General features: G+C 46.1%; 1 long non-coding RNA gene and 1 pseudogene across 1 annotated transcript; both read right to left on the bottom strand.

Annotated features, from left to right (window-relative positions):
* Window positions 1–49,823: 49,823 nt before the first annotated feature.
* Window positions 49,824–51,038, bottom strand: LOC120381319. Its single transcript, XR_005588024.1, has 3 exons — window positions 50,900–51,038; window positions 50,434–50,526; window positions 49,824–49,974 (listed from the first exon to the last, which is right to left on the bottom strand). It is a non-coding gene; the product is annotated as an uncharacterized LOC120381319 (long non-coding RNA).
* Window positions 51,039–56,603: 5,565 nt separating this feature from the next.
* Window positions 56,604–58,186, bottom strand: LOC120380166 (annotated as a pseudogene).
* Window positions 58,187–72,089: the final 13,903 nt, after the last annotated feature.

Here is a 72,089-nt window from a genome sequence, read left to right as displayed (position 1 = left end):
GGGCCGGAGCAGGAGTGGAGCTGGGGGCAGAACAGGGCTGGGTGGTGCTCCCTCCCCGCCACCTGTGGTGACTGGCCCAGGCCCTGCTGCACCCCTGAACGGTGGTCGAAGTCACCGGTGAGACAAAAAACTTGACTCATGTTGTTACCCTGACAGCAATGAACATTTTACAAATGCAAAGTCAGTGCCACTTAACCCTTTCCTGGTTCTCCATGTTATGCTGGAGAAATCACTTAACCACTGTATGCTTTGGGTTTCCTGTCTGAAAACAGATTGAAACCCCCCTGCTTGCCTATCTCAAAGGAGTGTTGTGAGTCATGAATTATTAATTCTGGTAAAGTGCTTTGAGATCTCCTGTTGCTAGGAGCAAAAGAAATGCAAAGCGTTGCAGAGCTCTTTTTGCATTTAGTAGGGGAGCACTCAGGGGTTAAACTGAAATATAACACCACCTTTGATTTGCCATTTCTTTGGGGGAGAAAACAAGCTGCCTTATTTACTCAGTGTTTTTTGCCTTAGCTATAAAAAGGCCAGTAAAGAAAATGCTTTCTGATTATTGTAAAGCAGGGTGGCTAAGATCTCAGCAGCAATGGGTAGTATATGTAGCCTATAATGGCAGTAAGAATAGCTGATGTGTACATAAACTTCCCTTAAAGTCAAGGTAAGCCTTGACAAAGGAATTCTATGTCCCTGCAAACACATTGAGAAGGCAATACAGCCTCATAAAGTCCTTCATCTTATGCAACGTCTATTGGTTTCTCATTGTATTGATTATATTGCAGAGATAAAATATAAATTCGGTATACTCAGCAAAGACAGCTTTACTGCTTTATTGTGCTGATTATTACAGAAGGTATAAATTGGGTCATAATTCTGAAGAGTCATCAGAAATCCAGACACAACTCAAAGTTATTCATTTGAAATAGTGTTTATGAGATCTTCAAGAGAAGATCAATATATTAGTGTGTACATGTCTGTATATATATATTTAAATGCACAGATAGCTAATCCCCACTTCTGTTTTTCACTGCTTCCCCAAGAGGGTGTTTCTCTTCACCTTCCCCCATGCCCCCAGACATTGCAGGAGAAGCACAGGAGATTTTTTGTTTTGTCTCTTCCCCTCCAGTCTATATACATGACAATGCAAGGCAAACCGTGATTCTTTCAGGAGAGGAAGCTGGAACTGGAGGGGAGAGATCCCTGTTCTTTACACAGAGAGTTTCAGCAGCTGGGAGTGGACTGCGGGGGACTAACTTCTCCCTCAGATACACTGGGCTGTAGGGTACCTGAAATGGAATTCATTCAATTCAATCCATTGCCCATAACACTCTGCCCTTTTCTTGCTTATTCCTGCCTTCCAGTTCTTTGCCACCTACTTCTCTCTCTCCACATCTGCCTCATTCTTTACACCTCCAAACCATTTGGTTTGCCTGTTTTTCATATACTGTTTTCTCTTTATCACTCTCAAACCGTTCTTTAAGAGGCAGCATTTCCCTCTCTTTCGTTCTCTTTCCCAATCCCCACTTGCTCTCTCCCATGTTACATTGTGTTCCCCTCGTTGCTCCCCTTCTCCCGTTTTCTCAGTCCCCCATGGCCCCTGCATTCTCAGCTCAATTCCCACTTCCTCTCATCAGCCTCCCTCATCTCTTTCTGCATAATGTTTAGCAGTTAAATAGCATTGTACATTAGGGATGCTCAGAATTTTCTGTAGAAATTTTCTTTCCATGGAAAATTCCAGGTGTTGAAATGGATTTTTAATGGCCCACTGCTGGGCAGATAATTACCGGTACCAGTGAAAATTTGGGTACAATATGCTTAATGCACAATAATTTATTTGAGAAAGAATCACACAAGCAGGAAAGATTACATAATACACATCTCCCTAATGAGCTTCAATTACCCAAGCATAAACCGTCAGTAACTATGGTGGCCTTACACAGTATCCTGATTGGCAAACAAAGCAGGTATAGCTACCAATTCTAGAGGGCACTTTTCTTCTCTTCTTTCCCCTCTCAGGTACTTGGTCTGTCAAATGTCCCCCAAAGCAGGGTCTAGGTTACCCCCGAGGCCTTCTGGTTTAAAAGTCCCACAAAGGGACTTGGTTACCCCAAGACCTTCTGTCTCACAGTGTCACAGACCTCTTCAGCTATTAATTGGGGAACTAACTAATTAATTTACTTTGCTTAGCATTTATACCTTTGTTCTCAAAGGAGTCACATGTCCCAGAAATATGCCCTGTGGGCATTTTATTGCTGGTCTTTTCTAATTAATATTTTGGAAGGGGGCTGCCGAACAGACACAGACCAAAGCTCAATCAACGTTTACCCTCTCATGGATCATTCACTTGAGCTCTTAGCGTGATGCCATCCAAAAGGGTCATTTTGACCCGGGTCAGCCTGTACCAAGCCCACGGCTCACATGTTTTTACATCTTCTTTACTTTGGTGATTTGGTGCCCCCCAGCTGATATATTCCAAAGTTCAGTGTTGAAACATGCACACAGACAGAGCCTTTATTAACCATACAAATGCAGTTTCAGCACTCCCAGTAAATGTCCACACCATCTATCTAATGCTAAGAGAACCCTGATCCAAGAATCCTCTAGCAAATTCAGACGTACCAAGCCATAACAAACTCATGCTTATCACATTCACTCATACCAGCCACAGTAATTCATAATAATTTGGCCCTGTCCCAACTGCAGGGTGGGGTTGACAAAACAAAATTTTTCTGGTTGCTGCTGAAAATTTTGGGATTTTTTGGCAAAAAATGTGAATGGCTCAAAACTTAAATAATTCAGTTGGGAAATGTTGCCACAACGCCTCATGGGAGTTGTAGTTGTCTTATGTCTTCTACTGTCCTCTAAGGTCTGAGCTTCCTGGCCACACTGCATCTGCCATGATGCATCATGGCCAGGGCCTCCCATGATGCACACCTCCGTTCTCCAAGAGGAGAGACCTTGGTGCTTCCTGAGATAGTCTGACCAGGGAGCCTGGCCTGTAAAGGAAAATTGGAGCACGAGGCACCACAGTGGTAGATCCAAGCACAAATATTCAGTTTTCTGCCTCAGTTTTTCAGTGTTTGAATTTCTGCTGAAAAATGTGACATTTTCTGCAGAAACCCAGGGCCGGTGCTACCATTAAGGAGAACTAGGCGGTTGCCTAGGGCGCCAAGATTTGGGGGCGCAAAAAAGTGGTGCCCTCAATTTTTTTTTTTACAGCAGTTCCTCCCCGAGCATGTGGTCGCTGCTCCACTTCTCCTGCCTCCCAGGCTTGCAGCGCCAATCAGCTGTTTGGCACCGCAAGCCTGGGAGGGGAGGAGAATTAGAGCGGGGACAGCGTGCTTGAGGAGGATGCAGAGCTGGGGTGGGGAGGTGCCGCTCGGCTCCCCGGGGCGGGCGGGAGCTGCCAGGGAGGGGGCGCAGCTGAAGGGGGGTGGGGAGCTGCCACAGGGCTGGGGGGGGCGCAAAGTGGAAGTTTTTTTCTTGCACTGGCCCTGCAGCAACCCCTCCATTTTGCAATCAGCTCTACTATATGTACACTAACAAATTAATCACCATGATGGAGGTCCCCATTTTACAGGTGGGGGACACAGAGGAAGAAAAGTTAAGTAAGGCCACAGAGGGAGTCATGTCAGAGGCACAGTGAGAACACAGGAACCCCTCCACACCCCGGAGTTCCCTCTGTTTCAGCAAACCTTAAATCAACATAGTTAGTAGGACTTAAGCATGTGCTTAAAATTCAGCCTGTGTTTTGGTGCTTTGCTGAATTAGGGACCTATTCCCCCAGTTCATGCTGCCTCACGCACTGCAGAGCTGCCTCCTTGTGGCCAGAGGTCACCGTGGCTAACAAGAAGATGAACCAGCTGGGAGGGAGTTGCTGTGTATCTAGTGCTATCAGTGCCTGAGCTGTGAATTGATCTGGGGTTTCCCTAAACATCAGTGACCTCATAACCGTGGGGGTCAAGCCCAGTTCCAAACACAGGGACAAACTTTCAACTCAATCAACTGACTCCCCTTTCCTCCACCTCTCTTCTCCATGGAAACCTGGGAGTAGCTTTACTATTTCTATAGCCCCCCACAGGGTGGGCTTCACAGGACCTTAAGAACTATTTGTGCCTGTTTAAAGTTAAATGACCAGAGGAGGGAAAGGAGAGGATAACAGAATTGGGGGACCGCAGCGAGGGAGCTGTTCTGCTACGCACGAAACCCTGACCCAGAATCAGGTCATCTACGAATGATTTAGCACCGGGTTCCCCACGAACATGCAGTGCGCAACGGGTGAAAGGCGACCCCCTTCCGGCCGCGCTCCGGTCCCCGACATGAACGGCTCTCCTCACCAAGCCCAAACCCCTTCCCCGACCCGGGCGGCGGGGGGGGCAGCCGGCTCTCCGGGGCCAACCGAGGCTCTGCGGCGCTGCCGTATCATTACGTTTAGGGGGGATTCTGACTTAGAGGCGTTCAGTCATAATCCCACAGATGGTAGCTTCGCCCCATTGGCTCCTCAGCCAAGCACATACACCAAATGTCTGAACCTGCGGTTCCTCAGACAGGTCTTGAAGGGTCTGGCTTCTCCCAGGGCGGAGGGAACTCTGGGAGGAAGCTCACAGAGTTGCTATGTTTACTGCTTGGGTGTAAGCAAAACTCTTGTGTACCAGCAGCAGGAGGGGAGGAGCATTTATACCCTCTTCCAGCAATAAAGGCATGTTGCTTTGTTTACTGAGCTCCTGCCAATGTCATCCTTCCAGGAAATCTGCCTGCTTATGCTGCTCTACCAGTAAGACTGGGATCATGCTGTAAACCAATGAAGGAGGAATTCCTTGTTTAAAGTTTTCATCCCCTCAGCCCTAGAGAAAAAGGGAAGTTTCTTATGGTGTAGTTCCAAATTTTGGTCCAAGTGGCCCCTTGACTAGCTGGGAAGGAGCTGGAAAAGTCTGCACAGACAGTGAATCACTTTCATTCTCCTAGTACATTTTAGAATTCCACAAAGGGTAATGTTTCCCAGAGCATCTGAGCCTTAGTCTAGGCTACAGAGTTAGGTCCATGCAAGGTCACTTACATCAACCTAACCCTGTAAGTCTCTACACTAAAATTTTACTCCAGCCGCCATAACTCGCCCGCTTCTCCGACTTAATAACTCCACCTCCACGAGAGGCGTAGAGTCAATGTTGATGTAGTTAGATCGACGCAGTGTCAGTGTAGACACTGTTGCTGGCTTTCTGAAGCCATTTCACGATGCCCCACACTGACAGTTCAATCGGTGCAAGTGCTCCTGGTGAGGACACGCACCGCCGATACAAGGAGCAGAGTGTAGACCTGCACAAATGATGTAAATACTGTGGTGTCTATATGCTGACATAAGTTAGATCGACTTGATTTTGTAGTGTAGACATGCCCTTGGTGATTGAAGAGCCTGAGGGCTTGTCTACACTGAGACTTAGTCCACAACATGCCATTGAGAGAATCAACAGTGGACTAGTCCCTGTGCAGATGCTGCTAATGTGCACTAGAAGTTCTGTAGTGCTCTCTGACTGACTGTTTCAAACAGCAGCGTATCAAGGTTCACAACAGAACTTTTAGTGCGTGGTAGCAAGGTCCACACAGCTAGCTGGTGCCTGGCAGGCTAGTGTGATGCAGATGTGTGCCTTGGCTTGCTGTGCCCTCAGGGTGGGATCCATGAAGGAACTTAAGTGTTGCAACTCTGAGCATCAAGGTGTCTAACTTTTAGGTACCTAGAAAAATCACAGGAACAGCACTGTGCTCCACAGAGCTGCATTAGGTGCCTAGGCTCCCTGTACAATGAACAGAGATGGATAGGCACCTAAGAGTGCAACCCACAAAAACCTGCTAGCCAATGGGAGATGTCAACTGGAGGGGTGTATCATAAGCCCCACCCCTCTCCTGGAGATAGACACCTCCCTGCAGCCATGACCTAGGTGTCTGTCTGTTTAGTGATACAGGAACGGGAACCCACTGCCTGGAGCTGGGCAGCTCAGGCACCTAAGGTGTTTCTTAAAGGAATGAGTTAGGTGCCTCACTCCACAGAAGGGCTGGAGGAGGAGGAGCCCATCCTATAACTTTTAGGCCAGTGGTTAGAGCGCTCACCAGGGATGCGGGAGATCACAGGCGCTAATTTTTATTTTTACCGGTGGGTGCTCAATCCCTGCTCCTCCCTGAGGCCCCATCCCCACTCTGCCCATTCCCTGCATACCTACTGCTCACTGTTTGCTACCTTCCCTCAAGCACCTCCCGCCAGCCACCAAACAGCTGATTGGCAGCCCCGCCGAACATCTGTGGCTGGTGGGTGCTGAGCACCCCCTATTTTTTTTCTGTGGGTGCTTGAGCCCCTGGAGCACCCACGGAGTCAACACTTATGTGGGAGACCCCTGGTTCCATTCTCCCCTTTCTGCCAGAGGGGGAGAAAAGAGGTGGGAGACCCCTGTTCAAATCCTAGGAGAGTGGCCTAATCCCTGAGCTATGGGATATTCAGATGCCAGGCTGCCTCACTCTCTCCTGTTGTACTGTCGATAAATAATGGAGTGACCAAAGCAGAGGGACTGGACCTGGGGTCTCCCCTTGCAGAGCCCTAACAACAGAACTACAGAATCATTCTCACTTGCAGAGTGTCAAGTATCAGGGGGTAGCCGTGTTAGTCTGCAAAAACAATAAGGAGTCCATTGCACCTTAGAAATTAACAGATTTATTTGCTTTTGCAAGTAATAAACCCACTTTTTTCAGATGCATGGAGTGAAAATTACAGATGCAGGCATTATTAAAAATTTTTTTTACCCACAAAAGCTTATGCCCAAATAAATCTGTTAGTCTTTAAGGTACCACCGGACTCCTTGTTATTCTTTCTTGCACTCTCTCTGGCCCAATGTTTGCTCCATGGTAGATAAATACTTAAGTCACTGGGCAAAAAGAGAGCATGTAATTGAGAATGCACCTGATGGGAGACCCTCAGTCCAATCGCTCTTTCACTATTTATCCACAGTGCAACAGCTTCAACTGGAGAGACTGAAGCAGCCCCACATCAGAATATCTCATCACTCGGTGGTTAGAGAACTCTAGTGAGAGGCAGCAGATTCCACTGCAAATCTGTTCTCCCTGTCTGGCAGAGAGACAGGAACTGAAGCTGGGTCTCCTACATCTCAGGTGAGTGCTTTAGCTGCTGGGCTAACAGTCATAAGGTGGGCACAGCCACCTTCAGCTGGATTTTGCATGGGACCTGATCCAGTAGGTGCCCTCTGAGCATGCCTAGTGGATGGGCCCACATGTGCCTTAGTTGACTGAATGCCTCTTTTTCCCTACTTTGTGAATTACTCTGAGGCTTAGGCAGGAGATGGGCATGCAGGCCTGACGAGGGAAGTAGTAATGCTCACACTCAGGCCTGGTCTACACTACGCATTTAAACCGGTTTAAGGAGCGTAAAACTGATTTAACGCCACACCCGTCCACACTAAGAGGCCCTTTATATCGATATAAAGGGCTCTTTAAACCGGTTTCTGAACTCCTCCCTAACGAGAGGAGAAGCGCTAGTATCGGAATTACCATATCGGATTAGGGTTAGTGTGGCCGCAGATCGACGGTATTGGCCTCCGGGTGGTATCCCACAGTGCACCACTGACTGCTCTGGACAGCAATCTGAACTCGGATGCAGTGGCCAAGTAGACAGGAAAAGCCCCGCGAGCTTTTGAATATTTCCTGTTTGCCCAGCGTGGAGCTCCGATCAGCACGGGTGGCGATGCAGTCTGAAATCAAAATAAAAAAAGAGCTCCAGCATGAACCATGCGGATGTGATCGCAGTAAAGGCAGGCAAATCTGTTCTATCAGCGCTCCGTTACAGAAGACTAAATTCAAAATCATTTTTAAAAAATCTCTACACAGACGCCATAGCAGGGACTCAGCGCACTGCTGCATGACAAGCGTAACGGAAAGCCAAAGGCTTGGCTACACTTACAAATTTGCAGTGAAAACAAACCCTCTCCAGCGCTGCAAATTGCGGCGCTGCAAAGCGCCAGTGTGGTCAAAGCCCCAGGGAGGTGGAGTACGGACAGCGCTAAGTGTAGCCACAGCCAAAGAATCAGATGGACGCTCGTGGAGGGGGGACTGGAGGACTCACGCAATCCCACAGTGCCTGCAGTTTCCGAAAAGCATTTGCATTCTAGGCTGAGCTACAAATGCTTCTAGGGTCAAACACAGTGTCCACGGTGGTTCAGGGCATAGCTCGGCAATTTACGCAACCCCCCCCCGCACCCCCAGAAGTGAAAGGGAAAACAATCCTCTCTTGACTCTTTTACATGTCACCCTATCTTTACTGAATGCTGCAGATAGACGCGATGCTGCAGCAGTCAACACCAACATTCTCACCCCACCCCACCCCCCACCATGGGTGGCTGATGGTACAATATGGCTGATATCCATTGTTATTATCAGCCTATTGGCACATGGGGCAGTGTAAAAGGACTGGTAACCATGCTGACTAGCATTCAGTGAGGTCAATCATGGGTGTCTGTATAAAAAGCTCCTGATTTTTCCTGGTAGATAGCACAGAACGGCTGGTAACCATCTTCATCATAGCAACAGGAGGCTGAGCTCCATCAGCCCCCGCCCTTCATGTGTAAAGAAAAGATTCAATTGTCCCTGGACTAGCAGTGGGATGCTGGGCTCCTGTCCTCCACACTGCTTAATGTCCTGTCTGGACTATCATAGCAGCTGGAGGCTGCCTTCCACTCATTTCTCACTAACAAGTCACTGTGTCTTATTTCTGCATTCTTTATTACTTCATCACACAAGTGGGGGGACACTGCTACGGTAGCCCAGGAAGGCTGGGGGAAGAACGGAATCAACAGGTGGGGTTGTTGCAGGAGCACCCCCTGTGAATAGCATACAGCTCATAATTTCTGCTGGATCTGACACAGATCAGCTGTGCTCTCTAGTTCTATGATACACTGGTTCTCTAGTACACTTGCCCATATTCTAGGCAGGACTGATTCTATTTTTAGATACCAAAAAGGAGAAATTGACGCAGGGAGTCATTCCCAATTTTGGCTTTTGTGCCCCTGGCTGATCTCAGCCAAGGGCACTTATGACAGCAGCAAATGGTGCAGTGCAAAAGGACTGGTAACCATGATCATCTTATTACCAAGTTATGGTATGGTAGATGGTACAGTATGGCTGGTAACCCTCTCTGCTGTCATGCAAAAGCAAAAGCATGCTGCTGTGTAGCGCTGCTGAATCGCCTCTGTGAGCAGCATCTAGTACACATACAGTGACAGTCACAAAAGGCAAAACAGGCTCCATGATTGCCATGCTATGGCATCTGCCAGGGCAATCCAGGGAAAAAAGGCGCGAAATGCTTGTCTGCCGTTGCTTTCCCAGAGGAAGGAGTGACTGACGACATTTACCCAGAACCACCCGCGACAATGATTTTTGCCCCATCAGGCACTGGGATCTCAACCCAGAAATTCCAAGTGGCAGGGGAGGCTGCGGGAACTATGGGATAGCTACGGAATAGCTACCCACAGTGCAACGCTCCAGAAGTCGACGCTAGCCTCAGACCGTGGACGCACACCACCGATTTAATGTGTTTAGTGTGGCCGCGCACACTCGATTTTATACAATCTGTTTTTCTAAACCGGTTTATGTAAAATCGGAATAATCCCGTAGTGTAGACGTACCCTCAGAGGCAGGAACTTTTGCCTTGAAAACACCGACACGAGTGAGTTTAGGCCCCTACAGGGTTCAGGAGGAGTTTTGTGGATCACAGTGGAGCCAAAACTGGCAGTTAGGTACCTAAATCTGGGGGTTAGGCACCTAAGTACATTCATGGATCTCACCCTAAATTTCTGTGAGGACAAGCCCGAGTCCCATTTTTAAAAGCAACAGAAGCACTTAAGAGCCTTTGAAAATGGGAGTGAGGGTCCTAAGTCACTGGGATAAAATTTTATTCTACTTTCATCCACCTCTAACTCTTTATTTAATTTGGGTGTCCCTAGTCTCTGACTGCCAGAAGCTGGGAGTGGACGACAGAGGATGGATCACTCAATGACTGCCCCGTTCTGTTCATTCCCTCTGAAGCACCTGGCATCAGCCACTGTCGGAAGCGAGGCTACTGGGCTAGATAGACCATCGGTCTGACCCAGTATGGCTGTTCTTATTTTCTAATTTTGTTGCTACCAAAAATCCATCTACATTATGCATATCCTAAAATACAGCATTTCCATCAGTCCTGCATCTTATAAACAATTACCATTCTCCATTAAAGCATTATAAAAGGTCTTTATTATTCAGGATTCAGTTGTCTCAGTCAGCCTAGTCTTACGACTGGAGGCAGGAGAGGGCCAGGATTTTATATAACACCCTTTGCAATTCATGATCCCCATGAATCAGCTGAGCTGCACTGAGCTCTTTTCCCTACAGGCTGGGAAGAAAAGAAGCAAAAGAGACTGTTCCTGTAATATCTGTTGAGTGGAGCTCAGACACTGTGCTGGAGGGGGCCAGATAGGCACTTGGATAGGAAAACAAAACATTAGCTATGGCAGGACGAATACTCAGAATGACAGCAACGATGCAGCAAGCTCTTGAAGCAGCTGGGAATGTTTACTATGCTGATTTTAGATGTACCACAACTGGATATTTAAGGGAGACACTGGAATATTTGCTTATTTGACTCTCAGGCCATGGGTCTTCTGTAGTGCAGACTCCATGTTGAAAGTGAGTGGCAGTGGAGTAAATAGCCTTAGAGAATCTCCCATGGACTGTTTTCAGTGCTCTCAGGGCTGTTTTTCTACCTTTTAAATCCCACCCACTCCAGAGAGCTTCAGCAGGTGTGAAAGGGGAAGCCTCCCTTTCCCTTATATGTGAGTGGATAAGGGGTTAAATCTGAGGCTGCTTTGCCACTTGCCATACAGTGACTAAAAGGAACAATTTTACTTTACTCTCCAGTGTGAAATACTCCCTTAAAATCCAAAGGTTACAGAAGCCTTTGGGATTGAAACAGGTTGTGCTCACCACCGTGGCGCCTCCTGCTGGTTGCTCTGGGAATTAGCTCCGTCCATCAGCGGGGCGCCCCCCTCTTGTGGTGTCTTACTCTCCATCACTGCTTCTCCACCACCTCCGCTGTCTGTGGGGACCCGCATTGCTCCTGGACCGAGACTCCGTTGTCTGCCCCCTAGCAGGGGAACCGGCAGTCCTTCTCCCGGCGTCTTGCCGCAGTTACTAACTGCAGCCTCTAGTCCAGCCCCTCGCTCAGGGGAAAACTGCAGTTCTCTGGCTGGCCACTTGCCTTGGCGGCCAGTGGGGAAAATGGAGGGTGGGAGACAGGCCCATCCACTACTCTGGGCCTCAACTCAGAGACCCTATAGCTGGCAGCAGCTCACTGCCTCTCCTTCCCCTCTGCTGCTACCTGCTTTCCCTGGGCCACTTCCCCATAGCCTCAGCACCTACTCAGCCCCTGTATCAAGGCCACAGTCTGGGAGCCAGCCAGGCTGGAGCTCCACACTTACACCCCTGACCCTGCCCAGCACTGCTCTGTCTCAAGTCCTTCTCCCTCAAGCTTCAGGGAGAGACCAAGCTCCTCTCTGACCTTCAGCCCTTCTTATAGGACCCAGCCTGGCCCTAATTGGCTGCTTCTAAGCCTTCCTCTGGTTGGCTGGGTTCTGTGCAGTCACTCCAAGGGCTGCTATTAACCTTTTGCCAGCCAGTGATCCAATTAAAATAAACCATCACAGGGATCCAATTAAAATAAACCAAAACATGCTTAGGAGACATCTTGTTGTTTAAGGTCATTGCTCCGTTGGGAGGAGCTACAGAAATGGAGCAAAGGGTTCCGTTCCCCATTGCTCTGCACCTCACACAGCTATTCACACCAGTCGATGTCAAAGGGGACTGAACTTAGACTCACTTTGCATGGTGTAAATGGTGACACAAGGTGCATGGCAATAGTGGATGGGGCCAGATGAGTTTTTGGTTTTGTTCTTATTTTGTTGTTTTCCTTTTGGTGAATTGAGGGCAATTGGTGGTATTCCCTTCCTGAAAAGAGAATTACAGGCAAATCTCCCCTGCTTTCAAATCACAATTGTGTGAATGCAGCCCTGGCCCTGGAGGCAGGAGGCAACGGCAATACAGTATCCCCACTTTGCTCTGCCACTCTGCCTCAGGAGTGATCTGAGGGGTAATTTTTAGAGGAGAGTTCAGGGCCAAATTCCCTGCTTCTGTAAGTGGGCAAAACTTCACTGAGGTTGATGGAGCTGTGCCCATTTACATCAGCAGGCCCTTTGGCCCTTTGTTTTCTTGGCCAATTCAGTCTCTGCTAAACCTGCCACCAAGGCAGACAGTTAGTGCCAAGTGTGGTGATGTGGACACACGTCCGCTGGGAATTCCACTGAGACTCACCACCCCCTCACCAGCAGGGGGTGACAACTCTGGGTGACATCAGAGGGTAACAACTCTGGCTACACAGGATTGAAGCCAGTGACCTAAAGACTGAATGCTCCTTATCCCAAGCCCCTGAGCTACTCACAGTTCTGGTTCTATATGTTCTTAGAAGAAGGCCAGGAGCCTTGGAGGGGATAGGCTGTTTCTCCAGGGTATGTCTAAGGGTATGGCTACTCTGCAGCGAGGAGTGTGCTTCCCAGCTCAGGTAGACGGACATGCTAGCTCTGGTCAGATTAGCACACTAAAAATAGCAGTGTAGCCAGGGGTAGCACAGATGGCAGGCAGCTTGGTGTGACTAACTTCCTGACTACAAAGCCATCTGGCCCCCCTAGGTGTGTACTTGGACTGTCAGTTTGAGCAGCTGCCCCTGCTATCCAGCTACACTTCTCTCTTTAGCATGCTAGCTAGAGCAGAGCTAGCCATGCCTGTCTACCACTGTTGGGAGCACCCTCCCAGCTGCAGTGCAGACATACTCTATAAAGGAGGCTCCTGCTAGTTATGCCCCACTGTGCTATGTCCCTTCCCCACCCATCCCCAGCAACTTCCATCTTCCTAGTTAAAAAGGAACAACATACATGATTGCTTCCACTCTCAGCTCCAGCAGTTCCACTGCATAGGAACGCCACCTGAGACAGTGTGGTTTGCACATCTCTAACACTGGCTCCAGCCATCTAGTCTCAACCTTCCCCCATCTCCACTTAGCAATGTGAGTGTCAGCTCAGATAAAATAAGAAAGAACCAACCTGAACTTTCGCCTGGGGCATTTACTGAGGTCACAAAAAGCTCAGGTAGAATTCTGTCCTTATTAATTGTCATTTTCATACACATAAGAGTTTTGGCTGCTAGACTGGAAAAACCCACCACATCCCATCCTGGGAATCAGAAAGTGCCTGGAAACCTCAGAGAGAACCTGTTCTTGTAACATTTCCAGCCTCACTTTGCAGACCCGAGAGATTTGTATAGCTCTAATCAGCTTCAGATCAGCACCTCGTCTTCTGGGTGCTTCTCTAAACCTCAGGAACTTGACTCATAATTGATTTGTCTCCCCTTTTCATACTGGGTGCATTTCCCATTTATTAGGTTTATTGAGCTATTCTTCATTTCTACATTACAGTCAGGGGAAGTGACACTAAAATAAAAGAGGTCAACAGCTCAGCTCTCCAGGTTTCATAGCAATCACATTCTCTGGGCTGTATATATGAAATGTTCCCATTAACTTATTTGACTGCTTAATAAAGACATTTAACAGCTTTAGGACTAAAATTCAGATCTGGTGTGAGTGGGTGCAGCTCATGCCTCTGAACTTGGCCCAGGGTTCAATCAATGCTTTATATTTGCTCTCCCCTTTGTACTGAGTGGCTAAATCAAAGAGGCAGATTAGCAGTATCCAAGCAGTCCACCATAAATTAAAGGCATTTTAAACTTTCATGGAATCCCACCAATCAAATTAAAACGAAATGGAGGGAGCAATCTTTGAAATTAAAGACTTTTAGAAACAAATAATGAAAACAAATTGAGAAACCACATCCTTCTCCTCTTCTTTATTTCAATCCCCAAAGCCTAATGTGGATATTAATTGCCTGGATAAGAGATACAAGCTTCCTTCATCAGAGCAAGAGGCTGTGCAATACCAAAACAAGCTACCTAAACAGAGCTCAGCTGGACTGCAACCCAGGAGGAACTGACAATAGGGAGGGGGGTCTGTATTGGAGTGCAGACTTCATGCATCTCTTTGTAGGGCTATTCTCAAGAGCTACTGCTATAGGCACCATTTTGTCTGCCTGGGCGGAGTGCGGCAAGCATTACCCTTTTAGTACCTCATCAGTGGGAACTTTCACAGCTGCAAATCCTGTGTATGGCTTCCCTTTCTTGTAATAACAAGACCTATCTTCAAAGCATATAGTGACTATCTTATCCTCAGCACTGCTGCTGCCTCAAAAAGTGGTAACCCAGGGCTTGTCAGGACTCAGTGGATGGATCATGGTGGCAATGTCAAGTTCATGGTGTGGCGCGCGATTCTGGGCCGGGAAACAACACAGACTGGTGGGACCGCATAGTGCTGCAGGTCTGGATGACACAGAGTGGCGAGCAGCAGAAGTGTGGTGGTGGGTGTTTTCCGCGTCTCAAGGAGAGAGATGGCGGACTACTGAGACCGCTCGGACATCAGAAAAAGAATATCCTGATTTTAAGAGAGCCTGATCATAAACCAAGTTTCCCTTCCCAAGGACGTTTTAAAACTAAGGACATGTTTTAGTAATTAATAATAAATGCTGGCCATCAGTTCCTGGAACATGTAGGTGTGATGACTTGAACAAATACATGTTTGCAACAACACACACAGTAGTCATAGTTTCAGAAGAAGAAGAACAAACAACAAAGTTCAGGGAGGAGATCTCTAGTCCGAGATTTTGAAGATCGCTCTCTAGCGGCGCGCGCGATGACTGGAGAGCGGCTGGCGAGAGAGAGAGCTGCATGCCTCTTCTTGCTTGCAGCCCTGGTAAAGCCACAGTACAGTGCTTTTTTCAGTTAGTGCGTGCTCTCCTGCTGGCTGACATGCAAAAAGAAAAAAAGATGAGTTTATGGGGCATCCCGCCAGTGAACAGGAAAAGACCCTGTATGCTTTTCCTCTGAGGCCTGCAACGAACTATCCCCAGGACTTGCTCCATCCCTATATGTATGAACTTGCTGTTTGTATAGTTTCATATTTAAAAATTTTTATATAGTATTTCTATTTTTATATATATCCCTGTTTCTGACAGGCCCCAGGGGTACTAACTGCGGTAAAGGGCACTCATGTTCATCCCCCCTAGCATAAGACCATAGGGGACTGGGGACATCACTGGAGTTTTTTCCATAACCACATTTTTATTTAGCCAGGCTAGGGCTGGACACATGACCGTGATTAATCTTGCCAGCGAGCACATATTTTACCAGGGAGTCAGTGGTTTTCAGCAAGATGGGTGGCAATCCCACCAGATAGTTACAATGCTGCAGAGCCCCCACCAGCACCAAGACCTCCTTTTCACAGAGTGTGAATCCCTTTTCTACCTCATTTAGAGTTTTGGAGGCATATGTCACAGATTGGAGCGCTGTACCATGGTTCTGACTCAGTATTCTCCCATCCCCCTCTCAGTAGGTGCCCATTGTAACACAACTGGCTGTCCCACCCTTGGATAGGCTAGGGATGGGACTTGAGTTAAAGCTTGTTTTAACTGGACCATGGCTTCCTGCTGTCTAGGGCCTCATTCCCACTCTGTTTTTGGTTCAGAGGTTCATGTAGTCATAGAATCATAGAATCATAGAATCTCAGGGTTGGAAGGGACCTCAGGAGGTCATCTAGTCCAACCCCCTGCTCAAAGCAGGACCAAACCCAACTAAATCATCCCAGCTCTAAATCATAAAATCATAAAATCTAAATCATAAAATTCTAAATCATAAAAACCTCTAAGGAAGGAGATTCCACTACCTCCCTAGGTAACCCATTCCAGTTCTTCACCACCCTACTAGTGAAAAAGTTTTTCCTAATGTCCAACCTAAACCTCCCCCTCTGCAACTTGAGACCATTACTCCTTGTTCTGTCATCTTCTACCACTGAGAATAGTCTAGATCCATCCTCTTTGGAACCCCCTTTCAGGTAGTTGAAAGCAGCTATCAAATCCCCCCTCATTCTTCTCTTCTGCAGACTAAACAATCCCAGTTCCCTCAGCCTCTCCTCATAAGTCATGTGCTCCAGCCCCCTAATCATTTTTGTTGCCCTCCGCTGGACTCTCTCCAATTTATCCACATCCTTCTTGTAGTGGGTCTGCCTTTTCCAGAAATCCATAAATAAAATCTCAGGAGAAACTGACCATCCCCAGGAATGATCTAAGAGGGGCTACATCCATGGGAGCTGGAAATTTAAATATCAGAGGACTGTCATTCCTGACCCAGAGTTACCTCAAGGTGATTTCCTTGCTAAGAGCACAAGTGGGCTTTCTTTGGGCTTACCTAAAACCCTGTTTCCTGATTTTTTTTGTAATACCTTGTCCAGTAGTTCCAAATTCTTGTCCCTGGTATAGGTACAAATCAGGATATCATCCATGTAGGATATTATACTGTCCCTTTCGGGCACCCCATCCCTCATTCTGACCACATGGATGTGACAAATAGGGGCATTAATCCAGCTCATACGTATCCTTGCAAAACACAGCTGTCTTCCCTGAAAAGTGGAAGTGAATTTATAACTGTCTTGATGTAATGGGATAGCAAAGCAATCATTGGCCAAATCTAAACCAGAAAATCACTGGGCCCCTTCTCCAACGGAGGCCATCAGCACCTGATATGTGGCCACTACGGGAACCATCAGCAGGATCCACACAATTTAGGGGATGAAAATCTACCATGTGCCTCCAAGTCTTGCCATCACCTTTAAGAACCAGCCACAGGACAGCATGAATGGGGCTAGCTTGTTTCACTAGGACCCTTTGGCTTAAGAGTCCAACAATTGTTTCTTGGAAGCTGGCTTCAACCTATTCTGGATACCTATACTGCTTCTGAGGTGAAGAATCAGGGCCTGTGACTAGGACTTTTGCATCAATTTTACCGCATTCTATTTTATTCTTAGCCCACACCACCCGTGTTTCTCTGAAATTGCAAGAACATCCGGGGGCCATTTGTATCACTCCTGTTCTTCAGATGCCTTAAGGGCTGCAAACTGGCAGCTTGCCAAAATTTTCACTGGTTCCCAGTGTATGCCAGAGCGCATCTCCTATAGAACCCTGATGGCAAAGTCAACCAGTATTTTCAATTCTCCCAAAGCATCAATTCCCAGGATCCCTACCTTTCCCAGATCCATCAAGCTGAATTACCCTTTATTTTCCCTCTGCCTGACCTTGTATGGGATCTTCCCACAGAAGGAGGCAATGCTCTCTGCCTCATTAAATCCCTGTAAAGTCTTGACTCCAACTGGAGGTCCAAACAGGTTCTTATTCTTGGTACTAATCAGGGAATAAGTGGCACCTGAATCTACCAATACATTTTGTCCAAACACCCCTCCTCCAAATTCTACATAAAACATGAAACTCCCCCATCCATCGGTATCCCAAATGTGCCACCACTGGGGGAGTGAGGGGCATTCAGCCTCCCTGGGGGGAGACATCTGGTGGTGCACTTGGAGTCTTCCCTTCATGCTCAGCCAGCTTTAATAGGAGTTCTTCGGTATGCAACCCATCTATTTTTAATCTAATTTTGCACTTCAGGAGCCATCTCCAGATTTCTGCCCACCAGAGATCAGGCATTCTGACTCAACTTTTTTAGGGTCCCCTTCTCTTTCCCCTTTCTCTTTTGGTCTTGGCCTTCTTTGGGAGTGTTATCTGAGAGGGTTATTGCAGTGACCTTCCTAACTTTCTTTTTTGGGGGATAAATATCCTTTTGGACCTCATAGGCCTTCCGAGCCCTCTTCTCAATTTCTTCTAACCTAGCTATCCCTGGTTCAATACCCACCAATGCCAGACAAATAATGGGAAGGAACCTTTGACTCAAGACTTATTTGACTGCAGCTGACTCATACAGCAGGTTATCCGCTGCAGTCAACCCAGAGTGTTTAGATGCCAGCTTCTTTCTAGCAATACAACTTTCTGGTCTTTCCCCTGCCGCTTGTTGCTTCTCTTGATGGAATATCACTACAGGGCTTTCTCCAGATAAAAGGGCCTTGATCACTTCCCCTTTCAAGTTAATATATCTTTGGGCATCATCATCTCCAGAGGGGATCCCTATTTGGTTACCATAAGAGAGCCCTGCAAAGTCCTGAGGGGTCATACATTCCCTGGCCAAGGCCACCACATCCCCCAGAGTGAGACTGGGGATGTCATCTATCCTTGACAACCAGCCAAAGGCTGTACTCTGGTTTAGTGAACTAACTAAGTTCCCTGTGGCTCTGACCCAGTCAGGGGAGAAAGGTCTAACCTCTACTCATTCTTCACATCCCTAGTTACCCTTTGGGGACCAGTCTTGCTTACCATGTTTTTTACTATTGGGCCTATGGATGGGAGCTTCTGCAGCTCTTCCAGCGTTTTGAGCAGTGGTCCATATGGGGACTGCCCAAAAGGGCCAGGGAACTTGTTGGAGTCATCCCTCTCATAGTCATAATAAGGAGGACACAAATCAGGGTCTCTCTCTCTGACCCATCTTCCCCTCCCCCAGGCTATGAACCTCTTTGATCACAGCCACTATTCTCTTCTGTTCTCCAAATTCCACTCTAAGGACACAGATCCGTCTCTTACATTCCCTATGCTCTGCCTGGGTCTAATACTGGGAGTCCTTCAATAAGGCTCTAACCTCTACCTTGCTTCCCTCTCCTTTTTCACATGCTGATCCAGATTTCCCAATGCTTACAGAACTGCCGGAACACCCCAGAACCATTGAAGGCTCAAGGTTTCCAGGGACCATTACCATAGCCCTGTACAAAATTGGTCAAGCTGCTACTCAGCACTGTTTCCAACCTTTCTTTCTTTTTCTTTCTTTCCAGACGTTCCCTTTCCTTCTGACTTATTTTCTCACTAGACCAAGCTATCAGCCTGAGCCCTGTGTCCCAGTAACAGAATGTATCCATGAATAGACTCATGGTCTATGACATGGCAATTACCGGTTGCGACCCTGTCCCAGCATCCTCTAGTCCCTATTGCAACAACCTGCCTGTACCAATTGTCCACTTCCTCTCCACCACTCCTGGCTTGCCAAATCTGCTACCCGGGGCTTTCTGAACCCAAAACCATGATAACTTTTATTTTCCCCTTTCCAGGCAGTTTCAAGAATAAATCCATAGGACACAGCTCCTCCTTCTGATAAATGATTAGCACAAACGTCAATGCTTTCACCCCCCAAAGAATCTTTTTTAATTAAGTCTACAGCATGCATCTAAAATAGGAATAGTCTAGAGAAACCCAGATATAGGTACCCAAAGTCTGAGATGGTGTTGAATGGTCAACAGCAGGTTCCTGGTGGCCAGCCTTCCACCTAGCTGCTGGAGAGTGGGATGTCAGCTTCTGAGCTCATACAAAACTTCTCTCCCCCTTACACATTCTGATTTATCTTTTTATAGGTTGCTCAAAACAAAGCATCTAACTCTAGTAACTCCTTGCAAACTAACAATTTTCCTAACATCAGCAAGCAGCTCCTAGTCATAAAATCAGCAAAAAATCATAATCAGGAACCCCAGATCCAAGATCAGCAATCCACATTTCCATCCATTTTCATCGTTCTTCCAATTTTTACTTTCTATCCTTATCAGCAAAACTGCAGCTGCAGCTGTTTTTTTGTTTATACAAAGCTCAACTTATTCCTGACTACTGTTGTGTTCTGGCCTCCAGTTAATGGTAGCTGACTGCACAAAATGGTTATGGTATTGTCAAGTCAATTTCTCTTGTAACAATGGGGACAGATTATTAGAAATACTGCCACTCCGACTTCGGAGCTGAGGGAATAAAAACATCAAGAGCTTGGTCCTGCCTTTGCGTCTCTTAGCTGTTGTACTGATGGGTTTTGCCTTCGGAAACCAATTCAAGCTCTGGTCATATTCACAGTTCAAGGCCAGAAGGGACCATTGTGATCACTGAGTCTGAACTCCTGTATAACACAGACGAGAGAACTTCCTCAAAATAATTCCTAGAGCAGATCTATTAGGAAAATATCCAAACCGGATTTTAAAATTGTCCGTGATGGAGACCACCATGACTCTTGTTCCAATGGTTAATTACTATCCCTGTTAAAAATGTACGCCTTATTTCCAGTCTGAATTAATCTAGCTTCAACTTCTAGCCATTGGATGATGTTATACTTTTCTCCGCTGGATTTAAGAGCCCATTATTAAATATTTGTTCCCCATGTAGATACCTACAGACCGTGATAAATTCACCCCTTATCTTCACTTTCTTAAGCTAAATAGATTGAGCGCCTTGAGTGTCACTATAAGGCAGGTTGTCTAATCCTTTAATCATGCTCATGGCTCTTTTCTGAACACTCTCCAATTTATTAACATCCTTCTTGAATTGTGAGCACCAGAACTGGTCACAGTATTCCAGCAGAGACAAATACAGGGGTGTTATAGCCTCTTTACCTCTACTCAAGTTTCCTTTTGGCCATAGCATTGCATTGGGAACTCATATTCAGCTGATTGTTCACCATGACTCCCACATGTTTTTCAGAGTCACTGCTTTCCAGGATAGAGTCCTCCATTGTGTAAGTATGGCCTATGTTCTTTGATGCTAGATGTATACATTTACATTTAGCTGTACTAAAATGCATATTATTTGCTTGCATGCATTTACCAAGAGATCCAGAAGAGTCTGAATCAGTGACCTGTCCTCCTCATTATTTACCACTCCCCCAATTTTTGGGTTATCTGAAAACTTTATCAGTGATGATTTGATGATTTTTTTTCAGGTTATTAATACAAATGTTAAATATTATAGGGCCAAAAACAGGCTCCTGCAGGACCTCAGTGGAAATATACCTGCTTGATGACAATTCTCAGTTTACAATTACCTTGAGACCTATCAATTAGCCACCATTTTATCTATTTAACATGTGCCATGTTAACTGTATATCTTTCTAGTTTTTTAATCAAAATGTTGTGCAGTACTAAGTCAAATACCTTACAGAAGTCTATCATCAATACTATTACCTTTATCAACCAAATTTGTAATATAAAAAAAAGATATTGTCAGACTAACTTGATATTTTCCATAAACTCATGTTGATTGACATTAGTTATACCCCCCCTCCTTTGATTCTTTATTTATCAAGTGCTATATCAGCTGCCCCATTATCTTACCAGGGGTCAACGTCAAAGTGAGAGACCTACAATTCCCTGAGTCATCCTATCTTCTCTTTTTAAATATTGGCACAACATTAGCTGTCTTCCAATCTTCTGGAACTTCTCAGATGTTCCAAGACTTGTTGACAATTAACATTAATGTTCTAGCAAGCTCCGTAGCCAGCTCTTTTAAAACTCCTTGGATGGAAGTTATCCAGACCTACTGATTTTAGTGTCCAACTTTACTAGCAGTAATATCTTTTATTGAACTAATGTTTGTTGGTGAAAGAGACAAGAATGTCTTTCTGATATCCTGGGACCAACATGGCTACACCAACACCGCAAATAATTAGAATAGCTTCTGTTTAACATCCTCCAGAGATACTAACAGAAAGGAAAGTGTTATATAACTACATCATTTATCTTCCCCCCCCACACACACACACCCCGAATATAGAATAGAAATTTATTGAACATTTCTACCTTTTTTGCATTATTGATAAATCTGCCATTCCCATCTAGTAATAGATCAAAACTATTGTCAGGATTCTTTTTGTTCCTAAGGATAGGTCTATACTTACCGCGCGGGTCGACGTGTAGAGTTCGACTTCTCGGAGTTCGAACTATTGCGTCTAATCAAGACGCGATAGTTCGAACTCCCCACACGCTCCGGTCAACTCCGGAACTCCACCACCACGAACGGCGGTGGCGGAGTCGACCTTGGAGTCGCGGACTTCGATCCCGCGTCGTCTGGACGGGTGAGTAGCCCAAACTAAGGTACTTTGACTTCAGCTACGCTATTCGCGTAGCTGAAGTCGCGTACCTTAGTTCGACCCCTGCCCCCCTTAGTGTAGACCAGGCCTTAGATGCTGAAGAACAATAAGAATTCTTCTAACACTGCTGGCCATAGATGTCTCCTTGTGTCCTTTTACATCTCTTATTCAGTTTTCTACAATTCCTAGCTTCTTATTTATATTCATTATCTGCTTCTCTTTTCTACCATTTGTAATTTTTTAATTACTTTTAATAGCTCTTTTCGCTTCCCCTCTAAACTAGATTGGATTTTTAACCACTAAGGATTTCTTCCTCAGTTGTAGATTTTTGGGCATCTAGTATAATGTTCTTAAACAATTCCCAGTTATCATTCATATTTTTCTGATTAAGTTCTTCTTCCCAGCTTATTTGGCTCATAATTGTTTTCAGCTTTGTGAAATTAGCCCTTTTAAAGCACACAGAGAGAGAGAGTGTGTGTGACTGTCATTCGTCTGGACTTTATTCAGTTTGTGTAAGGGACTGGGGCATGGGCAGTCTTGCCTAGAGGTTGCTGCCCTGCTGAGATGTGCTCACCAGGCAGGAGTTGAAGTAATCACAAAAGCCAGGTTCTGTATGCAACAGTAAGGTCAGAGTCGGAGACAGGAGATCAAGCAAAGTCTGGCATAGCATCAGGCCAAAGTCTGTGTAGCCACCCAGACAACTTCCTAGGGCACCCTCTGGGGTTAAATATAGTATTTGGCCAATCAGAGGGCTGCAGGATACCATCACTCTGGGTTTCCTGGGCAGCACTTCCTGCAGCATCTACTCTCCATGGTGGTCCCTGCCGGCACCTCTATATGACCTCCTAGTGGTATTGTGAGAATATCAACTATCTCAGGCTCTATAGACCCTGGATCCTTACAATTTGCACCTTATGCACACATGTGATTGTTATCATCACTTATACCTAAGTTACCATTAACTTTTAATTCTATGTTCAGTTATTTTTCAGCTGTCAAGATGAGAATGTAGAAGTCCCCTGTGATCTGGCAGGTTTTTTTTCGGTACATTACAGATAGGTGCATAAGGAACCAGTCATACTGTTCTCTAGTGTGATTTGGGGTCTGTAGCAGACACCAACTAATAGCCCCTCTTGTTCTTTACTTATTAGGACATTGATCCACAAGCACTGAAGATAATTTTCTTTTGCGTTTCCCGTCACTCGAAACAGGTAATGCCATTTGTGACAAAGTGCCAGTCTCACTCTCTTTTGCCCACTTGATCCTTCCTAAATAGGCTATAAATAAGGCCCTACTTGAATTGTGGGTTGATTGTCAAAAAATGGTGGCTGCAGACAAGCCATGGAAAACGGTGGAAAAGTAATAATGGACCTTTTTATTTGCGGTAATAAAGTCCAATATTACTTTATTGCAATTTTCTGCTATCAGCCGCTCAGGGCTAAGAATGGGGGCTCCCACTGTCAGCCACCCAGGGCTGAGAGCAGGGTCTGGGGCTGCCAGGAGGAACACAAGGCTGAGAGAGCGGGTTCCCACTGTTGGCCACCTGGGGCTGACAGTGGGGGCTCCGGCTGTCGGCTGCCCAGGCTGAGAGCAGCCTCCCAGAGCTTTCAGCAGGGGGTCGCACTCTCAGCCCCAGGGTAGCTTGGGCTCCCACTGTCAGCCCCATGCATAGTAGGGCTCCTGCTGTCAAAATTGCGATGGAAGCCTAATATTGTGGAATCTGCAATTTCCATAATATTGCAAGTTAAGTAGGGCCTTAGTTATAAACCACTGATTTTTAGCATTCCAATCATGGCAATCATTCCACCAGGTTTCAGTAATACCAGCTCGATCAAACTTATGCTCCTAAATGAGCAATTCCAATTTCTCTTGTTATCCAGGCTCCTAGCACTGGTGTTTAGGTAATTAAAGAATTTTTCTCTTCATGTCCTTTGGTTCCTTGATTAGTTTTGCTCTCAGTATCTTGATTTTTATGCTGAGTGCTCATATCTTCCCTTTTGTAAGGCCCATTTCTGCTCAGAACATGTGTGTGGGAGGGAGTCAATAATAATAGAGACAGTGTTTAGAATGGCACCTCTCAGTCTGCAAACGTAGGAAATCTTCACTCAGCCTATGAAGGTTTGGAGGACGCAAATGTGACCTTTTCCATTCTACGCTCCAGTTCCTCAGCCTTAGCTCACATGATGGAACTCGTCCCCTTTCAGCCCAGAGCAGATTCTCTACAAATCAGACCTTTGCGACTTGGGAGGATGGTGTTATTGGTGTGTTCAGGTTGGTAATTTGCTTTGGTTTTTAAAAAAAACCAAACAGCAACAACTGGAGGGAGGGAGGTAGTGAGTCGTAGTTTTCAACACATTTACACTTGTGACAGTACATGGTTATGTGTGCATTGTTATGCCATAACCTCCCGATTGTCCACATCTGAAGCTCTCCAGAAACCAGGGCCACTCCAGAAAGGTATAAAGGTCCCTGACCTCCCCCTCCCATCCCCATTGCCAGCGGTAGTAGTGACCTGCACTGAGCACTTCAGAATAGTTTCTTCTGAAATCTATTGATCAGTACAGGTGTCATAAACATACAGCTACGGGTAGCATAAAATCCCTCCTTACCTGTAAAGGGTTAAGAAGCTCAGATATCCTGGTTGGCACCTGACCAAAAGGACCAATAAGAGGAGAAGATACTTTCAAAACTGTGGTGGAAGGTTTTTGTCCGTTGTTCTCTCGGGAGACAAAGGGAGAGACCAAGCAAGTAATCCAGCTTCTACTGAAATGATACATCTAATATTACAGAAATAGTGAGTAATAGTAAGGAAAGGCGTTAGAGTATCTTTTGGTTTAGCTTTTGAATTTTCCCTGTGCTCAGAGGGAAGTTTATCCCTGTTTTTGTAACGTTAAAAAGTTTTGCCTAGAGAGGAAATCCTCTGTGTTTGGAATCTTTTTGTTACCCTGTAAAGTTATCTTCCATCCTAATTTTACAGAGGTGATTTTTTTAAAAATAAGCTTATTTTAAGAACCTGACTGTTTTTCAGTGTCCTAAAGACCCAGGGGGGTTGATCTGTGCTCACTTTGTAACCAATTGGTTAGGATATTATTCTCAAGCCTTCCCAGGAAAGGAGGTGTAGGGGCTTAGGGGGATATTCTGGGGGAGATAGGGCTCCAAGTGGCCCTCCCTGAATGTTTGTTTAAATCACTTAGTGATGGCAGCATACTGTTCAAGGCAAGGTGGAAAGTTTTCAACTTAAGCTGTCAAAAATAAGCTTAGGGGGTCTTTCATGTGGGTCCCCACATCTGTACCCCAGAGTGGGGAATGAACCCTGATGACAGGTGATCATGGATCATGATCCGAGAGCAATTACCTGGTCTGTGGAACACACCTCGGCCGAGTACACCATCCTCCACAACTTTTTACCGCAGTGGTACCCATCGTGGCAATTCATGAACCCTCTGTACACTCCTGCTGCCAGCTTAGAATGTCAAGGGGCAGAACTGTTCACACACCCCTCAGTTCCTTCACACTGGAAGCTAGTATATGCTGTGACTCTGCTATGGACTATGTCTACACTCGTGACTGTCCACAGTCACATGTGCGTTGCTATGCCATAACCCCCCCACTGTCCACATTTGAAACCCTGAAGCACGTTCCTGAAGGAGAGCTCACAGTGCAAAAGCTAGCATGCTGAGGGGTGTATGTACACACCTCTGCTGTGGCATGGCCCCGTACCTGTTCTACAGTGCAGCATGGACAGGGGAAAGGGCACGTACCAGGTCATGGATGTTGATAGTCCTCCAAGGCCATTCTCACAAAGCATTGACCCTTACCCAAAAATCCCTGATTCCCTCCCCCCCGGCCATTGCCAGTGGCAGTAGTGATCTGCGCTGAGCATTTCAGAACAATTTTCTGCTGAAATCTATTGTTCAGTGCAATCAATCATGGTCTGAGAGCAGCTGCCTGATCTGTGGAGCACACCCAAGTGCTGATCAATGTGCGGGCAGAATACACAGCCCTCCACAATTGCACCTGGATTGGCAGGAAGATACACCTCTACCAGGAGGTTTCATGGAGGCTGGAGCAGGCAGCATTCACCAGACTCTGTCCCAGTACTGGGAGTGCATGAGATACCTGAGGCTTCTGTGCCAGAGGGTGAAGGCCCTTGCACATGCCCATGCTACAACAAGCCGGCCGAGGTGCTCTCCAGGGCTGTGAGTACAGAGCCTGAAGTGACTCATGGCCCCTTCTTAGCTCCACTGGCCTCATCATATGAAACGGGCAGGGCAAGGAGGCTGCAGGGACCTCAGGGGATTCCTGGAAAAGAGGAGCATGTGATTCTTCACCTCTACCCTGTGGACTTGGTTAAGGAAGCCGCCCTGAGAGCCTGAGGAGGAACCAGAGCTGCTGAAGGAACCAGAACCTGAGGTTGGTAAGCCACAATACATTTCCCCAGAAATATCTCCTCTTGCTCCAGTAATAGGTGCCTGAAGCCAAACCCTCCCCTCACCCCAAGATGCACATTTCTGGGGACAAGGGTGGGACTAGGAATACATGGGTGTGGCCCTGTATGTAATTCATAAGTGGCTGGCAAGGCATTCATGTAACAGAGCTGGGAGTGATGCTTCATGCTGAAGGCTGTGTAAACAGGCCAGGAGTGGATGTTCTCACAGCAAAGCAGTGTAAAAGGCACCCTCGGCTACAGAATTAAGGGGACATCACCGCTTGACAGTCCAGACTGTGCTCTGAGTAATGCCCCTCAGTCCCTCCAGGGACCCTGGGCCCTGTGACTCTAATTCCACTGATCATGACACACATCCATCTCCTAAACAGTTTGATACACTCTGAGCCTAGCTGTGAGAATTATATCTGAATGTGTGTCTCAGAGCCACTGGTTAATCACATTATGGATCCATCCATTTCAAAGAATTCTTTGCGATACAAACTATGACTGGATGAATCAAATGAACCCATTGCTCACTCTTTTCCAAGCCCCATTATAGAGTCATCAGGAGAGTTCTAAATCCAAAACACTGTTTCCTGACCAGAAACCAACCATTCCTACTTAAAAACCAATCAACAGAGTCAAATAAAACAAGAATCTACTCCAGCCTTCATCCTTCTGAGGTTAGAAACATTTTCTGTCATCTATTTTGAAACTTTTTTTTATTTCCTCACAACTCAGTTGCTAGTCAAGGCTGGAAGCCTGATTGTCAAAACACCACCACACAGATTGTTATTGTGCTATTTCTGCCCCAGCTGAAAGTGGGATGTATTAAAAAAAATCGCCTGGAAAATCCTGTTGTGAGATCTCTGGACCAAGTGGTTGGACTACATGCCTGAACATTATTTAAATCAAACTTTCAAACCTCTTCCATCAATTGTAATAGTCCAGATTCTTATGAGCACTTAGCTTAACTAAAGGGGAGCCTTCAACACAATGCAGTGCAAAACAACTTCCTGGGAGCCTCCTTCCTAAGTCCAGCAACATCCTGAAGCCCCTGATAAAAGGAAAAACAACCAGAAAGAGAAGAACTTTTAATGCTGCTCTTTAAAGTACTCAGAGAAGGAGCATCATGAAATGCCAATAACTTTCTTATGCAAATAGTCATAGCATCATAGAAATGTAGGGCTTGGAGAGGCCTTGAAGGTCATCTAGTCCACCCCCCTGACCTTATGGAGATCCCTGGCACAGTTTACCAATGAGATCAAGAGTTTAGCAGGATTTTTTTTTTAAGTTAGACCTTCATATATATCATTACATTAGATAGGATAAAATGTTATAAGAGCTATAAATGCAAATGTTTCAGGGCCTATGCCAACTACTGACAGGGTCAGTAGCTGACCAAGGCAGGGTCAGCCAGAAACTTCTCATATGGGCAGGTTACTCTCTAATTGTCCTATTTGGGGAAAATGAAGTCTCCTATGCATCGGACACTGGTCACTATTGGAGACAGGATATACTAGTAAGGTCTGATTCTCTTATGTCTACCCACCATTAGAGGGAGACATTCTGCACCACATTCTGAAGCTGTGCGCTCCAGAAACTCATCACATTTATTGGTGAAAATATTCACTTTTTATGTCATTCAATCAGTATCTGCAGCAGTTGCACTTAAACTATTCTTACAATCAGTTTAAGAGTTATTTTCTAGACCTACAAACAGGAGACCCACTAGAACCAGAGAAAGCTTTTCCAATGTAGCCAGAGTGCCATATATGTGCATGTCTACACCAGCGTGCTTCATTTAGGTTTACACTCAGCAAAGCTTAAACTTGCAGACTCAAGCTTTTAGTGAGTGAGATGTTTAACTGGGCATTTTTAAACTGGCTTATCTGCCTTTAGAGGATTTCTAAAGTAAATTAAAATTGTCTTGTGATGAGTTGCGGTCACTCAGTAAGAAATGTTTGCAAGTCTCTTGTATCTTGAACATTGTTAAGGGGTGTAACCCTTCTGCCAGGCTGAATTGATAGCAGCAAGGGCCGGGTTCAATACATAGGGGTCCATTCCCTACAACGTAATGCAAAACCAGCTCGAGCCCCCACCCAGTGACCTGGGAAAATCTTACACACACCCCTGGGCACCTCGAAGAGGCAATACTTCCCTTCTCGCAAGCACAGAGTCTCGGTGTAGCAGAAAAGGTTTAATTACATGAGATAAACAACAAGCATTAAATTGGGAAAACACCTCAACTAGAGTTCATAGACCAAACCGTGAGCAAAGACCCACCCCAGGAAATTGGGCCGTGTCCTTTTCCCTGGGCTCTTGAGTCCAGCAACCCCCAAATCACCCCAAGATTCCAAAGTCCAATATCCCCAAATGTCCCTAGAGTCCAGCAACCCAAAGATCACCCATAGTCCCAAAAGTCCCACAATCCAAAAGTCTCTGTCCCAGGTCAGTGCAGCCCCAGAGTTCAAGAGTCTATCTACAGAGGTCCCCCCCCCCCAGCCTGGGTAAAAAGGGGCACCTTACGTGGTCCAGGGCTAACTGCCCTGCCTCTCTGTGGGGTTCTGCTTCCACCTTCTCCACAAACTGCTCCACTCTACCAGCCACTCCACTCTGCTCCTCCAGCCGTCCTCACAAACTGCTCCGCTCCGCCAGCTGCTCTGCTCCACCAGCCGTCCCCGCAAACTGCTCGGCTCCGTGGGCCGCTCCACCCATCCCACAGCTGCTCTGCTCTGCCAGCTGTCCCGTGAGCCGCTCCAGCCATCCCCACAAACTGCTCAACTCCGCTCTGCCAACTGCTCTGCTCCACAGTATAGCTTCAGGCTCCCCCACTAGTTAGCACAGTACTCAGTGCTCTCAGCTCAGCAATTCCAGCTCTTTAGTGATTTCAGCTCACAGTAGGGGAGGCCCAGTGCTAGTGCACCATTAGCCCAAAGTGAGCTCAGCTCAGTAACCTGTATCTAGATTCTTAAGGGAATCAAAAATCAACTCTGCTATTCCACAGTGGAGAGAGGCATAGGTGGAACTAGTGCTTCTAGCTCAAACAAGGCACCTACAGCACCAGATACAAATACCTATCCCCAACCTCTCTCAATTCACTGGGTTTTGGAACCCATGTCCCTTGTCTAGCAAGTACTATTTAGTTGATAGTGAAACCCTTTATCATAAAACAGTTTTGTAGTTCCTCATTTACTTAATCAGGGTGACAACACTTTATTCTTCCTGCCCCAATAACAAAGAAATTGGGGATCCCACAGCTGTGAAAGTAACCATTTTAGGCTGCCGTGGGCCATGCTAGGCAGAATGGGTGTGCCTATGCAAACACGATCAGCCTCTGAAATTCTTTTCCACACTCGCCATAATTCACCACCAGATGTCATGGTAGAGCTCATCCTGACTCTGCTTACAGGGGGGAAAACAAGCTGACAACGAAGCAAGGGCAGAGGATGAATCATCTGTCAGGCAGCTAACCTACTTGCAAGTTAAAGAAAATAGAGGCCCCAAATGAGCCCAAGCTCTCAAAAATTGCTGGATAATCTCATCTGGTTTCCAGAAGGCAAATAAAAATCCAATCGTTCAGATTGGTTACTAAAAACATATTTAATTAATTAATTTGTATAATCTCTAGGACAGTAACAAATCCACTTCCATATGTAAGTAAACAGGGCAAGGCTCAATATAACATTAGCCTTGGTTTGTGCAAGAAAACCATTGATTGCTAGCAGTATATAATATATTCCTGTGTATAGCAATGCTGTCTATTTGTTTTTCTGAGAACCACACTGCTTTGTGTTAATCATATTGTTTCCATTTGAATTATATTCATTTGCATTTAATATATATTGTTTTGTGCATGAAGCCCTGATTTAAATGCAGCCATGATTTATTAGTTGGTAGGTAGGCTATGCTGCTCTTGGTGGAATACCAGTTTGGCTGCAGTAACATATCAGCTCTAATCTGCTGATGGATTGTTTCATGTGAGGTTTTTCCATTAGTGACAGGAAAGTGCTAAATATAATGCTCAGCGATTCGTATGGCTATTGCCACTAACTCAGAGGTGAAAGTGGCCGGTACGGTACTGGTAAGACATGGCCGCCGGAACCGGCCCGTACACAGCCCATGTTAAAGCGCTGCCATGGCAGCGCTTTAACTTTGCTGCCCCTTTTGTCCCCACCCAGGGCCGCCGACAGGGGGGCCAAAAGGGGCAGCTGCCCCAGGGCCAGGCGATTTAAAAGGGCCCGGGGCTCCCAGCTGCTACGGCAGCAGCAGCCAGAGCCCTGGGCGGTGTGGGCCAGGCAGCGTGGAAGGGCTGGCTGCGGGAGGCTGACCCTTAGCCCCGCCCCTTCCAGGGCCCCGGAGCCAGGCCCCTGTACCAGTAAGTATTTTATCGTACTTTCACCCCTGCACTAACCCAGCCTGCTAAATACCGATGAAGGTATGGGTGGGTTGTATTGGGGACCTGCCAGCATTACATACATACCAGGCCCAGTGGCATTGCTGTGTAGTGCACTGGCTATTCAGAATGGGAAGAGACCTGTCATATTTAAGCAGTAAGACAGTAAAGGCTTGTTCCTGCCCCACTGAGAGTTTTGCCATTGACTTCAGGGAGCCCCTGAGGCTACATTTATGCTTGGAGCTGGGGAAGTGATTCCCAGTTCAAGCAGACAGTCACGCTAGCTCTCCTCAAGCTAGCACGCTAACACTGGTACTGTAGCCGCGGTAGCATAGGCAGAGGCAGAGGCAGCACGGGCAGCCACCCCACGTATGTACCCATGGAGTCCTGGTGTGTGTGTATTCAGAGCATCTAGCCCATGACATCACTCATTCCTGGTCATGATACTGCAGCATCCACCTAGCACATGTATGTCTATCCCCCCAGTTCCATGTGTAGACACAGGCTGAGAGTGGAAGCAGCTCGTGCTGCTTTTGAATTACCCCATTTGTCCATTGCAGGAGAAGCTCTGGAGGGAGCTGGCACGAAGGTTTCCTCAGCTGCAGGAAGAGTCACTGCAAAAGAGTGGGGAAACAAAAGGAAAAAGGGAAGAAAGCAGGAGATTGTGGCTGCCCGTCCACATTTCTAAACGGAGAGATGGTCTTGTCCACCTACCAGCTCCTTGGCAATCAGCAGCAATGAGAAAGGAAACAACTTTTAAAACAGGAGTACTTGTGGCACCTTAAAGACTAACAAGTTTATTTAAGCATGAGCTTTCGTGAGCTACAGCTCACTTCTTCGGATGCATAGAATGGAACACACAGACAGGGGATATTTATACATACAGAGAACATGAAAAGGTGGAAGTATGCATACCAACAGGCAGAGTCTAATCAATTGAGATGAGCTATCGTTAGCAGGAGGAAAAAAACTTTTTGAAGTGATAATTAAGATGGCCCATAGAAGGTGTGAGGAGAACTTAACATAGGGAAATAGATTCAATTGGTGTAATGACCCAACCATTCCCAGTCTTTGTTTAACCCACAGTTAATAGTATCTAGTTTGCATATTAATTCAAGTTCAGCAGTTTCTCTTTGGAGTCTGTTTTTGAAGTTTTTTGGTGCAAAATTGCCACCTTCAAGTCTGTCACTGAGTGGTTAGAGAGGTTGAAGTGTTCTCCCACTGGTTTTTGAATGTTATGATTCCTGATGTCAGATTTGTGTCCATTTATTCTTTTGCCACATTCAAAAACCAGTGGGAGAACACTTCAACCTCTCTAACCACTCAGTGACAGTCTTGAAGGTGGCAATTTTGCAACAAAAACACTTCAAAAACAGACTCCAAAGAGAAACTGCTGAACTTGAATTAATATGCAAACTAGATACTATTAACTGTGGGTTAAACAAAGACTGGGAATGGTTGGGTCATTACACCAATTGAATCTATTTCCCTATGTTAAGTTCTCCTCACACCTTCTATGGGCCATCTTAATTATCACTTCAAAAAGTTTTTTTTCTCCTGCTAACGATAGCTCATCTCAATTGATTAGACTCTGCCTGTTGGTATGCATACTTCCACCTTTTCATGTTCTCTGTATGTATAAATATCCCGTCTGTGTGTTCCATTCTATGCATCCGAAGAAGTGAGCTGTAGCTCACGAAAGCTCATGCTTAAATAAACTTGTTAGTCTTTAAGGTGCCACAAGTACTCCTGTTTTTTTTGCGGATACAGACTACCACGGCTGCTACTCTGAAACTTTTAAAACAACCTCTAACTCTGCACCGCAAATGATTTCAAGTACAAGTGACAGGATTGAGATTTCTAAGGGTTTGCAAGTCATGAAACATGGAAGGACAGAGTTTCAAAAGTACCCCCACAGAATTGTGTCCTCTTCACTAGCATACATTGTATGTGCAACCTCTGACCTGTGCATAAGCTTGCTTCAAGTCCCGGTGTGCAGAAATCAGGGTTTGTGGCACACTGGACATTGCACACACACAGAACTCTACTTGTGAATTCGAGCACTCGAGTTTGAAAATTCACCCACTAAATGCTTTTGTTTGCACCTACATGTTGTGCCTAGTGCCTGCGATTTTGCTCATGCAATGGACAGGAGGTGTAATGTCAGAGGCTGTACTGTGGCCTTGTCCTAATGTTACTCCCAAAGTATGTGAGTTTGGGTACAAACACTGCACCACATTCTTAGCCCCATTCCAGCTCCTTTGCAGCATTAGGGCACCTCTGGGTCCTTCCTAGTTTCTCTACATCCTTTATTTTTGAGCTTCTCCATTTTGAAGTGATGTGACTACATGCCGCTGTTACTGAAAAACACAAAGCAGTCATTTTTCCCCCTCAGAAGAGAATTCATTGAAAGATGCCTGCTTGACAAGCCCGGAGACTGAAGCCGCCTGTTTGTCCATCAACAGGGTACAACATGAGCAGTGACAGAGCAAGCCTGCCCTGTACCAGCACCTACCAGTATGCTTCCATCTTCTCTTAGAGGAACCGCCCACAGGGCTTGCTCAGTTTCCAGCTGTCTATTCCATCGCTATCCTCTCTACTCGTACTGCCTACAAGCATGATACTGCAGTGAAGGGGGCAGTGTAGGTATCAAGAGATGTGGAAAAAGAGAGTAATAATGGAGAGACAGACTTGGTGCTTCTTCATTTCAGCTATGATGATTTTTTCTCCTGTGGACACCCACTCCCAAGGACCTCTGCTGAGATCTCCAACTCGTGTCTCCAACTGCTGCACAGTACATAAGTATCAGATGGTAACAGCTTGTGGTTGGTACTGCCCTTTCCTGGGTTCATACTAGTAGCAAAATGTGAACCACTCTCTTCCTCAGCAGATAATTTCTCAGTTACCCATTTTCCACTAGTCCCCTGGCTGCATTCTGCTCCAAGTTACAGCAGTGCAGTCCTGCTGACAACAGCTCCTCTGCGACTTGAACCGGTGTAAATGAGAACAGAATCTGGCTCACAGCATAAACTTCAGCTCGTGACATGAGTGGGCAAATAATCAATGGGAGCCAGTGAACCCTCAGGGGACAAAGCTCCTGTTTTCAGGTAAACCCCTCCTTAGTGATAAAGGGTACAGCAAGGGTACCGACCAAGGAGCAGAACTACTTCTAGACAGAATGTTTTCCGCTGAGCATCTGCTGCCGTTTTTAGGTTCTACAGGCAGAATGGGAAAACTAGCGTCCAATTTAACAGCAGAGATGCTGATGCAGTCATCAGATGGCTAGAACTCAGCTACAGAAAACAACAACAAACCCTGTTCAGCCTCCCCCAGGTCTCTTTTGACAGGCAGAGATAAATACTTGAATGAGTTCAGGTCAAACTACTCCCAGTTAGCCTGACCCAACCAAAGGCATTGATTAATCTGTCTAGAAGAGATCTGAATGAGAATAAAGAAAGGGGGTGGTGGCTGTTTTTTTCTTTGCTGGCAGTTTGTGGTGGTAACTGAACTAGCTTGGAGTTCCTGTGTTATGTCTTAAGCAGGGGTGGGCAAACTACAGCCCAGGGGCCGCATCTGGCCCTCCAGATATTTTAATTTGGCCCTCGAGCTCTCACCTGGGAGCAGGGTCAGGGGCTTGCCCCACTCCGCATGGCTCCCAGAAGCAGTGGAATGTCCCCCCTCTGGCTCCTACGCCAAGGGGATCCACATGCTGCCCCACCCCACAGCTCCCATTGGCCGGGAACAGCAGCCAATGGGAGCTGCAGGGGCAGTGCCTGCAGACAGGGCAGCACGCAGAGCTGCCTGGCTGCACCTCCACATAGGGGCCGGAGAGGGGTCATGCCATTGTTTGTGGGAGCTGCTTGAGGTAAACGCCAACCGGATCCTGCACCCGACCTCCACCTCCACCCTCCTCTGCCACAGCCCTGATCCCCTCCCGCCCTCCAAACCCCTTGGTCCCAGCCCAGAGCACTCTCCTACACCCCCTGTCCACTTGTTAAACAGTCAGACAAACACCCTGTTTCTCCCATGTTGTACCACTAGCTTGGGAGGTTCTCCTCTTTAAACCTCTACAAAGATACTGCATTATCCACCTTCAGATTCCTCCTTCAAACTTTCCTTTTCTGCGATGTCTACCATAAGCTTGATAACAGTGGGCCTGTGCTGAGTCTGCTGCCTGTCATGCTGGCCAGTATTGTGTCATTTTTTCCTTGTACTCCCATATCTATCTATACCCATCAGTTGTTTCTTGTCTCATACTTAGCACTTGTCTACATGGTGCCACAGTTGAGACGACAGGGCTGTGATTTGTAGAGCTCTCTAACAAGCTGTGCTCAAACTACCCCGTATAGGTCCTTCTGGTGTGAACTAACAGGTACCCAGTTTGTGCGGCTCTAGTCTTGGAACCATGTTAACGCAAACGAGATACCTTTTAGTTCATGCCAGAAAGCTCTGCCAGGGCAATTACAAATCCCACCCCTGTAGTCCGGCCTGCAGCACCATATAGACAAGCCCTCAGAACTGTAAGATCCTTGGACAGTGACTGACTTTCTGTTCGGTGTTTGTTCTGTGCCTAGCACAGTGGGGTCCTAGCCCACGATTAGGGCTCCTAGATGCTACAGTAACACATGTAACCCCTTCAGATCGTGCAAGCCCCTGGAACACCAGGGGTCAGACCCTCTGGACTACAGCAGCAGTGGCTCCAGACCCTCAACGTCCAGGTTGGCGTTTACCTCAAGCAGCTCCCACAACGTCCAGGCTCAACGTCCAGGGTGGGACAGAATGGCCTAGGAACTCCTACAAAACCCAATGGGGAGCGTCGGGTGGAGTCAGGGGCGGCTCTACAAAGTAGGCTGCCCCAAGCAGCGCGGAGCGCTGCGCCGCCCTTCCCCAGTCCCGCGGCGGGTCCCCTCTTCCCGCGGCTCCGGCATCCTGGGGAGGGCGGCATTTGGCTCCGGTGGAGCTCCCGCCGGCATGCCTGCGGCAGGTCCACCGGAGCCCGGGACGAGCGGACCTGCCGCAGTCATGCCTGCGGGAGCTCAACCGGAGCCGCGGGAAGATGGGACCCGCCGCAGGCATGACTGCGGCAGGTCCGCTTGTCCCCGGGCTCCGGTGGACCTGCCGCAGGCATGCCGGCGGGAGCTCCACCGGAGCCAAATGACGCCCTCCCCAGGATGCCGCCCCAAGCGGGCGCTTGGCCCGCTGGTGCCTAGAGCCGCCCCTGGGTGGAGTGCTTTATAGAGACAGTTTGGGGGCGCATGTGACTTTTATACGATGTGAAACTTGCATTAAGTTCCTCCCACTTCCCATTCTAACAACCAGTCCCTTTGAATGTGATGGCAACGGGGTTACAAGAGGGCTTCTGAACCCGCTCATCAGGCCTCCTGCACCAGTGCAGTATTATCCTCCATGACAGTGCTATTGCCTCCCCCGGACAAGTGACAATATTGTGTAATTGACAGCATCTTAAAAGCTACTTTTCCTTCTACAGCGTGACCACAGGTAATTAAACCCCAAGCTGCTAGTTTGCAGTATTGGCCTGTTGGTCTTCCTTTGACTCTGCCTCCTGTTTACTTCAATTCAGAAGTAGTCTTACGAGTGTAGTGAGTTAGAGGACCAGGGGAGGGACATTGCAGATAATGAATGAGCCCAGGTAGACATGCTGCCATTAATTTATAGCTGGTCCAGCAGCACATGCAGTCAGTAACAATACAAATCCGCAGGGGGCTGTTTATGCATTCCCCTAGCACAGGAAAATACACTGGAAATCTATTTTTCCCCAAATTAGTGTTTATTTGATTCCAGTCTGGGCTTCACTTGTCCCTGCTCTTGCCTAATGCACTACTAGAGCCAATCCATCCCTCTTAAGAATGAGGTCGCCACATGTCATTCATCCCACAATACTTTGCTAGTCTAAAACGAATATGTATCTTTTTTCCACCCAGCAGTGTGAATCATTCCTTTGCATTCAGACACAGATCCAGGGTACTAGAGTCTGAGACAATAGCAGGATGTCTCAAGGCCAATTTATCAATGGGAGTAAAACTGTCAAATACTCTGCATCTTAGCTTCTCCTGAGGAATCACCTGTAAGAGCAGCATTTGCATCAGCTGAAAGACAGCTCCTTGTGCTGAGAAAAGAAATGAAAATGCATGCACTTAGGAGAGACAGAGAAATGCCCTGTGCTTTGTGATTCAGACAGGCACTCACTAAGAAACCTCAACAATACAGGCTGGCAGCAGTGGGCCAACTATCAAAAAGGGCAGAATAGGACAAAAAGTGAAGAATAACTTCCCAAATTCAGCGTGTTGGGGAAACGTTATGTGGCTCGAACCTAGCCAGAGCACCAGGACTAATATTCTGATCCTTGTGAAAAGTGCAATGCGCTCATGGAGAGTCAGTGCCTTGCTTTTGTAATTCATCTGACAGGCATCACCTCCTGCAGCATGGAGACCTCTAACACCTGCTTGGGAGGCACTAATGCAGCACTGACTCAGAGAAGAGTGCAGCTAGTGAACCCTCAGTGTCTGCAGCAGCTGAGATTCACAGAGAGGTTCCCCATATTCAAATATCAGCTACACCTAGGCAGAATTTTTCAGCCAAAAATTTTTTTTCAATGAAAAATGCACATTTGGCAACACCAAAACATGTTGTAAACATGTCTCAATTTGGCCAAATTTTTTTTATTTTTTTTTTAAATAAACCAAAGTTTGAATAATTCAAAATGTTTCAACATTTTCAAAACAATTTGTTTGGATTTTGATTGAAAATTACATTATGATGAAATTTCCATTTTTTTAATTTAAAAATGCTTGAAATCAAAATTAAAAGTTTTAATTCAACCCAAAAATGAAAAAAAAAGTTTTGATTTATTAATTTGCTGAAAATTAACCAAAAAAATTTTCAGTTTGACCCAATTTTTTTTTAATTGATGGTGAACCAAAAACATCTATCCTTTTTCCCAGCTTTATTTAGCTTCTGAGAACTGATACAATCAGAGCCTGTCTGAAGCAGTAGGGCGTTCCTCCACCAGAAAGCAGAAAATACCATCTGACTCCTGTCTCTGGCTACATACTATCCATCCCAATATTCACCAGCATTGCTTGGGAACATAAATAGTTATGAACAAAATACATAGAGCTGAGGAGGAGGAGACTATTTTTAACAGAGATAAAAATATTTGGGGTAAAAGGAAATGATTTTCCACAGAACAAAGCCGCCCTGTTAGTTGCTTAGTGCCTCTCTTTGGGGCAGGGACTTTTTGTTCTGTATTTGTACAGCACCTTGCACAATGGGGCCATGGTCCATGACTGGAGCGCCTAAGTGATACCACAATGCAAATAACAAACCTAAGAGAGATGTAAATGAAGGCCAGATCTACATAAAACAGAGTCCATCAGTTTAAGGCAACAGAGCAAAATCAGAATGGCTGAGGCTACTGAATAGTCTGGGGAAATCATCATTCCATTGACTTGATTAACAAATAATATTCCCAGCTCATCCACTAGACAGGCCAACAATGCTGGAGCAGAAAAGCACAGTGGGAAGCCATATCTCTAGTTAACCTATGTGCTCACTAGGGGTCCACTGAGCTGTTTCCTCAGACCCTTCTCAGGTGAGCCATCTCTCAGATACAGCAGGATCTTCATCACAAACATAAAACAGCTCTGCAAGAGGAATGCAGCATATGAAACACATGAGATAGATATCAATAGTATCTTTGTTGATCGCAAAAAAAGCATCTGAAGATATCATATGCTGGTATTGCCTATCCGTTAGAACAGCTAAATCTGGAGGACATTGGTATATAAAAACGACTGAGCTTAAATGCAATATTCTCTGTGGGAAGCAGGCCAGGCTTTGAACAAGCTCAAGGGTAAATAATCAATATTTTGTGCGGCAGGTTACATAATGGGACTTGTGTGCTTACGTCTCCCTCCACAGCACTAGAGCCCTCTCCTAAGTGTTCTGTAGGATACTTCACAGCGAGGCCAAGTCTGTTCAGTTCTCCTACAATTTAAGAAGGACTTTTAAAGGAAAAAACCCTAGGGTTTAATTCAAGAGGCAAAATGAATGTTGCTGCTCAGACTCATATCTGGAGCAAGGTCAATGCTGCAGTACTCCTTGTAGTAAGTACAGGCCCTGATAAAGGCCCAGTATGAGGCCTGAGGCCTGAACTGAAGTAATGAACAAGACTCTGCTAACATAAAAGCAAAGTTAAGCTGTGAGCCAGAAGCCGGCTTGGTTCACAGAAGCTGGCACGGAAAGGGCTGATGCTGCAGAAACATATATTCACCTAGCATACTGAAGTATAAACATAACACTAGAACACACTATACTGAAACATTCCATAGATAACAAGAGGACAGGCCAACCCATCCCAATGACAGGGGCAAAAGGGTAAAATGATGGATAGAGTTGTTTTGATCGAACCAACATGTACAAGGTAAAAGGCGGCACCTAAATACGTAGAAAGGTTGAACCTTGCTACGTAGAGGGGAGGCCCCTCAATACGTCAGGAGTGACGTGTAACTTGTTTGTATCTGTGTATAAGAATGCATCCCTGGGGAGGTGCCTTTGTCCAGCCGAGGGGGCAGTGGAAACTCCCGCCACTGACGGAGCTGAGTCCATTGCCAAGAGGCACTTTCTCGTAGTATGCCCTGAATTAGGCTAAGAAACCTACAGGGAACTGCAATTGTGTCCGAGGTTGCAATAAACCTAGCCGACATGGCTTTGCATCTTACTGGACTCTGTGGTTATTGGGGGTTCTCGTCGGGTCTGCTGTGTCAGCTATCTGCGCAAAGCTGGGGCAGCACACAGAGGGAACACACGCACGCAGCTGAGTGATATCAACATTGGAGAGAGCAGAGCACCATACCGGTACAACTCTGACAACACTCCTCGACTGGACTGCACATTTGTTGCTAACAGATGTCTTTTGTACATTTTCCCTGGAAAAGGGTTTTTTTAATTCCCAAAAGCTGGAAGGGTCATTGCCTTACCATGCTAATCATACCTCATTGGGGCAGAGTTCTACAAGTGATGACTGAGGTGTAAATGACTATGCAGACAAACAGTCAGATGGGTGATTCACGGGGACAACTTGCACAATAGTTGTGGAACGGGGGGGGGGTTAAGCAAATGCGAGAAATATATACAGGACATAACATACAAATATTAAAGCAAACGTTACATGGTGCCTCTGCTAGGCCAAGGAACCTGACGCTGGTCTCACACCAGTGCAAACTAGCAGTAACTCCACTCAGTGCAGAACATTTCTGTACCACAATATAATCAAAGGGAAAGAGGAAGGGGAGAAAAAAATGCAGTTGATAAACTGGCTACTAAATCCCACTATTGAGCCCCTGCCACATTTAGTCAAGGCGAGAGCAGAAAGTCAACACTAGAGTAACAAATTCTTGAATCCTTCATCCTTAATGATCTGATATCATCCCTGAGACCTAGTCCACATACATCTCAGTCGAGGAGTGACACATGTTCAGAAGCAAGGAATCTGTTCCACTTTACACATGATTTTTGCAGGGTAAACACATCAAGAAGCTTACCATGAATATTGGCTAAGGGAAAAACCCCACCCTGTCCTGGAACTTGCTTTGTGTGTGCTCATCCTTCTGTATTCGCTTCCCACAGCTATTCCTGCGGATATTCCTGCCAGGAAGCTCATTGAGCAGCAAATTTAAATATTGGAGCTAATCGAGAATTATACCATTCTGCTGTGACCCTTGTCCTCCCTTATCCCGTCCCTCCCTGCTGTTTGTCAACCTCACTCATTGAGCCTGATTGTTCACAGCTGTATTGCCAAACCCCAGGGCTCAAAAATCAGGAGTCAGACCCTCCCCAACCCCTGATTTTAAAAAATAAATAAAACTGTTAAGGGTTTTATTAATTATTATTATTTGCCAGCTGGTTTTTGCAGCATTTATAGAGGAGAGCTGGAAATGAATGTATTTATTTTGTTAAATGTGCTGAGAATCTCAGGAGGTAATCTGACACCAGAAGCTGGAGGCTTTAAGAAAACACCCCAGATCATGAGATTCCCAATAAAATGACATGGCTTGGTGCTGGTTTGTGCCCAGCCATGTACACCTATACACAGCAAGAGCAGAGTGGGGCATCAAATGCTACCAAGCCAGAATTCTCCACTCCCACACACCGGTGGGAGCACTTGACACCCGCTTTGCACAGGCGTAAATGATGCCACCTAGCTGCAGGAACTGAGGCTGGGTTTTACCAGAGTAAACAGTGGAGTCTTCAAATCGAGATTTGCGGATTTCAGTAACTCAGGCTATGGTTACACTACAGATTAGGTCAGTATGAATTACGTAGCTCAGGGGTATGAATAAGCAACCCCCATGAGTGACGCAAGTTACACCAACCTAAGTGCCAGTGTGGACAGCGCTATGTCAGCGGGAGAACTTCTGCAGACATGGCTGCCGCGGCTCGTTGGGGGTGGATTAATTAAGTCGCTGGGAGAACTCTCTCCTGTCCGCTTAGAACGTCTGCAATAGTAGCACAACAGCATCACAGCTGCAGCTCTATATGCTCGCGAGTGTAGCTCTAGTACAGGCCTTTTGCTGGAGTGGATGGGTGAGGTTCTGTGGCCTGGGGAGATCGTGAGGTCAGATTAGATGGTCATGATTAGAGTCTAGGAGGCCCATCACTCACAGCTTGTCCATTTCAAAGGTTGTTTTGAGAGACGGTGCAGCCTTCTGTCCTGGGTCATTTCTGGGTCTAACTTGCCCACTTCTGCACATGTATAAAAAGTAGCTGGTGGCTTATGGAAAATGGAGATAAAATAAAAACTCATTTGCTTTAATGGCATCTGTAAGTTCCATTCCTTTCCCTTGCTTTTTAGGATTTTATTGTTAATTATTATTATTATTATTATTATACATCATTATTTACATGAAAGCAGGATCCTTATTTTTCGGGGCCTGATGCCACAATCTGTACTCGTGCTCCCAACGGTGGCCCCATGGCCATACAGAGCATTTGCATGAAGAAGCGCTATTTGTCAGGAATACAGGTTGCAGACTCTGAGGACTGGTCTATACACACTGGTTTTGTACTGCTGTAGCTATGGCAGTGAGGGATATGAATTTTAACTGATATAATTACATTGGTAGAACCCCTAGTATGGACGCATTTATAAAGGTGTCTTATAGTTTATTCTCCTTCCCATATGGGAATAAGATCTACTGGTATAAGCACCATTATATGCATATAACTGCTTCCCAAGGGGGGAGGGAAGCCTGTATTGATTGAATGATATTGCTTCAAGTGGAACAACTTGTGTGTGTAAACAAGGCCTAAAAGATCATCAGCCCCTCTTGTCCTTTCCCAGCCTGGCCCTATCCAGCTGACCCCCTCCAGTGAGTGCTCCCAACTCCTATTGAGTAGTGATGCCACCCCTTCAGGACTGGCCTGGAGTCTCCAGGAATTAAAGATTAATCTTTAATTAAAGATTATGTCATGTGATGAAATCTCCAGGAATTCATCCCACCAAAATTGGCAACCCTACTATTGAGTCCAGTGGAGGTTAAAAGCACCCAGAACAGTGCAGGATCAAATCCACCTAAGTGCCCATTTCTAGTGCCCGAATCACCAATGAGACAATTACCACATGTAAAAGCCTGCATGTGGTCTATGATTTAGGTTCAGAATCCTTCCATGACCTCAGTGTGCCCCCATTACATGGATTATGGTATCCATAAGAGGGGATTCCAGGTGGGGAATAAACAGCAGGAGCTAATGAACTCACCACAAAGACCCCTTGGATCTCCCTAGGAGTAAAGGAAGGGATGGGGAAAAAAATGGTACAATTTTCAGGCAGAAACATTTGGGAAATCTAAAGGGGCCATTCTAGTTATCCCACAAATGACAGCTGTTTCCAATCAGGTTCTTACAGTGGAAAACACTGTGATGGGTTTGTAATTTGGCTGGTAAACCTTGTTTTCAGCTATAATTACCCCATCAAGGCAGCTAAATGGAAACAACATTTTAAGTGACCTTCAGCTTCCAGCTGCAATAATCATCCTCATGTAGAAGGCGAGATGGGGATGAGAAGGTGATTCTGACAGCTCAAGGGGAGAGGTGCAGTGTGAACAGGGCAGTCAGACATGCCTCCCTAATCAGCAGGTTTGCAAAGACAGCCTGGGACTGAGTACAGCAAAGCTAGAGCAGTGCGGTAAGAGAGACAGCAATGTCCACAATGAATGACTCAGCGTCTTGGTTAAGGAAAGGCCTGGTGGGAGATGTCAGACACACCAGCTGTTCTGCAACAGTAGAATATCCGAGGAACATTTGCTGGTCTGGTTACAACTGTCATTGCAAGAATGAAGCATGTCAGGGTGTTGCTCCCTGGCACAGTCTCAGAGGTTTTTCATGCATGTCAAGACTCGTTAAAGCCTCCACTGCATACACCCACTCACAGCAAAGTACCTCAGAACCCCACGATCACCACCCTTCCTCTGCCACCTGCACAAGGTCCCAACACCACACATGACTCTCTCCCCCTTTCCTTTAAACAAACAAGATCCCCCAGCCCTTATCTTGGCTTCCTCTCAGCTCTCCTCCTCTGGTGCCATCTTGAGTGGCTCCCATCTGGTGCTGCCGCAGTCTTCAGGCAGCTTGCCAAGTTTCCACCCACTCTCTTATTCGGAGGTTCTTAAGCTTTTTCTTTCTGAGGCTCCCACAACATTCTATAAAAACTCCATGCCCCTCCCCCTGTACCACAACAACTGGTTTTCTGCGTATAAAAGCCAGGGCCGGTGCTAGGGGGTAGCAAGCAGGGCAATTGCTTGTGGCCCCATGCCACAGGAGCCCCACGAAGCTAAGTTGCTCAGGCTTTGGCTTCAGCCCCATGCCGTGGGTCTTCAGCTTTCTGCCCTGTGCCTCAGCGAATCTAATGCTGGCCATGCTTGGAGGATCCCCTGAAACCTGCTCGCGGCCCCGGACTTCTAGTTTAGAACCACTGCCCTAAATAACTCAGCCTCTTCTCTTGCTACTGCAGACTTCCCTCTGTGTGAAATCCCCCGGTTCCTCTGCTTCCCACAGACTCCCCCAATGTCTCCTGGTCCTCAGCACCACCTCTGCCAAGACTCTCCTTCCTCCAGCCAGTCCCCCCCAAACTCTGTCTCCTCTTCCTTTCCCCAACCTCATCTCATTCTCACCTAGTCCCCAACACCCCTCATTCCGTCACCTAAACAGTCTCTAACCAGGGGCCAGCAGCACCATGGAGGCCAGAGTGCAGGCGCTGGCACTCAAAGCAGCTGCACACCCTCCTCTCTGCCCTTACCCTCATCTCTTTGCACACAGTTCCCCTGGCTGCTGCAGAACCATCCATCAGCAGCTGCCTGTGCATGTTTTACAGGCAAATCCTGAGATGAAAATTTGCTCCAGACTCTAACGCTAACAGTTTGGTTTTGCTGACCTTTCTGCCTCTTCAGCACTGGGAATGCTGGGCAGAAGAGGGAGGAGAATGTGAGCAGCTCCTCAATCAGAAATTGGTTTATAGAGTCAGTTTGCTACCATCTTTGGTAGACATGAAACCAGTGCAGACCACCCTGAGCCTCCTTTGAGAGAAACGCATTCAAGTGAGACAAACCCAGCATTTGACAATGTGCAGCAAGAGGAGAAAGGCTCTCCAATGGTTTCCTGATAAACTGGAGGGAATCCCGAAAAGGGGCAGCAAGGGTGAGAAATGGGTTAGAGGGTACAACAGCTATCTATCCCCATTCACACCCCACTATCTATGTACTCACCCATCCCCATACAGACTGCTGTCTACTCATTCCCAAACACACCCTGTTATCTAGCTACTCATCCACATACACACCCCATTATCTATCTATATTCCCATCCACCCCCATACACACCCTGCTATCTATCCATCCATCCTTTGCCATAAACACTATCTATCTACTTACACTGGCTCCCATCATTGTAATGTAAGGAAGTAAATTTAATATGGCCAGCCTAAAAATGTGACAATAAAAAGGATGGCAGAAAATGTAACAGTGTCAGCCCAGGCTCATTAATTATCCTCAGTCTGCCCCAGCACAGCCCTCTCCTGACCTCACAACTCCAGAATCCCAGCCTATTTCTGAATTAAAATAAATACAGGAATGGATGGGAGGCCAGCACGTCGATGGGGCTAGCTAACTGCTTCTGCAAATGGATTTTAATTACCCTGGTCACAGTCTCTGACACCCAGAGACCACAACCAGTGTAATTACTTGATGGCAGTGTGGTGTATTCACTGAAGGGACTTTGCCTGTTTTGCAGCATTAAAGGGCCAGAAAGTCATTGATCAGGTCAGACGCATGCCCCACCCCACGAGGCCTGGGGCTTTAACAAGTCACACAGAGGCTGTATTGGAGTGGGCAGAGTTTCATGCTGTTTGTAAGCAAAACCGAACCAGATTAATTGAACCCCTCTGCCCTCAGGGTGGAGAAGCAAAGCAAAGCTTGCTGTCCGAATCCCCAGCGGACTCTGCCCAGCGCTCGTTCTGCTGGAACTGCCCTGCTCTGAGCTTCGTCAGTAATGGCTGGTAGAGGCACCTGTCACAGGGCAGAGTCATATGCAAATGCAGTGGAGCTCGCCAGTCAGGAAAGGATGCTGCTGCCACCGCTCTTCTCTTACTGTGAACGTGGGTAGCCGCTAAATGCTGCTGTGTTACTGCTGCTGAGAAGATGTCTCTCTTTCCAACAACCAGGTGCCCTTCAGGTTAGTTGCTAAACTAGTCATGGTTTGGCCCAATACCTCCATCCTGCTCAGGTCTAAATATGGGACAAAGACCCAGAATGGTTCTCAGGATGTTCTTCAAAGTATAAACCAGCCTGAGAACTCCTGCCTGAGAGCTTCTCTTTAGCAGTCTCATGTAGCTTGGGCAGCATTAAAATGACAGCTAACACCTCAAACCATTCTACCCGGAAAAACTAGAGCATTTAGGAAATATACTGTGAAACAGTGTACCCCAAAGAGCACCCTGTAACCCCCATATTATCAGCCACAGACCGTTGTGATATTTCACACAAAGAATGCCATGTAAGATATAGGAAAGGTCATGATCTGCTGAAACCCAGTGTTCTGTCAAAATATGTATATTGTTAGTGTGTATGAAGTTATGAGATGTTGCTGTTTGGTTATTATTGACATATGTTGTACATTTGGGAGTCACCCACTGCCGATTCTCCACTGACAACAAAGGCAGTGATCCACACTCAGGGGGGCATTAAACGTCCATTATTCAGTAGGGGAGCTGGGGATTTACAATGCTGTAAGAGGGCTGCACAAGCATCACACAATGGGGAACTGTTCCACTCTGTGATATGGCAAAGCCCACCAGGACATGTCTGGGCTAGTGTTTTCCAGACACCTGGACTGAGGATATAAAATAGGGGACAGTAGCCTGCAGCGGCTCCAGGCATCAACACTCCAAGCACATGCCTGGGGCAGCAAGCCGCGGGGGGCGCCCTGCCAGTCCCCCGTGAGGGCAGCAGTCAGGCAGCCTTCGGCGGCGCGCCTGCGGGAGGTCTGCCGGCCCCGCGGATTTGGCAGCAGGTATGCCAAAGCCGCAGGACCGGAGGACCTCCCACAGGCAAGCCGCCGAATCCATGGGACTGGGGACCTCCCGCAGGCAAGCCGCCAAAGGCAGCCTGCCTGCCATGCTTGGGGCGGCAAAAAAAGCTAGAGCCACCCCTGACAGTAGCATCATAGTTTTACCTTTTCTCCTCCGCCACCTGCACTGGAAGCAACAAGAACGCTGGGAAGACAAAGACTTGAATTGAGGAAACTCGGCCCAGGCTGAAAGGGGAAGCCTGGGTATTAAGGACTGTAACCTACCTGCAACATCCAGTGGGGTGAGAAAAAACTGCTTGATCCAAATAGTGCTTAGTCCAATAAGGTTTAGGATTTAGCCTGCGTGCTTACTTTTTATTTGCTTTGGAAACTCTGACCTTTTGTGCCTACCAGTTATAATCACTTTAAAAATCTATCTTTCTGTAATTAATAAATCTGTTTTATATTTTACCTAAAATAGTGTGTTTTGCTTGAAGTGCTTGGAAAAAATCTCAGCTCAGTTTACAAAGGCAAGCGTCTGTCCTCTCCACACGGGGGGCGGGGTGGATGGGGTAATAAACTAACACTGGTCAGACTTCTGACCAGGGCAAGATGGTATATTCTGGGGGTGTAAGGCTGGGAACTTGGGAGATACTCTGGTACCTTTCTCTGTGTCATTCGTGAATGGCTCTGGGAGCATTCATGCAATTTAGCTGGGTGTGGGACTCCACATGCTGCTATGTGGAGTGATAACAGTGGCTGGAGAGGTTTGCTATTTGTCACTAGCAAAGCATTATGAGAGACAGCCCAGGCTGGAGCGTTAAGGGGGCACAGCAGTACCCCAGCTCCAGGTTGTACCCCCAAGGATCCTGTCACAGATACCCAGGGGTGTCTTTGGCCTAAGACTGCACTGAAATCAAATCCCATGTTGTAAAAGCCAGGCATATCACTCATGAATTGTAAGAAGCAGAAAATGGACAAATGGAAGGGGAAAAAAAAATCAAGTGAACTCATGTGGAGAATTAAAACATTAGGGCAATTGGCAATGAAAGGAGACGAGGTAGTGTCTAGCAGGAAGCGAGGGATAAGTGTCACCATGATTGCATTTAAAATTCAAATCAGCTTAAAACAGTGCTAGCTCAAGCATCCATTGCTCAAGTGCATAGGAGTGGTAGTAGGGGGCGATTACTATAATGTAAGTGATTACACCTTATCAGAAACAAGGAGGCACTACATCATTTCCAAGGGCTGCTAAGAACCAGAGAAGATATCTGAAAACATATCCTCTTTTCAGGGGGCTCTGTTGGTGTTCTTTATTAATTTGGATATGAATAATGAGCTTGGTTGTTGTTATCATGGCTAAATATAATTACAGAGGGGCAAATGGGTTTGGATAAAATCAGAAGCAACCCAAATGTTCTGTTTTTCACATTGAGCCCAACTTAGAGCTTCAAACAGCTTCAAAGAAGTTCAGTTCAATTTCCCCTCCATCCAGTTGTTTCCCTTGATGGGAGGGATAGCTCAGTGGTTTGAGCATTAGCCTGCTAAACCCAGGGTTGTGAATTCAATCCTTGAGGGGACCATTTTGGGATTGGTCCCCCTTTGAGCAGGGGGTTGGACTAGATGATCTCCTGAGGTCCCTTCCAACACTAATAACCTATGATTCTATGAAATGTCATAGATCAGAAAGGGAAATGCCAACTGTGAGTGTTTTACCTTCAAGCTAATCAGTAGGCAGGGCAGAGGAAGAGTATGAGATACCTCATGCTACAGCTAGTTCTAGTGAGTTTAGCCCTGCTTTGCAGACCCAAGGGTTTTGGGTGCTTCTCTGAAGCTTGTGAAGTTCAATATGACTTGAAATGATCCATGTGGAGACTCACACATGACATCGGCATTGACTCTAGAGCTGAGCAAATAGATTTTTCAGTTCAATGGCAGGGCCAAAACAATTGGTTTGTTTCAAACCAAAACTAAGTTCTTGTTTCGTTTTCCCCCCCTGAAATAAAAACAAAAATTGGTGGATTGATTGAAACGTTGTGAACACCAATTTTAAAGTGACATGCCATTTAACAAGTGTCATTTCAAAACAAAAATGTCAAAATGTTTTGACCACATCCCTTTTCTTTTTCCCCTACTGAAATTATTCACCAAATTCAACCCCAATTTGTGAAGAGTTTTGGTGCCCTGAAAAAAAATGTATTTTTCAGCTAAGTTATTAGTTGCTGAACATTTTTTTGCCCAGCTCTAATTGGCACCACATCTCCAGCCACCCAGCCTACTCCACCCAGGTGCAGCTTCAAGAGCTCCTGGTAGATACAGGAGGGGAAATCCCTGCCACAACAGCCCATGTACAACATTGTCACAGGGTACAGGAGCCATAAGAGTCCCCCAGCCATAGGCTGTCCTGGGCAGGCCCTTTCACAAGCCCAAGCATAGGAGGGGAGTCCCAATCATTTACCCAGCTATGGAAGTTCTCCGGTGCTGTGGGCTAAAAAGCATCTCATGGGCAGGTTGGGTCAGGGGTCACAGATCACTGTAACTTACGACCACCTCTTGGCTCCTCTAAGAGAGAGGTCTTCCAGGGAGTACATTAACTCATCTAGATACAGTATTTGCCTAGTTTTACAACAGACAACATGAAAAGCACTAGCAAAGTCAGTACAAACTAAAGTTTCATACAGAATGATTTGTTTATACTGCCCTATAAACTAGATCAGTATTTCTCAACCTGAGGGTTGCAATATATTTTATAATTACATGGTATAAATGAGGAAGTCAGCAATTGTTCAATAACAGTGTTCTGGGACACTTGTCTTTTTATGTCTGATTTTGTAGCAAGGGTTTTTTAAGTGAGGTGAAGCTTGGGGTTTGCAAGACAAATCAGCCTTCTGAAAGGGGTCCAGTAGTCTGGAAAGGTTGAGAATCACTGCTTTTAATTACACTGGGGACCACACTGGACCCCCGAGCAGCCCAGAACATGGAAGGCACAAAAGCATCTTATGCCCCAAGCCACCTGGGCTTTGACTCCAAATCTCAGCCTAAGTTCCTAGTTCAATTAAACTTGGCTCCTTTAAAAGTTTTTTTAAAAAAATCAAAAATGGTTCCCTTGCCAAGGGGTAGAAGTAATGGTGTTACAGCTATAGTTGTAGTTATGATTCTGTATAATATGTTAATTCATCAATAAAGTTTGATGAAACTTAGGCCCTCTACAGTCTGTCCAGGGGAGTTAAGAAGTGAGATGATTCATGCAAACGGTGGCTCCGATCACCACCAGATCATATGCTGAATTCACCTGGATGAGTCATCACCATTTGTCTCTCTCTTTTTTGAGACTTTGAAACACCCAGCAACAGATGTGAAGCTGACTTTGTTGAAGCATTTCCCCCTCCCCCTCCCATGGGATTGAAATTTCTTACTTTTCAGGCCTTTTTATTTCTCACAGCTAGTTAGCACAATGGTCAGTGGCAGAGTAAATCCTAGCAAGTCCATCAGGGGAGGGTAATGCTCATAGTTACTTCCAGACTTTCTTCCTTGGAGATTTTGTAAAGAACAAAGGGTGAAGTATTTGGGAATCCTGTGAAAAAAAGACAGGTTGAAACAAACATCAGCTGAAACGAATTTTGCTTTCCCCACCAGGGTAACTATGTCAGTTACAGTGTAAACCTGTAGCAGATGTGTCAAATGAATGATGGGCCAGACCTACACCGCTGGATATATTTTAATAGCCCCCGTATGCAGATTGTGCAGAGAGTAAGCTCTCATTTTAAGAAAAGGCATACATTTCTATTTTTGCAGCCAGGAGGGATAAACCTTCCCAACAAAACTGATGCAGCATTGTCTTCCTGCATCTGCAGACTTTCTGGAACAATGGCTCTTCATGTTTATGTAAGCCTCTCCATGGGAGATCCCAGGGAGATGGATTGAGGGGAGTATGTCATGTCATATTTACATCATGGCCCACTGACAACAACTCAGGATGGAATCTGGTCCTCTCCACTGAATGAGTTTGACACAGTCACAGGGTTCAACTCACCACCACTGGGGCCTCCTGCTGGTCTCTCCAGGAATTAGCTCTTGGCCGCTGTGGAGCATCCTCGATGTCTGGCCCATCATCTCTGCTGCTGCCCTGGGACCCATGTGGCACCCTTGTCAGGAAAGTCTTTATCCACCTCAGGACACTGCCCTCTGGTAGTGCCCACTACTCTAGTCTCATCCCCTTCCAGGCGGTAGGTGGTGTTAGCAGCAGTCTGTCTGCACCTGCCTCACTGGCCAACCACAACCCTGTAGTCTAGCCCCTTATCCCAGGGGCAAGTTGTGGTCTATTTCAGTCCCTCTCCTCAACAGCCAGGTGCAGTGCAGAGAGGGGGAGGGGGGCAAGCCCCCCTACGATTCTGGGTCCCAACCCAGGGACCCTCTAGCACCAACCTCCCTCTTCCTTTCTCCCTCCCCCTCTTGCCTGCCTTGTTTCCCTGGGCCACTTCCCCTTTGGCCCTACGCACCTTCTCAACTCATTTCAGCAGGGTCACAGCCTGGCAGGTAATGGGCTAGAGCCCCTGTCTTCTCCCCCAACCTTGTCCAGCACTGCTTTGGCCAAGGTACTACTCCTTTCATGAGATGCCAGTCTTTCTCCCTTGCTGGTCAAGGAGTGACTGCTGTTGCCACACCTAGGCAGTCTTTATATAGGACCTAGCCCAGTCCTGATTGGCTGCCTCATCTCCTGCCCTGATTGGCTCTCCCCCAGGCCTTTGCTGATTGGCTGCTGGTCCCCACAGCCTCTCTGGCCAGGTTCAGCCCTTTTTCTCAGGGCATGAGGCACTGCCCCACCACAGACACCTTGACCTGCAATCATTGAGACCTTCCCATGCTATAGTATAGACAGGGTGGGCTGCAGGTCTTGCTCCACTGAAAGCTCAAAACTCCAGCATGCTCTACCACTACAATATATCCCAAAGGAGGGATAGCTCAGCGGTTTGAGCATTAGCCTGCTAAACTCAGGGTTGTGAGTTCAATCCTTGAGGGGGACATTTAGGGAACTGGGGTAAGAATCTGTCTGGGGATTGGTCCTGCTTTGAGTAGGGGGTTGGACTAAATCACCTCCTGAGGTCCCTTCCATCCCTGATATTCTATGATTCTATTTTACTCTGAGTTGATGGGTCAATTGACTGATGAGAGAGGTTTCTTTACACTGGCTCAGATATTCTAGTTGGGGCAGTGTATTAGGATCTTTGAAGTTTTCCAGTTTCATTGTATGTTTTGCAACACTCCAAGACTTGAGCACTTAAAACAGATATGAAAATATTCCATTGAGGGTGCTGGCTAGGACTCAGATCCATTAAAATGGATCATCACAGGCTCTGAGTGGGGAAGGAGAGGAAGAGAAAGGGACAACAAGGGATGGAGCTACTTTAACAAACTAAAACATGGAGGATTCAGTTCCATTTAGATAAACCTACTAAAGTTTAAATGCTTCACTACAGCTTATCAAGATATTGGTCTGGAAATCTTGCTAAAAAGCTCCTCTAGTACTTCCTCAGTTAATAAAGATCAGAAATACAACAATGTCTTTCACTGCAGTATTTCTCTTTCTGATCTGGATTTTTGTGACCATTTAAAAAAAAAAATAAACCTATAGTTTTACTTTTTCCACTGACACAATATTTGCTAACCCCTGAAAAGAAAATGGGATTTAAGTAGATTCATTTCATGCTTACCAGATCATAGGAAAATCTCTTGGAGATATAGGAACTTTAGTAATGGCTGGGGTGGGAAACAGAGAGAGCGAGAGAGAGATTGAGAAATTCCACTCAGGTCAAAACTCACCAGGCTGCAGATTACATTACAAGCTGAATCTCAGGCTGGGTTTGCAAACCTTTCATCCCAGCAGAGCCAAGTTATGGTTCAGAGTAAGTTGGTGCTTACAGCTGATTTTTGCTTTGAGTGACATTCAAAGGGTGAAGAGATTAGCCCTGCAAAACTAGGGAGGGTGTATGTGGATCAGTGATAACCCAATGCTTTGACTTCCACGCAGTTCTAGTCTCCAGCTAGTCTGTCACACTCATATCCTCGGTACCTCAATTTACCTCCTTTAAGTCATCTTAGGGGAAATAATGACAAATGTAGGTAAAAATAGACTTGTACAGTGGTGGATCCTTAAAATTGCACCGACCTACATGGGTAAGTTCCATTAAGCCTCCAAGCAAAGATCCCTCCTCTACAAGCAGGAATTTGAAGCTGCAGGATTTAAACAATCAGGAAAATCATGCTGCTGAGCTATTTCACCCGAGCCTTAGAGTTTTTCCCCATAGATTCCAAGGCTATAGGGTACCACTGTGATCATCTAGTCTGATCTCCTGTATGCCGCAGGCAATAGATTTTCCACCAAATAATTTCTAGAGCAAATCATTTAGAAAAACATCAAATCTTGATTTAAAATGGCCAGTGATGGAGAATTCACAACCACCTTTTCTAAGTTGTTCCAGGAATTTCCCTTATTGTTTAAAATTTACACCTTCTCTGTGAATTTGTCTAGCTTCAACTTCCAGCCACTGGATCATGTTATACCTTCCCCTGCTAGACTGAAGAGCCCATCATCAGATTGTAATCAAGTCACCCCTTGACCACTCACATTGTTAAACTAAGACTCAAGAAGCTCATTTACTAGAAGGCACATTTTCTACTCCTTTAATCACTCCGATGGCTCTTTGATCTCTCGCTAATTTATCAACATCTTTTCAATTGCGGGCACCAGAACCAGTCAGAGGATTCCAGCAGCAGTTGTACTAGTGCCAAATACAGAGGTAAAATAACTCTACTCCCTACTCTTGCTCAAGCTGCTTCTGTTTATACACCCCAGAACTGCATTAGACCTTTTGGCCACAGCATCTGAGTGGGACCTTCCGTTCAGCTGATTATCCACCATGATCCCCAAATCTTTTTCAGTGTCACTACTTTCCAGGATAGACTCCCTCATCCTGAAAGTATGGCTGACATTCTTTGTTCCTCAATCTATACATTTACATTTAACCCTACTAAAAAAAAAAAACCAAAAAAAACACAAAACAAAAAAAACATTGTTTGCTTGGGCCTAGTGATTACCAAGGGATCCAGATCACCCTGCATCAGTGACCTGTCCTCTTCATTATTTACCACTCACTCCATTTTTCAGTCATCTGCACACTTCATGAGTGATGATTGTTTTCTTCCAGGTCATAGATAAAATGTTAAATAGCATAAAATATATTCATGAGTGTTTCTCTAAGACCTGTGAACATGGAGGGGAGTCATCTTGTCTGTGTTGTTCTAACTCTGAGCCAAACATATAGCTAATGCACCCCCATGCATGTACACACACCCTTGTCTCCACAAAAAGGAACTAACTTGTTTTCACATGAAGTCTTGCGCTGGTGTTACTGTATCCTGCAGACCTCCCCCCATAAACTGAAACAGTTTGCAAGTAAATCTTGGTATGAAAAGCTCTTTAGAATAATTTGCTTTCTGTAACAACTGTATGAGGCTCCCCAAGACAAAACAACAAAGGGGGCCCAGTTGTAGAAGGAAATACTCTATTGTTTAAGCCTAAATTTTGTGGTCTGTAAAGGGTTCTGGATTGCTAGATGAGCGCTAGGTTAAAATGGATTTGAGATTGAGAATATTAGTTGTTTAAGGTAAAATACTGTACATGAGAGGGCTGCTGTAATTATCTCCAAAATAAACAGTTTAATCCCAGGAAAGGTTAAATTTAAATGCAGCTTAGTTCCTTATGGTGTCACTGTTCCTTATTTACAGTGTGACTAGTTCTGCTAAGAGCTTAAATGTGATTCCCAACTCACCCCCGCCCCCCCAAGATTTGCCTATGGTTCTTTGGTAAAGAGTAATTATGGGGTGATAACGGGATAAGGAGTGGAGTGATAGGACCTCTCTGGTTTTAGTTCAAATCTCTCACCACTGATTTGGCAACTCAGATTGGCTTATTTTGTCTCCAGCAAGGCCTAGTGACTGAATACCTGAGAGAAGGGTGGGTAATTAAAGTTGTTTCTGAACTACTGACCAGTCAATGGGATTTTAGGCACTTTTGGAAGTATTATGAAAAGGACGTTGCAGACTCTGGTATTGTTCAACCAAAGTTATTCCATATTCATTTCAAGAATCAGACTTTGTTTATGTGAGAGGAGTTCTCTCCACCTTATGAGAAGACACGTCTCATATGTGAAAGAGGCACAGTAGAAACAGCAGATATCTTTATCAGACTGCTCCAGCACAAGCTAGTCCTACCTTCACTTTTGCATAGTAATGAAATTACAGCTGTGCAGATAACAGATTTCTCAGTTCACTGAGTTCTAAAAGAAAGAAATTCAGATTGAGTTCAACTTAAAACCAATTTCTTATAAATGAAAGACCCCAAAAACTTTGAAGAGTTGTTGGGGGGGCTAAAATGAAGTGTTGCATTGAACCCAAAACAAGATAGAAATTTAAAATAAAACATCTAAAAGGAAAGATCCACAAATGAGTGAGGCAAGTGCCCTAACCACAGAGTTATTGGTTTAAGGTGCTCCTCTGCCTCCTCCCATTTGGTGAAGCTACCCAAACAATTGGTTGCTGAAGCCATACAGTGGATTAGTGTTGAACTCACAGACAGCTGTTGTTAGCCTTAAATGGCCACCTTTTGGTAAATGAGGAGCTCAAAAAAAAAAAAAGTTTCACCCAGCTCTAAACCATCATTTTCTCCCCCTTCTCCTATCAGTAAAGTTGGCTGGAAAGTGGAATTTGAGTTGATGAATGGCCAAAAGGCTCTTGCCCTGATCCCCCATAAGCTCAGCAATGCTAGTCCCAAACTATGCTAGATGTAGCACTAGTGCAATAGAAGTTGGTTTATCCAACTCTATTAATTTCAAGCTTTGGATGGGGTATACTAGGTCTTCAATGGTTAAGCACTCTTTATTAGAGAGGTTGTCAGTTATCTAGGGGAAGGAGAAGGACATGGAAATCTAGCCAAGAAATAGTTGTATGCTGAAGGTTTATTTTTTAAAGTAGAGATATTGGTCTAAATACAGTCACTATCCAAAGGAAAAAAATATCCTCTTTCAGTCAGTATCATTCTTCACCTGAATCATAGGCCTTTGCTACTAGCTACAATACTTCCCCTAAGGGAACAAGTCTTTCAACAAGTGCTTAAGACTAGCAGGGGTATGGGACATCTTCTACAGCAAAGTTAATTGTTACAAGTTCAGTCTTAATTCTGTTTCTGGCCTATGGAGGCTAGGGTTCTGGGAACTATATCTGATGTGCCCTGCTGAAAGTATATGCTTCGGCTTACTCCCTTGCTACTTGCCCTCATTCTAAAGGTGTTAGCAAGTGGTACTGATGAGTCAATTTAGTGCTGCACCAAGTACAGCCTCTACATCTGGTAGAAAGAGGAATTTTATACTTGCTAGAATAGTTAAACAGAAAATCCAAAAGGCTGCAGTCTAAGTACTTCATACACAAGTGCACCATAGCCACAGTAGTCCTGGTCTCAGAAAGCTACTCCAGCAGAGCTATTTGAATACAGTGATTTTAGGCACATTGCCAAAGTCAGTCACCATAGTTTGCAGGAGTCATTTTGTCTCCCAGAACTGCCTTTCCAGTGCAAGCCACATACAGTATGCTATTGAGTGATTAAAGCCACAAGGACATTCCCATTACATGGATGGGGTGGTGGTGAACAGATGTGTTACTCAAGTCCTTACATGGAGATATCTGCAGGCTAGTCCCTACTCTTCCACCTGGTCAGCCTCCCGGAAGGTGGCAGAAGCTTTGACCATTGGTGAGAATGGTGCCACAAGCCAAGAGAGGGGGTGTTCTGCTTTAGATATACCAGCAGCTCCTCCATGTATTTTTGGGCCATGGACAACTTCCCTTGGCTCTGGATCGGGATATTGTTGGACAGATCCTCCTCTGCTGCCAGGTCCTTCCAGGTAGCATGAAGGTCTGCAACATGGCAATTAGCCTGTTTCATCTTCTCCTAAATGCTGGAGGGAAGGCCTTGTATCATGGACTCTAGGCTCTGAAAGGTGTCCTGCAGGTGCTGCGTGATCTTTTGGGACAGGACAAGAGCCAAAGATTCCATCTGCTGGAAGGAAGCAGGTTACGAGAGGTTGTTCTGTAGAATGAGATATGGGTGGTCTTCCAACCAAGCCAGAACCCAGTAATCTGGTACCTCATGCTCTATAGAGCTGGTCTCCATGCCCTGCTCCAATCCAGCAACACTCAGTGTGACTTCGCCTGGCCATCCTGGAGCTTCTGATCAACTCCCTGCTTCACAGATTCAACCTGGAGGGGAAGAGCCATAGAGTTTGTAATTAGGTAGGAAAGGTTCTATGTCAGTGACTAAGCCTAGATGGAGACAACAGGTTATGAAGCAGCCAACATCAGCACAATGAGAAGACTGAAAAGTAGCAAGAGCAAAGGGGGCCCCCCCATCAGAATTGAGTTTATCACACTAAAGTTGGCTTTGCAGCAGCAGCAGCAATGGTGCGTGGTAGCCAAGAAGGAGGCCAGACTAGGAGGTGGTCTAGCTGTACCTACCAGGTCAATGGTGTGACGAAGCTGCAAGAGGGACTCCTCCATGCCCTTCCAGGCCTGTCTCACTTTGTCCACAGAATAGAGTACGTGCACCAGCAGAGCTTAGTGGAAAGAAACCCCAGACGCACAAAATGCTTCTGCTGCTCTTGCATAGAAGCCATTTCAGTCCCCTCCAAAAAGGTTGCCAGTTTAGCTGATGGGGATGGAGAATAGGGTTAAGCATCCTGGCCAAGCAGACCCTCACTATTTGTGAGCATAAGCCCTCGTTCCACCTGGAGCCTGTGCTCTGGAATAGTAGGGACACACAACTTTAACTCCAGTGTGGCAAGTGAAGAAATCCAATTACATTATACCCAAGTGTAACCATTGACTTTCCTTTGACAAGACTGATTGAGAGGAGTAGACTGACACTGCTCAAGTGGAAGCCGAAGGCTAATGTTCCTTTTTGGATTGCCGTTACGAGTTCTTCCCTTGACATTGCCCTCCCTTCCACACCCATCCCACATAAAAAGGAGACTACACCTTGAAACTAGGGCATATCCACATTTTATTAAAGTGGTATAAGTATCCTCTGACCTAGTTCATCTGTGATGGGGAGATAATGATCCACCAGTTCTTCAGATTTCCCCAGCATGGTTTGTGCTCCCATCACAACCATCTGACCCATTCTGGCATGCATGACTGTGTTCATGCCACTGGTCACCATTCATCTGGCAGCCTCCACACGGTCCTGAAAAGCTTCCTTGGTTACATCTACCACCTCTAACTGTTTGTTGACCATGGCATCTGCTGCTTTGGAAGACACCACCAGCTCATCGGTGTCTGATAGAACCTAGGAATGAGGAGAGGTTGTGTCATATCAACTGACATCTACTGTGTTGTATCTCAAGTTAGATACCAAATCATATGGCAGGTAGCTTTATATTCCTTAGTGCATGGAGGGAAGGTTGCATATAGAGAGCCTTTGTATCAAGGCTTGGACACAAGTGTCAGTTTATTTGAGAACTTCTATTTCTTTGCTAACAGGTAGCTTTCACTATAGCCAGCCTGGGAGAAATAGTAATCATGATGTAGCGTAACATCTCTCCTAAACAGAACCAGCCTCCCTCCACCCCCACCTCCCAATCACAGCAGCTACATGAAGCACATTCATACCTTATCAGCTGGTTGTTGCAGAATTGGCAGCTTCTCCTCTAGTTTATCTAGTCCCTTACATGTATACTCATTTGCTACTGCAACTATAGAACAATGCAGAGGCAAGTATTGAGTTCAGTTTCCTGACTCCATGTTGCAAGTTCTGATACCACCTGCCCATTTTACATCTACACACAGAGACCCTAGATGGTGACACCATCTCTGAATTAGAAAGGTTTCCAGCACCTCAGCTAATAGTCCTGGATAGAGCTGTGCAAATAACTATTTTTGGTGTGCTGGCAATTCCAAAAAGTTAAGTTGTCAAATGAAGCGTTTTGCTCAACCCAAAGTGAAATGGTTTGCTTTAGAGAGTTTAGTGGTTAAGATCATTGTTAAGTGGTTGTTGTGGAAAAATCATGGGAGACAGGAGAGATTCCAGAAGCCTGGAAGAGGGCAAATATAGTGCCCATCTATAAAAAGGGAAATAAAAACAACCCAGGAAACTACAGACCAATTAGTTTAGCTTCTGTGCCAGGGAAGATAATGGAGCAAGTAAATCAGCAGCAAACACTTGGAAGGTGGTAAGGTAATAGCCAACATGGATTTGTAAAGAACAAATCATGTCAAACCAATCTGATAGCTTTCTTTAATAGGATAATGAGTCTTGTGGATAAGAGAGAAGCAGTGGATGTGCTATACCTAGACTTTAGTAAGGCATTTGATATGGTGTCCCATGATATTCTTATCAATAAACTAGGCAAATACAACTTAGATGGGGCTACTATAAGATGGGTGCATAACTGGCTGGATAACCGTATTCAGAGAGTAGTTATTAATGGTTCCCAATCCTTCTGGAAAGGTATAACGAGTGGGGTTCCACAGGGCTCTGTTTCAGAACCAGCTCTGTACAATATTTTCATCAATGACTTAGATACTGGCATAAAAAGTATGCTTATTAAGTTTGCAGATGATACCAAACTGGGAGGGATTGCAACTGCTTTGGAGGATAGGGTCATAATTCAAAATGATCTGGACAAATTGGAGAAATGGTCTGAGGTAAACAGGATGAAGTTTAATAAAGACAAATGCAAAGTGCTCCACTTAGAAAGGAACAATCAGTTTCACACATACAGAATGGGAAGTGACTGTCTAGGAAGGAGTATGGCAGAAAGGGATCTAGGGCTTATAGTGGACCACAAGCTAAATGAGTCAGTGTGATGCGGTTTTGCCAAACAAAAAACCTGCAAACATGATCCTGGGATGCATTAGCAGGTGTGTTGTGAGCAAGACATAATAAGTCGTTCTTCCACTCTGTGCTGGTTGGCCTCAACTGGAGTATTGTGTCCAGTTCTGGGCACCACATTTCAAGAAAGATGGAGAAATTGGGGAGGGTCCAGAGACGAGCAACAAGAATGATTGAACTCTAGAGAACATGAAGGAAGGCTGAAAGAATTGGATTTGTTTAGTTTGGAAAAAGAAGACAGGTGACATGATAGCAGTTTTCAGGTATCTAAAAGGGTGCCATAAGGAGGAGGGAGAAAACATGTTCATCTTAGCCTTTAAGGATAAAACAAGAATCAATGGTCTTAAACTGCAGCAAGGGAGGTTTAGGTTGGACATTAGGAAAGAGTTCCTAACTGTCAGGGTGGTTAAACACTGGAATAAACTGCCTAGGGAGATTGTGGAATCTCCATCTCTGGAGATATTTAAGAGTAGGTTAGATAAATGTCTATCAGGGATGGTCTAGACAGTATTTGGTCCTGCCATGAGGGCAGGGGACTGGACTTGACCTCGAGGTCCTTTCCAGCCCTAGAATCTATGAATAAGATAGAAGTTGAACTGAAAAACATCTTTTTTTTTTTTCAGTTCAAGACAACTTTTGTTTCAAGAGGGTCAAAGTGAAACATTTTGACATGAACTCAGCAAAATTGACACATCTGCAAAGTATTCCCAGATCTGCCCCAAATCCCCCCCTCCCCACTTAATAGTTTTTCTGGGGGACAAAAGTCTCACCAGCTGTAGACCTAAATTATAGAAGCAGCTCAGCATCAGGGACATATTATATGAAGCCAGTCAGGATACACAGAGTTAACCCTTCCTCCAAATTTGCCCCTCTCTCCTAGGTAATAATTGGAGATATACCAATCTCCTAGAGCTGGAAGGGACCTCAAAAGGTCATTGAGTCCAGCCCCCTGCCTTCACTAGGCAGGACCAATTTTTTGCCCCAGATCCCTATGTGGCCTCCTCAAGGCTTGAACTCACAACCCTGGGTTTAGCAGGCTAATGCTCAAACCACTGAGCTATCCCTCCCTCCTCAGACCTCCTGTGGCTCAGACTCATTGCCTTTATTATGAATCTTGAGTCAGCGCATGCCACATTTAAAATAGTTTACCCCTATCACCCTGTATGGAGTTTAAATGTTCTCAAGATGGTTGAGACTTGCAGGTCCTGCTGTAATGTGAGCAGAAACACACTAGACTCCCTGGGTTTGAGCAGAGAGCAGTCCACTACCCAGATACTTCTATAACATGTTCTGGCCTTCTCTGGGGTGTGATGTTGCACTCCATATGCTTTATAGAAATAGGGTTATGAGTGTAAATATGATGCAACTGGAATAGGCTTTATGCCAGAGGTCTCGTTACAAAGCTTATAATTACTGAGTGTGTTCATCCTATTTGTATGAATGTATCATTCTTATATCTGAAACTAGGAATATATAGCATAACTGAGGTCCTATTGTAATTATGCAAAGTGTGGGCCATTAAAGGTGGTTTAGAACCTTGATGGCTCTCACTGACTAGGACAATTGACTGTAGATGGCTCTGTTTACATGTAAGCCTTCCTGTATACCTGTGTGCCAGTGAATGGGTAATGAAGTCTCACAGGACATGTGAACTTGTCACGATACTGGAATCCATCTTAAACCTGGTGCTTTTCCACTTAGGAGGGGTGGGAACCCTGAGAGAGAGACAAAGGATTCCCGCCTTGTGCCAAAGATAGAAAAAGGGGGTGGAACAGAACAAAGGGGGCTGCCAGTCATGAGAAATCCTCAAGTTACCACCTGAGCTTTATACAGAGTAAAATGGATTTATTTGGGGTTTGGATCCCATTGGGAGCTGGGTGTCTGGGTGCTGGATACAAGAATACTTGCTGAGCTGTTTTCAGTTAAGTCTGCAGCTTTGGGAGTGTGGTTCAGACCCTGGGTTTGTGTTGCAGCAAGTTAGCATATCTGCTCAACAAGGCAGGGTTCTGGAGGCCCAAACTGGCAGAGAAAATGGGTACAGAGGTAAAGTCAGCATGTTGGGGGACAGTCCCAAGGGGGCTTCTGTGACTGAACCCATCACAGGGGGATCAAATCTCAGTTCAATTCAACAGCTGCCTCCGTGTCTAATGGAGCCAGCCTAGCATGGGTGTCTCCTTACAGACAGGCTTGTGTGCTATTCCATCCCCCACCTGTGAAAGCACCTAGCACCAGACCAGCCTCTCCCCAGAAAGGTTGGACACCCCTCCCAGACTGCTAGAACCTTAGCAGTATATGGGATGCAGCAGACAGTTGCATGGTACTCTTCCCATCTCTGAAAATCCATCAACTCAGTACCCTGATTGCCTGTCCCGAGGTGCCAAAATGCATTGACAAGCTAAAGAGAATCCCCATACAGAGCTTTAAGCATTGTGCACTCAGAGCAACACCCAGGCAAACTCAAAACAGTGGCATTCATGCCCCACTGGAGTCCCTGGAGAAATTCCCCTTGGCTCAGTGGGGCCAGACTGTGACTAGAGGCCTGTGTGCTAGCCTCCTGTTGGCCATGTTTAGAAGACTTGCCGTTTCAGCAGAAATGAAAGAACCACAGACAGCAGCATGCATATCCCATGGATACTCTAAGTGACACTAGTCTGCTCCCATGCAATGCACCAGGATTGGCCAGTCTGAAGGAGACAAAGCAATTGACATCAAGCTTTCGTATCTCCACCCCCATGTACACCGCTGCCAGTGACCAGAGATACTAAGCGTTCTATAGCGTACTCACTCTGAGCTTCAAGTGATCAGCAGACTGCCATTTCAGCCATGGTCTTCACCCCTCTCTGCCACACCACACACAGATCTGATGCAGGGGTGCCTCTTGGGTGGAAGAGTAGGCCACATACACCACATTGTAGGTAGAGCCAACCGAGGGAAGACTCAGCTCACCACTTTCTAAGAGTGCCAGAAGGAAAGGGATAAGTCAGGCTGACAAGAGACTTAGTACTGAGCTAGAGCTACCTGCCTTCTCCTTCATACCATCAAGAGACTCCTCCCTCTACCCCCAAACATGCTCTGGGGGAGGAGTCAGGCTGCAAATAGCAAGAGCTAAGCAGCACGTCAGCTGCCTGTGGAGACAGCTAAGTGGGATAATATGCCCAGCGCCCTGGCCTCAGAACATGTTGCAGAAGCCATCCCTTAGTACAGAGCTGTGCTCCAGAACACCTCATTTTCAGAGAGAAACTCCCCATTTAGTACTTCCGGTTGGGAAGGAAGTCCTCACAACACGAGCCAAGCATAAGGCAATGACAGCGATGCCTGTCAGTTGCAGACAGCCGGAAGCCAATAGCTCTGAGATATATTTGCACCGACCTAGTTGTCTCAGATTGGTGACCAGCAGAATCTAGGGCCCCACTGCCTAGATATAGGGAAAGCCTGAGATTCTGTAACTGCTATAGAGCAGTGATACACCTTTCAATACTCAAAGTGTTGCTGGGATTTGGGGAACTGAAAGTGTTGAGACAGCATTAAATAAATTGAATTCAAACAAAGTAACAGGGGGATTACTGCACTGACTGAATTCAGTAAGAAAATGGATACAATAAATAGCCCTTTAATGAGAGAAAGCAGCTGCAGAGAGTTTCCAGCCTGGCACACCAGAAGCTCGGGAGCCTGCTGCAGCATTGAAGTCCAGCTTGCTGCTGCATGTATAGGTGATTGACTACACACAGGAGGGACTGGAAACCTGGAGTGAAGTATCACCTTTAAGTAGCAGCAATGCCTCATACATAGCACATAGCTGCTGGCTTAACTCTGAACAGTCTTCTAGACACTCTAGCTATACTCATGTCTATGCTGCTCTCACCGGTACAGGTTTGATCAGCACACAAAGGTACCATCTTTCTTTGGGTGGGAAAGCGAATGCAGCTCTGGATCTGACCTAGCCATGGTAGGGACTAAGATCACATGGCCATCCCAAGTTATACCGATGCATCTGGAAGCACCTGTTGCTCCTGTTCCCTGCTTTCTTGGGGACTGGTAAACGTTTCCATCTCTAACAGGCACTGTGCAGTCCAGCGTAACTAAATGGCAAGATGGAGAAGTGCAGCAGCTCTATCCTCACGTCTGAGCTCATCAGCAAGTTCTAGCACTGCCACTGACCGAACAGAGGAAACCCAGGCCAGACAGGCTTCACGGTTCAGAGAGTGAGGAGCCACTACTGTTGGTGCTCTCAAACAGGATTTCATGGCCCTTGGAGCCAAGGGCTCCATTATGCAATCCCAGACTGGGGGAAGAGTCAGAGATATCGGAAAGGAAGTCACAAGTGCCAGCATGCTGGTTTATGCCCCCCTGCCACCTGAGGGGGAGAAGATTTGAACAGGGAGCTGCAATCTCACAAAAGAGCTATGGGATATTTGAGGCCAGGGTCCCTCAGCCTTTCCTGAGGAAGCTGTTCCACTGTGGATAAATAACTTTAAAATACCATTGGAGCAGGGGGTGGGAGGCAGAAGACCCAGTATCCAGAGTGCTCTGACCACCAGGCTACACAGTAACTCATGCTCACCCTCTCTGGCCCAGTGATTCAGTCATTATTTATTCTCAGTGGAACAGCTCCAACAGTGAGGCTGAGGAAGCCCTCATCACAGCACCTCATGGCAAGTGATTAGGTTGCTCACCAAGAGATAGCACTTCCCAGTTCAAATCCCTAGTCCCTGAGGTAGGGGCAGGGAGGGGGACTTGAACTAGGGGTCTCCCACATCCCAGGGGAGTGCACAAACTGCCATGTTACAATTATGAGGTAGGTGGTTCCTCTCCCCTCCCAATTTTGTAGAAGCTCACGTATAAGAGCCTGACCTGATAAGCCTGCTTGGAGCTCACCCACCAGCTTGGGCCCTGCAGGCAAGCTGGGCAGAGGAACACCGAACCTCCCTGGTCTGTGTAGTGCTCTGGGGCCTCAGCACTGGGACACCTGGCATGGTGCTGCAGTGCACATGCTCAGAGGCAGAAGCTCAGGAACTTTGACTGCAAACATTTAGGTACCGAATAAGTTTAGGCACCTACAGGGTTCTTGGAAGGGGCTTTGTGATTCTCAGAGGGGCCTGATTTTGGGGGTCAGGCAGTTCAGTGGCTAAGTCCTTTTGTGACACCAGCCCCAGGAGCACCAGCACAGGTGTGGGGAAAAGGAGAGCAGTGAGCCCATGCCTTGTTTTTTCTCCTTCAAAATACACTCTCCCCTGGTAAAAAGGTTTAGTATGGAAGGAATCACAGGCTCAACGCCAGAGCCAAGTACAATTGCCTCTATGTAGCACCCATTTACTTAACTACAAAACTGAGCACATTTACTTGTGCATGTCTACACAAATCCTCCCTAGAAAGAGCTATGCTCCTTGAAGGATAAGTCAGCATTTAGGACTCATGTCAGACATCACTGAGTTCTGACTGATACAGTCTGTATGGAAGCAATTTACACCCAGGAAATCTGCATCTTCCGGTTAGCAGGCAGGCAATCAGCAGTTGTTTCAGCACCCTCTCCCACACTCACTGAAGGTAGATAGATATCACACACCCCTCTTTCTCTTTCCACCCTAGGGCTTGCTTATAGGAGGATTTAGCACTTGAAACCAAGATAAACTTACAGCTAGAACTAGCACCTTAGAGTTATTTTGTTATTGAATACACACTGCAAACTGAACCTAGCTTTTAATCCAAGGACAAGACAGATACAAATTCTATTTAGCCTTTTAACTAAGTCCACCAGGTTTGCAGCCAAACACTTCCTGCAGTCTTGCTCCCTAGAAGTCTTGCTTCCAAGAGGGCAATGTGATCCCTCTTCAGCACTTCCAACAAATGTTCCCAGAAATCTCCTACTCCACTTACTACACTTGGAAGCACAAAATGCAGAGCATGGTCAATGGCAGCGATACCTCTGCTCCAGCTGAGGCCATGGTGTCACAGGAGCCCATCAAAAAAAAAAAAAAAAAAAAAAAAAAAAAAGCAGCCCCATCTAGACAGGGATGATGCAGCAAAGTCAGAGGGGGCCGAAGGCCAAAGATCCCTCCCCTGGAGCCCAACCAAGCAGGAATCTTCATACAAGGAGCCAGGTCATGCCTAGAGAAATGCATCTCCATGAATACTCTGGTGCCCTACAGGTGCTTCAAGCACAGCTTCCCTGGTGTCTCCAGGTCCACCTACTACAACTGGCAGAGAAAAGCCATTAAGGGGAACCCCAACTTCAAACCTCCTCAGCCAGCAAGAAGCCCCTAGTGAAAGGGAAGGCATACCTGCCATTCAAGCCTGGAAATCTGCCTGGCAGGAACAGGCTGAACAGACACCAGCCAGAGCCCAGACATCTCCTCCAGCTCAAACCCTCTCTCTAACTGGAGAAAGCAGCTTTGAGAAATGGCCAAGAGGCATGTCCAGCAGTGGCAGCTGCCATTCTGCAAGTTCCACCTGCATTACCTTAGTGAATTAAAGGAAGTCTCACAGTAATTGAGAAAGACAAGCTATGTCTCAACTTGAAATAGAAACTCTTAAAACTAAAAAAACCCAAACCTTAATCTTGCTCATTACCTTTAAAACTCAAACTACTTCATCTTTAAGTAAAAGTGCCTTCACACCAGGGATCAGGCCAGTAAAAACAAGAATAACTCACTTCACTTGTTCTTGTCCCTTATTCTATCCCAAGCAGAACCTATACCTCAGAGCTCACCCCTCTGTTCTGCCTTTATATACTAGTTAGCGATAGTGTTGTAATAATGGAGGACATATGACTGACAATTCAGAGAAGCAATAAAAAAAAAGCCGTGATCTGTCCTGACCAATGAGAGCTGGAACCTGGGTGGGGCATAGGCCTGAGACCCAGGATTATTGTGATGTGCGGAAGTGCATGATCATTAACCCGTGTGATTCCAACTGCTTCTGCTGGGTCTTTGATTGACAGGATGCCTACACTGCAGCTGGGAGGTATAATTCCCAGCTCAGGTACTGTCCACACATTAGCTCTGCTTGAGCTAGCATGCTAAAATAGCACTGTGGCCATGGTGGCTCAGGCTAGCTGCCGGAGTACAATGCTGCTTGACCCCCTGGGTATGTACTTGGGTGGCCAGCCTGAGCTGCTGCAGCCACACTGTTGCTTAAGCAGAGCTAGCACATGTACAGCTGCCAGAGCCGGGAATCACCCCTCCCAGCTGTAGTATAAACATCCCCTACAAGCAGCCAGTTTAATCCTGCCTACTGCTAGTTAGGACACGCCCGAAGCTACAGTTACTGGAGTTGACATATTAACAAATCAGTGGTAGGCAGCCTTCTATTTGAATTTCCTGGGATAATAAATATGCCCTGGAAAGGGGGAGGAAGAGCTGTTGTTTTTGTTTATTTTAGAGTGTAATTAGTCATAGAGTCATAATGATTGACCAGGGACAAATTATCCTTTGCAATCATATAACAATAGAAATGATTATTATAGGTGGGTCACAGAGTCTGGGAAAATAAATAAACGTAAGAATTGATGCCCATGCAGATCTGATTGCAGGATCAGGGCTTATAAGAGGAGGAAACGGTGAAACTCACTATATGCTGTCAAATACACAGAGAAAATGAGCTGGAAAAACACAGACAATCATTTCCTTTGGTTATACGACTCTTAGGCCCTACTCTTGCAAGCAGCTTCATGAAAGCCGGCCTCCAGGGCTCTGAGCAGGGGCAGAGACCCACCCATGAGGATGGTACTATGATATTTATATTAGTGGTATCCCTTTCTGGACCTGATCCCACAAATACACACTTGCTTAACTTTACGCACAAGTGGTCCATTGTCACAGCAGTCCTCTGTCACAGTACAAATGTTTTCAGGCACTCCCATGCCCTGCTGTCCAGTGCCTGCCCACTCAGATCCATGCTGCAGAAGCTGGGAGAAATGGGGATAGGTCAGGGATCTGCTCTGGCTGCACAAACACAATTTGCAGTGGGGAGGCGAGTGGTTTGTGGTCTTGATCTGAAAGTCCCTGGAACACAATAAATAGTGATGTGACTCTTTTTTTTTCCGTATTCCAGATTTCCTGATGCTGCAGGGGCTGGTTTGGGGACGTGTGGGCATTTGAAGTGGTTTCCTTCTCCCCTTCCATTCAGGCTCCACCTGCAACTTTGAATAGCATCTGTTTCCACTGGAATTGCCTCCCGGTCCCGTAAGCATATGTCAGCAAATGTCTGATGCAGCAGAAACTCCAGCTGGTTCTTAAGGTTCAATGGCAGTGTAAATGGGCTTGGTCCACCTTCATGGCTCACGAAACCCTGCATTCAGTGATATGTAAAGGGGTGACAAGTGGCACAGACATCCCTACAGCACAGATTGCCAGATCTCCACCACCAGACTGGAAAGCCAATTCCCTTTTTCAGTCTGGTGCTTTCAAAACTGCAATGTTCTCCACCAGATGGCCACCTGTAAAGGAGAAATTGAGAACACTTAACATTGCCCCTGAAATAAATGCACCCCACAGCCCACCAGCCCAATCAGAAGCTTTAAGACATTAAATATTTTAAAACCATTAGTTCATGCCACGTACCATTTCCAGCAGTTGCTCCTTTCCTGGGGGGTGCAAAAGTCGTTTGAAGAAACAAGGTAATGAAACAATCGTGTTCCAGAAATGCTGAAACGCATCTATATTGGTGGCCTTCCAAAGCAAAGTTCTGTTATGTGTGTGTGGTGGGGGGGTGGGTTCTTCCCTGCTTTCCAAGGAAAAATAAAGTATAATGCTGTGCCTGTGACTGAATTGGCAGGACCTTTGGCTGAGGAGACTGCACCCATTCTGCCTAAAGCCAGGAGCAGCACCCCATGGGCAGTAGGGGCGGGACCCTGGCAGAGCTGCTCATTGGCATCTACAAGAGCCAAGAGCAGTTTGACTTTTTGAGGAAAAGGGAGGAACATGCCACTGAGCAGGAGCCACGGGCTATGGAGAGGGAAGAAGGTTTTGTCCAGAGGCAGGGGGAATTAATGCTCCGGTTCCTGGAGCTGGATGCACAGTTCAGGGAACAGGAGCTCTACCAAAGGCACCAGGTGCATGCCCTTTTGCAGTCCATGATACAAATGGTGGGGGAACAGATTTAGGTCCCGCCTGCCACAATAGCCACTGCCAGTATATGAGAGCTGGCACCTCCTCCTCTGACTCCCCCTCCTTCTACATCTGCAGCCCACCAAGCTGCTCAGATGGAGGATGCCAGCCCCCATGATGCGGAGAGGCCATAGTACAACACAACACGCTGCACTGGCACCCAAAACCCCTCCCGGGGGGAGCCCTGTAACCATGCAGGAGATTGATGAGCCCAAGACTGGACCTGAAGGTAAGCATGTGTCCAGCACCCAAACTCCATACAGGAGACGCCCCCAATTGTCCCCCTGGAATGTTCTCCACAGCCATTCCCCCCTTGTCTGGGGAAGCGGTTCTTCCCTCCTGAGGGGGAAGGGGAGATGAAGGCCAAGGAGACGGGTTACAGGCAGTGATGTTGTAATGTTCTTCAGGGCATCTGATTGGTTCTGTTTTAATTCTCAGTTCTTTTTTAAATGTGTTAAGTGTTATGCTACATGTATTAGTTTCAATAAATGTTTGTTTCCTTTATTGATGTGTGGACCCTTCATTGGGGCTGTGGTGAACACCTACATTTTTGTCCACCCTTCGGCTGTGGCACCCTCCAATCGGTGCCTTGAGTCATGTAACTGTCTGGGGCAGAGACCTGTAAAGTCCTCTCTGTCCTTCCCAGAACCACCTCCCAATCCCCAGTCCAAGTGCATGTGAATACAGGGAAACTAGAGAGATGAGGCAAGTACACCGTGCATGGAAGTAACTGGTAACTTTATGACTTGGGGAAAGAAAGATGGGCTGGGTGAACTTCCCCGTGGGTTTTACAAAACAGAGACCAGGAAAAGCAAAGTGAAATACCTGCTATCACACCCTGCACAGCGCTAAAATGCCACCTTCCTCCACCCCTCAAAAATTAGCACCACTTTGAACCTGGGATTACTCACAGTTAACAGCCACACCCCCTCACCATCTATTCTCAAGGTTCTCAGGCATTGAGCAATTGTGAGCATTAACACAAAATGAAAGAGCAATTTAACTTGGCAGATGCCCTCCGCAGAACAATCATAAGCCAAAAGGTGTTGTACCCATAGAGGTGCACTGCCACAATTATCTGTACCGAGCCATTACCTAAATGACTGGCTAATGACCATCAGTGGGAGGGTGAGTGGGAATACTCCCTGCAAGGTGTTGTTCCTGGGATTGTTTTTACAACAGCTGCATGGGGTGTGGCGCTTTGTTTCAGACCAGGCTGAGTTCACCCTCTGCCCACCCACTGTTCCAAGATGTCAGCACAAATTGCATCCTGGATTTCCCTGGCCCGCTTTGATTCAGCAACCAGTATGAATGTTCACTGGATCTGGCTGTCTATAAATGCTTTGGAAGCCAGTCCTCTCCAGTGTCCATTTTGTCCTAAACTACTTGGCTTTAGTCTAACAAAAGTTATGAAGCACGCGTGCCACAGTAAAGCAGACTGCCTTGGCCACAATGGCATCCAACCAGGTGTATAGGTTTTGCCAGCAAGCCTTCAGCCACCCAAAGGCACACTGCACTACCATCCTGCAGCTGCTTAGTTTGAAGCTGAATTCCCATTCTGCCAGGTTGTTGATGTCAGGGTAGGGTTTCATTAGCCAGGGTACAGTCTCAATGTCCTTAGCACCCTGGTGTCATGAACCTTCCCTTCATGTCCAATGTTAGTGATTATGAACCTGACTTTGAGATCCACTAGGCCTTCAAGAACAAGTGAATAATACCATTTCTGACTGATGTGCTCACTCGCTACTTGCAGGGAGCAAAATATGGGATGTGGGTGCCACTGATGGCCCCACACCATTTGGAAATCCCATTTTCTGGAACCCAGCAATAATTTCCAGAACTTTTGTGATGGCGTCCACCCATGGGTAGATGGGACTGTTGTTAGTTTTGCAAACCAGCACCACAATGGGACCAACCGTGGTTTGTGATCGAAACATAGCTGTCCAGCATTGCCAGCTTCCGGAGGGCAATAGCCATCCACTTCTACACCAGTATGGGTCTCCAGAACCAAGTGTTTTGCCAATGTAGGGTAGAAGCCAACTTCTCTCAGAGCTCCAGGAACATCTGCTTCCTCATTCTGAAGCTCTGCAGCCACAGCTCGTCATCCCAAGTTTCCAAGACAATGTGATCCCACCACACTGTGCTGATCCTCCTGGCCCAAAAGCAGCAGTCCAGTCATAGATATACAGTCACAACACCAGCAACCTCTTGCGTTTCTCTGTCATATAGCATCAGTGGATCAGTCACTGTCCCAGTCTCTCACCTTTGGCTTGTGAGAAAGGTTTGAGGCCATTCAACCAAGATTCTTGCAGGTCATGTACTGCAGCACAGACACATTTGTCCTGCAAGAAGGAGCAGTGGCAGAACCACATCATCAGTCACTTGATCCATGTCTTCCACCAAGATGGGGGGGGGGGGTGAAGAGAAAGAGAGAGAGAGAGAGTTTTCTACAGCCTTAGCTACGAGTCATATGGCTTTTAGCTCATGCAGTAAGCTCCAGAGGTCCCAGATTTCATCCAGCCCGCACTGCGACTGGGGTCTGTTGGTTACACTTGCTCCCTTTTTTTTTTCCTGTACTGGTTCCTGATCTTAATAATGCAGACTATGAGCTAGCATGGCAGACTGGACTACATAGCGAGGAGAATGAGAAACTCTAGTCACTCATGTGAGATTTTCCAGTGACCCTCTTTTGGTTCTCCTCCAGTGCAGCCAATAAAATCTGGGCATGAAGTGAATGAGGATACAAAGAAAATATGAGGAAAAGCTGCCTCATTTCCCAAGTGCAGTCCTTCCTGTGCATCAAATGAGGCAGGAGTCCTGTTGAAAACAGTGCAATGTCACCATATAACTAGAGACCATATCACAATTATGGCTAAGCAAATAATTTATTTTTTTTTCAGTTCAGTGACTAAACCGAAAAACCTGGAAGAAAATTCACTGTTTCAAACCAAAACAAAAAACAGAAGAAAAAACTTGTTTGGGTCAAAATGAAATGCCAAAATGGTTCATTTTGACATTTTTTGAAACAAACTGTTTCAACATTTTGGGGGAGAGGGGGGGTGAAATCAAGGTTGTTCTTTTTTCCTGATGAAACAATTCACACAACTCAATTCAAGTTCATGATTAGTTTTGGTGGCCTGAAAAATACATTTTTGATGAATTTACTATTTGCCAGAAAAATTTTGCCCAAGATAAATATGCACAAAACCACCTTTCGTCTAGCATTTTCTAACTTGAGAGCTTGACTTTTCAACAGTAACACTGTTCTCTCACTGTAGGTTTCATGCAGAATAGCATATAAACTAAGGGAATTACTTTCTGCAGTAAGGATAGGGAAATAGCATGTGTCATATTCTAGGGTGATAACTCAATAACCATCAGCTTTTTAGGGGTGACACTAGTAGTATTTTCATTATGAAGATCAACCGTGCCTTCAAGGACATTTGCTTTGTATTTAAATACGTTTTGTTTCACAGAAATATCCCCATTCTCTCAGCTGTCTCAGGGAAGAGGCCAATTATATATAGCTGCTTCTTTGTTGAGCCATTATTCATATTGATAGCTGCATCCCATCTTGCAACTATTTTCCCTGAGCAAGCTTCTGGAAGAGTAGGTCTTATCAACTTCCTAGAGGTTTTGTTTGACTTT

This window comes from Mauremys reevesii, linkage group 13 (assembly GCF_016161935.1).
Source record: "Mauremys reevesii isolate NIE-2019 linkage group 13, ASM1616193v1, whole genome shotgun sequence".
NCBI classification, from domain to species: Eukaryota; Metazoa; Chordata; order Testudines; family Geoemydidae; genus Mauremys; species Mauremys reevesii.
Note: the sequence above shows the minus strand (reverse complement) of the source record. Positions and strands in the feature narration are given on the sequence as shown.